This window comes from Hibiscus syriacus, unplaced genomic scaffold, assembly GCF_006381635.1.
Source record: "Hibiscus syriacus cultivar Baekdansim isolate YM2019G1 unplaced genomic scaffold, ASM638163v2 tig00110956_pilon, whole genome shotgun sequence".
NCBI lineage: Eukaryota > Viridiplantae > Streptophyta > Magnoliopsida > Malvales > Malvaceae > Hibiscus > Hibiscus syriacus.
This window is the reverse complement of record NW_024062932.1, coordinates 771,192-823,239: the sequence shown is the minus strand read 5'-3', so window position 1 is coordinate 823,239 and position 52,048 is coordinate 771,192. Positions and strand designations below refer to the sequence as shown.

General features: G+C 35.8%; 3 protein-coding genes, 1 long non-coding RNA gene and 1 pseudogene across 7 annotated transcripts; 3 read left to right on the top strand and 2 right to left on the bottom strand.

The window, feature by feature from the left end:
• The first annotated feature begins 7,330 nt into the window (after positions 1–7,330).
• Positions 7,331–9,943, top strand: LOC120148243 (UBP1-associated protein 2A-like). Of its 2 annotated transcripts, none has more exons than XM_039161410.1 (2): positions 7,331–8,952; positions 9,626–9,943. In XM_039161410.1, exon 1 carries the CDS (start codon positions 7,438–7,440, stop codon positions 8,935–8,937), a length of 1,500 nt encoding a protein of 499 aa, XP_039017341.1. In that variant the 5' UTR covers positions 7,331–7,437; the 3' UTR covers positions 8,938–8,952; positions 9,626–9,943. The 2 variants fall into 2 exon arrangements, with proteins under 2 accessions (XP_039017341.1, XP_039017340.1); XM_039161409.1 differs by having other exon boundaries at positions 7,332–8,940.
• A 2,777-nt stretch (positions 9,944–12,720) lies between these two features.
• On the top strand, positions 12,721–15,717 carry LOC120148244 (la-related protein 1A-like). The gene is made up of 6 exons (XM_039161411.1): positions 12,721–12,979; positions 13,491–14,037; positions 14,257–14,416; positions 14,967–15,057; positions 15,222–15,293; positions 15,457–15,717. The coding sequence occupies exons 1-6, from the start codon at positions 12,776–12,778 to the stop codon at positions 15,643–15,645; spliced, it is 1,263 nt and encodes a 420-aa protein (XP_039017342.1). The 5' UTR covers positions 12,721–12,775; the 3' UTR covers positions 15,646–15,717.
• On the top strand, positions 15,647–21,879 carry LOC120148382 (annotated as a pseudogene).
• Positions 21,880–33,717: 11,838 nt separating this feature from the next.
• LOC120148299 (protein ETHYLENE INSENSITIVE 3-like) lies at positions 33,718–37,572 on the bottom strand. 3 transcript variants are annotated; one of them, XM_039161461.1, is made up of 2 exons: positions 37,317–37,572; positions 33,718–36,349 (listed from the first exon to the last, which is right to left on the bottom strand). In XM_039161461.1, the coding sequence occupies exon 2, from the start codon at positions 36,272–36,274 to the stop codon at positions 34,445–34,447; it is 1,830 nt and encodes a 609-aa protein (XP_039017392.1). In that variant the 5' UTR covers positions 36,275–36,349; positions 37,317–37,572; the 3' UTR covers positions 33,718–34,444. The 3 variants fall into 3 exon arrangements, with proteins under 3 accessions (XP_039017392.1, XP_039017393.1, XP_039017394.1); XM_039161462.1 differs by having other exon boundaries at positions 33,718–36,346; XM_039161463.1 differs by having other exon boundaries at positions 33,718–36,333.
• Positions 37,573–40,116: 2,544 nt separating this feature from the next.
• Positions 40,117–42,481, bottom strand: LOC120148260. Its single transcript, XR_005518354.1, has 2 exons — positions 42,231–42,481; positions 40,117–41,278 (listed from the first exon to the last, which is right to left on the bottom strand). It is a non-coding gene; the product is annotated as an uncharacterized LOC120148260 (long non-coding RNA).
• Positions 42,482–52,048: the final 9,567 nt, after the last annotated feature.

The following is a 52,048-nucleotide window of genomic DNA, read 5'->3' as shown; positions in this document are numbered from 1 at the left end:
CCGCTTGTCCTACTGGACTTGTAACTGTAACAGTATTTTCAATGTTCTCGATCGGAATCTGAAGGTTTCAAGATACTGAGCTCGATACATAGAAGTGGGTGGAGCCATTGTCCAGTAAAGCAAAGTATGGGATAGAATAAATAGTAAATGTACCTGCTATAACCTCAGGCTCATCTCTGTCATCCCGACGTCTAGTGGCATAAACCAAAGCTGGTTGTCTAGCCTCAGAAACTGTTGGCCCTCTATTTTGCTGAGGTCGGGCTCTACTGTCAGTCCTGGATGCTGAACCACGAGTCTTTCCTTGACTACGATCTCTAATTAGGGTCTGTATTATAGTCTACGAACGCACAGGAGTTTGGGTAGTGATCTGCTCAAACGAAGCTAGCTGAGGATAATCCCTCTGATAATGACCACTAGATCCACACTGATAGCAAAGACCCATCTTCTTACGACACTCTCCTGAGTGCTGTTTACCACAATACTCACAAAGGGGCCCATTATAATACGACGAGGAACCGCCTCGACTGCCAACTAACGGTGAGGATGCTGCAGGCCTGAAATGTGTATTGCTTCTCTGAGGGGCTGAAGTACGAGTCCTCTTCCTGGACTGTGCTGATGACTCCATCGGGCCTGAAAATTTCTTAGATCGTTCCTGATCAACACGCTCTCTACCAGAAGCTAAAACCTCCACCTCTTCAGCATCTTTGGCTTTGCCCACCAGCACATCAAATATTTCATCCTGATGGGTTACAACTTGCCTACGCAGCTCGTATCTGAGTCCAAGGGCAAATTTACGACATCCATCTCTCTCAGTACGTACCATACTGAATCCATACTTCAGCAACTTCAAGAACTCGATCTCATACTCAGAAACATTCATGTCTCCCTGAACCAAGTCTTGAAACTGTTGTCGTCTCTGAGCTAAGTAGCGCTCTCCCAGAAAACGACTCCAAAAGCGATCCTTAAAGAAATTCCAGGTCAAACGATCGGTAGGAACACTACTGGTCACTGACTCCCACCAAGTGTAGGCATTACCATCTAACATTGCTACATCACCCAAATATCTCTTAGTTGAGTCCAAACCCAACTAATCCATGCGTCTCTCTATATCCTGAAGTCAATCCTCAGCTTCAGTAGGAGCTCCACCAATCTGTCCCCCAAAAGTTCTAACTCCATTGGCAATCAACGTCTGTGAAATAGAAACCTCAGATACAACACCAGTAGCTCTGACTGCTCCCTGTATTAACTGCAGAAATTGTCTACCAAAATTCTCATCCAAAGCAACTCCGGTAGACTCTGACTCAATATCGGTCGCTCCTATGATCGGTGTAGTCATGCCAATACCAGCGGCAGGAGGCAGATTCGTTGGGGTCGTAGGAACAGGATCACCTATCGGAGATGGGGGATTTACTCGTATCTCATCAATCAGATCTGCAAATCTAGCCACTCGACCTCGTCCACGGCTAGTTCGACGACCACGTCTAGCACTCATTTTGGTGGATCTCGAGATTACTACAGAAGATAAACTTAAGGTTAGATAAGCCCTTGGAGTCTCGAACATAGTTAAAATCTTAATAACTTTGTGACATGGCCTTAGTAACTCGTTTTGTAAAATATTTCAAAACCGTATTTTCAATGTGGACTCATACACATTCCGAGGGTTAAAAACCAAAAAGCTCTGATACCAATAAATGTAACCCCCTAGACCCGGCCTATGCGTTTCGACTAAGTCTAGTGGATCACATTATGATTATTAAAGATATTTTCCGAAACCGTTATTCCATCAATATAAAATCACATTATAAATAACATGAAATTATAAACAAATTATACTATCAAAATCCAACTCGTAAATATAGTACCAATAAGTAATAAATTAATTTAAAACATGTCTTCAAATTCAAAATCATAATAAACCGAACAGTAATAGCAAAAGAGTCATCATTATAAAATCCGATATTTTAAAATAAGGTCCATGTCACCAAAATAAAGTCAACTTGCAAAATAAAAACATTACAATCTGATTTACTTCATATGTTGATCCTCCAAGTGCTCGAACCGAGGTATCTAACCAACAGTATCTGTAAGGGGGAAAACATTTTCGAAAGGTGAGCTAGGCTCAGTGTGTCCCAACATTTCTATAAAATCACCATAGGTACAAATCATAGTCCAGTAAATCTCACAAATTCGTAAAAGAGTTTAACTTTTAAAAATCATAGTTTAAACCCTTTTCTGGTACACCATCAGTAGTTCCCAAAATTATTTTCCATATAGCTTACTTTATGCAAATAGCAAAAAGAAAGCCGACTTAAGGATAGGCTATGAAGCTTGTATCCTTAAGCCCAAGTCAATAAGTCCATATAGCTTACCCTAAGTACACAACAAAGGAAAGCCAACCTAATTAAACATCTTGGGGCCCTCAAGAGTCACATTAGGCCCATTTAGCTTGATCAGAGCTATTCCATCGTAATTCAATTCCAAAATTCAATTGCACCGTGACATAAATTCTATAAATCCAAAAACATGGTAATCATATACCATTTCAAAACAAAAATTAGATAGTAGCCATATTCCATAAATTGTCACATTAAATCGGTGCATCAATAAAACAATAACCAATGAATTCGGTGTACCACATATTAAAACCAATAAAACAGTTCAATAATAAGTAGGGAACACACCTCGATAATAGGTTCAATAATAGATCTACTGATTGCTGGTTTTACCACGCTCTGCTATAGTTTTCGAACCTATTTTATAGTAACACTATATTACTTATAGGTAACATAAATAAATCTCTAAAATCATAAAATTTACGGGTCTTACGGGTGAATACTGTCACACGTGGTTTAACTGATCTAGAAGAGTTGGGTCGAGCTGTCGAACTATCCGGATAGTCTCTTGTACCTTCAAACAATAATAATTTATCAGCCCCAAATCTTACTTAATTGTTCAAAACAAAAATTCTTAAGCATATAAGCATTTTCAGGGTTTGACTATCAATTTGAGATATTTCGAGTCTGAATTTGGCCAAACGGATTGCGGAATCGGAATCAGGACGTCGAAAAACATAAAGTATGACTTTTCGAAAATTTAAATTCTTGGTCAAAGTCAACCACTTTGACCATCGATTTGGAGGCTTTCGAGTTCGAATTTGACAAAACGGACCACGGAAACGGATTCGGCACGTCGAAAACTATCAGGATAGGTATACTCGAAAAAGATTAACGATCGTTTAATAGCCGGTCAAAGCCGGTCAAAGTTCTGGTCAAAGGAGGTCAACAAACTGTTGAATATTTTACACAAATAGTACCTTTTTTAAATAATTACCAAAATAGCACCCATTTCGAATTAATTACCATAATAGTACCAAAACCAAATTATTTACCAAAATAGCACCAAAACTGAATTATTTACCAGAATAACATCGATCAACGGTCAACGATCGGGTCGGGTCAACGGGTCGGGTCGGATCAACGAGTCGGGTCAGGACCGGTCAAACCCTTAAGAAAACTGGTTGAACCGGTTACTCACTCGCCCTACGGCGGCGCTTGTGGCGCGTGAGGTGTCATCCGGGGCTCTAAAAATTACAGAAAAATTTCTAAAAATTATTTTGAGCGTTTTCGAGATACTTACAAAGCTCGGTTCAAATTTTTGAACGGCGGAGAGCTCGAATTGATCAAATCGGGAAGTTTGACCGGTTCACCTCCCCACGCGCCGCAGCCGCCGGAGAAAAAGGGGAACACCGGTGGACTCGGAACGGCACAAGGAACACGATGGTGCGGGAGGTGTCGTAAACAGAGCAACGATCAGCGGTGAATTTAAGATTTTCTCGGCGATAGAGCTAAGAAAAATGTCGCTACTTTGACTTTAAATTCCCGACGTTTGGTCGCGTTTTCGCTTCAATTAAATTGAAGGATTTGTTCCACGCTCGATGATGAACACAACGGTGGTTTTAAAACGATGATCGGAATTTGGACGGCGTCGGAATCGGAGTTGGAAACTGCGTATGGGAAAGGAAAATTGGGAGCATTTTGGTTCTGAAAATCAGAACCAAATGCACGCTTATAATCAAAGCTGCCGACATTTTTTTTAGGGTAAATTCAAGGCTTGGTCCTTGGATTTTCTTCACTTCTAAAATGGACTATAAACTCTCATAAATTTTGATTTAGTCACCAACAATTTACCAATTTTCATAATTAACCTCCAATTTCAATTAAATATTATTTTGAAAATCGGGTTGTTACACTTAATATGACATTTTTTTCAATGATGACGTTACATTATCATATGATAATATATCAATATCACCGTTAAGTATTTAACGATCAGGTACCAAAATAAAACCTAAATTAAATGTTAGGTATGATTTTGAAAAAAATAAAGTTTAGATACCAAAATAAAACAAAAATGATAATTTAAGTACTAAACATGTAGTTTACCCTACAAATTATAGAGGTTTTCTCTATGAAAAAAGTATAATATAATAAGCTGTAAAGTTTTGTTCTTCCAACATAAAATATTACGATAGAACCATTAATTCCACAACAAAAGTAAGTCCATTCTACTAATGTTGTCAGAGTTTTACTAGAGTGGTTCAAGTTCAATTGAGTCTCCATTTTTTAAGGAAATTAATTAAGCAATAGTATATTTATTAAATTGTTGTTTGATCCTATATTTAGTTTAGGTATATTTAGTACAATATCACTCGAAGATGCAGTTCATGATTTGCAGGAGTAGTGTGTTTTATTATAATTATGTGATATTTATTATGTCTCTGACACCTTTTTAAAATCATTTTTTATTATTTACTTTAATTTTTCCTAATTTTCTACTTGTTAATTTATAAAAATGATAGAGCTAATATGTATATTTGATATTGCGATTTATATTTTTTTGAAATAAAAAATAATAAGAATAAAATTGTGTATAAAATTTTAAATAATTAAAAAGATCCAACATCTATTAAAATTAAATTCTGACTCCGCCTCTATTCCTAAAGCCATATTTGCAAGCCATCAACTACCAAACTCCTCTCTCTTCTTATAAGGGTAAGCTGAACCTCCTAATCTTATTTAATAGGAATTCTAGTATGATCAATAACACAGTTCCTCGAGCAGCAAATTCGATAATGAATATATGGATTGTCTTGGCGTTGTCGAACTATAGAATCACCTTATACAAATCCAATCGCCATGCAAAATTTAATATCTCATGTATCATCCTAAGCTCATTTGATAAAATCAAACAATTTCATAAACTCTTAACAAATCTAAATATTTCGGTAATTATTTTTATTCAAAATTCGATGATAAATAGATAAAATTAGATCAATTATAGATTCAAAAAATAAAATATAAAATATTTTTTATAAAATAAAAGCGGTATGCAAAATTTTATTTATTTTCTCTTTATATTAAATTATTTTTTACATTGTTTTCAAAATAATAAAGATGCCCCCACTTCTCTAAAGAATTTAGTGCATCTTCCCTTCCCTTGGACTTGATCCGACCTTTTAACGATAAAATAATTAGATAATTTAAATTCGGTTGCTATTATCACCTCTCTTTTAATCATCAAACAAGTAGGTAAAAAGAAAATAACAAATAAATATCAATTAAAGAAAATAACAAATAAATATCAATTAAAGAAAATAATCAATGTTCTCTTTTGATGCGTTTGAAATATTACTAATAGTCTGATAGATAAGAGAAATACACATTTTTTTTTGTAAATATATAAATTATTAAATATGAAAAAGTCGAACTCAGTTTTATCTAAAAGGGAATGAAGCACGAAACAAGTATGTTATGTGGTAAAGTAGTTATTGTTATTTATTAAGGATCTAAGTTCGAGTACCAACAAAATCGAGAATATTAGTGTTAAATGTCAAAATGTTGAGAGTTATCTTTAAATATATATTATCGTTCATTTTTTACAGACTTATAAAAAAAAGGAATGAAAAACTAATTCGATTTTTTATTTTTCTCCAATAAATCTCGATTAATTATTAATAATAAAAAATAAGTTTAATATTAAAATAACTATTTAAATTATATATATTTTTTATTTAAGTGTTTAATTATTTTTTGGTCAATTTATATATTTAATATCATAAACATTATCATTTTAAGTGTACCGACCATAACAGTCGCTAAAAATCTCGATAATAACACATGTCATGTTTATATATATATTTTTAAAAGTTTATTTTAAAATAAAAATATTAATATTTAAAAAAAATCCTCCCTCCCTCTGCTTGAATGCAAATTCATTAACTCACCCCTCCCTCTAGGGGTGTTCAAAATTCGGTTTTAACCGAATTAACCGATCAAACTGAATTAGTTCGGTTAATTCGGTCGGGGAACGGTTAAGGATTTTTTTTGAAATTCGGTTAACGGTTAATTCGGTTCGAAATCGGTTAATTAACCGAATTAATATAATTATATTAAGAGGCCCAATCCATTTAAAATCCATTTAAAACCCAAATCAATATTAATTAATTAAAATAATATCAAAATTAAATGCAAAATATTTGAATCAAATTAATTAGATATTATTTAAATTAATTGTAAATTGTTTTTTAATTAAAAAAATATTAAATTCTAAAATTCTAAAAAAATTCTGTTAATTCGAAAATTAACCGAATTAACCGAAATTTATTCGATTCGGTTAATATTTTCGAAAAAAAGTTCGGTTCGGTTAACGGTTAAAAAAAAAATTCGATTAATTCGAAAATGATAGTTCGATCGGTTCGACCACCGAATTAACCGAATGAACACCCCTACCTCCCTCCTCCCTAGGAATAAATTCAAATCCTCACCCACTAAATTTAGAGTTTAAAATTTAGAAGTTTATATATTTAGAGGTTTGAGATGATAAAAGATGATGATTGATAAGTGATATTCGGCAATAGAAATAATGGTCAAAGATGACCAGAAATAACATAGGAAAATTAGGTTTAAAATTAAGGATTTTAGGTTAAAGCTTTTTTTAATAGTTTTTTTAAAAATGATCATTTGTGGTTTTATTTTGAAAAATAAAAAAATTTAAAAAAATATAAATGTGTCAGATGTTATTTAACAAAAAAATTTAATGATCTTTAAAATTAGTAATATTTATAACATTAAAGTTTAAACGCCTGAATTAATAAAAAAATATTTAATTATTTAAAAAATATATAATTTAAATATTTATTTTTATATTAAACCTAAAATATATTTGAAAAGAAAAGAATCATATTAAAGGGATTACGAAAGGAAGCCCGGTCCATCATTCATTGGGTTCGGTTAGAAAACACAGGCTTAGATCCGACCCTTAAATCAAACTCAATAACGAGGCAGATCAGATAAGTGATACCTCAGATCCGTTGTTTTCCCAGAAACCCTATTTCTGTCTCCCCCCGACAAATCAATCTTTCGAATCTTCATTTTCTCCATGGCTAAGAAGAGAAAGCAACGATCTTCTGCGGTCGAACCCACTAAAACAACAGCAGATCCTCAACCAATCGAAGAAGAAGAAGAGAAACAGCAACATCAAGAATACATACCCGAAGATCCGAAACCTAAAGTAGAAGAGGAACAACCCCAGGAAGTTGAGGAGGAAGTTGAAGAAGAAGTAGAAGAGGAGGTTGAAGAAGAAGAGGAAGTGGAGCTGGATGAGGACGAGGAGGAAGACGAGAACGAGGAGGACGACGAAGAAGAAGAAGAGGAAAACCAAACCCTAGATGGAAACGGAGTATCGAAAGGAACGAGTCAAGAAGAGGAATTGGACGACGAGCCGTTCGAGACACTTCTACAACCGTTTGGGAAAGATCAATTGATTACGCTTATTAGGAAAGCTGTCGAAAAGCACCCAGAGTTCATATCTTCGGTTCGTGAGCTTGCCGATGTGGACCCGTCTCAACGGAAGATCTTCGTTCACGGTCTCAGTTGGGATACCACTGCTGAAACCCTCACCGCCGAGTTTTCTAGGTATGGGGAAATCGAAGAATGCAAAGCGGTTACCGATAGGGTTTCTGGGAAATCCAAGGGTTATGCTTTTATTCTCTTTAAAAATCGGAGTGGAGCTCGTCGGGCTTTGAAACAGCCTCAGAAGAAGATTGGGAATAGAACTACTTCTTGTCAGTTGGCTTCGCAAGGGCCGGTTCCAGCACCTCCCCCAACTGCGCCGCCTGTGTCTGAGTATACTCAGAGAAAGATTTTTGTTAGTAACGTTTCTACTGAAATGGACCCCGAGAAGTTGCTTGAGTTTTTTAAACAGTTTGGGGAAATTGAGGAAGGTCCGTTGGGGCTTGATAAGCATACAGGGAAACCGAAAGGGTTTGCTCTTTTTGTATACAGGTCGGTTGAGAGTGCAAGGAAGGCCTTAGAAGAGCCACACAAGAATTTTGAAGGCCATGTTTTGCATTGCCAGAAGGCCATTGATGGGCCAAAACCGACTAAAGGTGGTTATGCAGGAGGTGCTTCTTCTGGGCATCATCAGCCGTACCAGCAGCACCAGCAAGGGCAACATCAGAATCAGTCTCGTTACCATCATGCTAAGAAGGGGAAGTACTCTTCTAGTGGATCAGAGACCGGTCATTTGATGGCTCCGTCTGGGCCTGCTGCAGTGGGAGTGGGGTTCAACCCTGGAGTTGCTGCTGCTGGGTTGAACCCTGGGGTGGCTCTTACTGCTCCAGCTTTAAACCCAGTGCTTGGACAGGCTTTGACTGCGTTGCTTGCTTCTCAAAGTTCTGGTTTTGGGCTCGGTAATCTGCTAGGAGGGCTTGGTGGTGCCCCTGTGAACCAGGGAGCACCTGCTGCAGGTTATGGGGGTCAGGTTACAGGAGGCTACGGGAACCAGATGGGAGTACAGGGTGGGTATCAGAACCCACCGACGGGGCAGGGCGGTGCTGGTAGGAACCAGCCCGGTGGTGGTGCTCCTTACATGGGATAGTGGGTAAGCCCTAAGGTAACCAGATTTGTTTTGTGGTTTATTAATTTTTTTTTCTTTTAGCATTGCATTTGCCTTGTCTTTATGCATGATAGACCTCACAAATGAGAAAACAAATCTAATTGAGTTACATGTTTTACACTTTTACTGCGTAACCAAAAATGATCTCACAGTATGGGGACGGCTTTGTGTAGGGTCAGGTTTGTTTATTGCGAAGCGGAAAAAGAATTTAGTAGAAATGAGTAGTACATGTTTCATGTTTGCTTTAAGTTTTTTATGCACATGAAATTTGTTGCAAATGTCAACAGTATTTAGCTGTTGGCTCTGAAAGACAACGGCACTTAGTATGTTTTACTTTGAAGTTAATTATTGAATACTAGTTTTACAAGCTGGCTGGTTTGTTGAGTTCTGATGATACATATGGCCTATTAGCAAAAATTTATAACTATTTATATTTTGTTAAATTTTATTTGTAATTTTAGTTACCTCATTCCTAAACATATGAGACACTTTCTTTCATCTCTTTTTTTCTAATTTCCAAACTTAAATTTTAGTGGGTTAAATTTTGTTAACAAAAATCGTATTTGGTTTTGCCAAAGGTATGGAAATTCATTTCATCTTTCTCATGGATCCTTTTCCGTAAATCTTTAGTTTTTGAAAGTTGATTTTTATGATTTTATTCATTGTGCAGATTCTCTCATAGATGCATCAATCATTTTGTTTTCGACTGGTGATTCTGAAGTTCAGGAACTCATGCAAACGTGGTCTTTAAATTTGTAACCAAAAATGCCTACTATAAAGATCAATGATCTCAAACCTGTATTTTCGTTTCTATTTTAGTAGTTTCCCCTTCGCTTATTTTAAAAAAGATGTACTATTTCGGCTTGAAGATTTGTTTCTTGAAAATTGTTGGGGAACAGGTAGAGTTTCCTGGCAGTGGACAGAGTGCCTTTTAAGGTTTTCAACAGTGATGCTCAAACAATTAACATTTTCGTATTTTTTTCTTAAATCAATTGATGTTTTATGGTGACTGTTTCTTATTAATTTATTTTAATGTGAGGCAGCCTTTTTTTCCTCTTCTGGGTATTGTTAAATTTTCTTGACGACTAGTGGTTTTATAAACTTGCTTTACCTTATTAATTTGATGGAATTGTTTCCTCGTGTATGGTTCCCCAGATTAACTACATATAGAATGGATTAATGTGCTGTTACTTTCGTGATATGTTCTTTAGCATTACAGATGATGGAGTCATTTAACTACAAATATCGGATGAAATGAGATTCCAAACTGCAGGTACGATGGCTATGTAGTCCTGCCTGCTGCTTACACGCTTAATGTATTCTTAACAGAAGTGCCACCAGCTTCTACTAACCTTCCAGCCCTTTCCCCCTGTCCTTGTGTGTCTCTCATTGGTGGATAACCTTTGCCTTAGGGAGGGGTACAAATGGAGTTGTTGGTGTTCGATGACTGGTGAAATAGCTTCTTTGTGTTGAATGACACCATTTATTGTTTCCCTGAGTTGTTTGTGATGGGGGAGATGGAATCAACTTGACTTGGGAGGTTATAGATGTTTTGCATATGATAACCAGTTGTTCATTTATATGTTTGTGAATGTCCCTAATCTTGTTTGAGGGACTTGGATTGATGGAGCAGGAATATGCAAGTAGTTGTGTTGATGGGATGGGACAGCAGGAAAAGTGAATCCCGAAGAATGTATTCCATCTGGAGGCATAATATGTTGTCCACAAATGCCCTCATATCCCGATTGCCTTGCTGCCTATCTGAAATTGCAGCTTCTGATCATTGCTCTTCATGCATGTAAAACATGAATACTGAAAAAGCAGCGTTGTGGGCTGGACAATGAATTGGTCACTCTCTCTTAAAGTTCAACTTGATTTGGAAAAATAAAAAAAATAGTAAATTTTGAGTTAACTAAGTTATTTGATCCTTTAAGTTTTAGTTTTGAATTTTACAATTTCAATAAATAAATCTATACTTTTAAGGGTAAACTATGTGTTCAGTTACTTACCTGTAATTTAGATTTTGGTTATTTAACCACTATTCTTATAAAAATTATCACTAATGTTATTCTAGTCATTTGTTATTAAAAAATTTATAAGACCATTAAAGTAATATTTTTATTTTTTTTAATAATGAACTAACATTGTTTTATGATGACATATTATTATCATTGATAACTTTTTGTCTGTGGCCTATGAGTTATCAAAATAAAATAAATTTAAAATGAATTATTAATTATGATTTTGGAAAAACTTAATTAGATAACTAAAATTGAATTAAAATGATAATTAGATGATTAAATTGAACACTAAAGAACCTGCAGGATTAGGATGGTTTAATTCAAAATAAAAAGGGATTATCTTTCGATCAAGAAATTCATGTTACCAAAGCTATGAGGTAAGTAGTAGTAACTTTTTAGAAGTATATATGCATACAAATTTACGTGATTATTTAATAAAAAAAGTATGCGTAAATATAAATAATATATATTTAAATAATTATTATAGAATTTAATTATCATAAAACTTAATCAGACAAATAATGAAATATATTTGAACAAGATTCAGACATTATAACATGTATCAAGTATATGTATATATATATATATATATATATATATATATATATATATATAATTTTTTATGTATTTTTATTTTATCTTATTTTATTTTATTAATTATGACATTTTCATATATGTATTATTTCTGTTATTTGCCATATTTTGTATTGTTATTCATAACGATTAAAATCATAGATTATTTTGTTAATATTTTAATTACGTTACGTTTAATATATTTTCCATGATTTATTTTATTTAAATTTTGATACGTTTGTACAAATCAAACAACGTTGGTGATAAAAGAATTGTTGTTATTTCTTGTGGTGGTCTTGGGTTCAAACACCAGATATACCAGGAGTGTAAACGTTTAATGTTGAATCATAAATGATTAAGTGTTATCTTTGAACATATACTACTTTGTACTTACTCAAATTAATAAAAAAAATCAATACAACTATGTATTTGAGTCACAATTAATTTTTTAAACATTATGTTTTAGTTATTTTCAATATTTTATACTAATTTTTGGTTCATTCCATAAAAGTGAATATTTTATAATAATAATAATTCAAGTTTTAATTTTTTATTAGCTTCTTTTTAGTTAAACTAATGTTCATATATTTGGCGGTAGATGTAAGGCTTTTCCGAGATGAACATGTGTTTATCTTAAAATTTATATTAATTATATTAATTATTTATTTTATCGATAGTGTTTATCTTAAAATTTTATTTATGTTCAATTATCTATCCTAAACAATTTATTATTATTATATATATTTATCTTTAAAAAATATTTATTATAAATTACGTTAAATTAAAAATTTGATATGACATTACATGGCTTAGTAAACGAATATAATATTTTTTTCTTCAGAAACTTGTGGTTTGTATCTATTTCAAAAATAAATTTTAGTATATTTAACATATCAAGTAATTAATTTTTTAATATTAAATCTATAAACTAATATAAATAAAAATATAAAACCTAAACTGATAAAAGTTTCCCTTAAAAGAAATCCGTTTTTGTAGATACAGCTTAATCTTAATTGAAACAGAACTCTATTAAAATAGAATTTAAATATATAAATAAAGAACTATAAATAGTCCGAGTCATTATAAACAGCGTTTAGGGTTTTTGACAATTAGAGATCCAATTCAGTCATAAAACCCACTAAATATATAATTTAGTCCTATTTTATTATCACTAACAGAATTCTTCTTTGGAGTCATTGTGTTCGTTTGGCGGCTGGCGAGAGATCATGGCGATGGTTGAGAATGAAGCAGCCGGTGATCGTAAGGAGGTCAAGTCACCGTGGAAGACTCCGGTGATTGACTCTCAGAAAGTGGCTGATGCTCATGTTATGGGGACCGAATCTTGGCCTGACCTTGGTGGGACCCAACAAATTCCCGACAACCCTTCCGTCGTTGCTGATGAGTCTGCTCGAGTTCCATCAATTGAGCAGGTTAGCCATTGCCCTTTTTTTTATTCTGGTTTGGTTATTTTTCTTCAATAGGTGGTCAATCACGTTTTGTTTAAAGTTGAAAATATTTAGGTGTAATCTGAGCTGCTTTTACTAAAATTAATCTCCAAGGGACGACTTATGTATGTTGAGAGCCATTGATGTATTGCTTTTCTGGTTTCTATTCGTTGCTTCTGTTTTCCTCTGTCGAATGCTAAAACGAATATGGTAGGCCTTATTTTGAAACAACAAGAGGAATTGGAATATAAACTCAGATGAAAATTGTTAATGGGCCTTTACGGAATGTAATTTCTTTGAGAAAATCCCCACATAATTTAGTCATCTCTGAATCTGGATCCTGTTGAGTTGGGATTTATTTGATTGTTGGTAATTTACTTTTCTGTGTTTTATGGTTTTACCCAAATATGTAAGAAAGAAGATAAGAAAAATGAATAATATTGTTGTCTCAGTATATTTCAATTGAAGTACTTACCAAATTTTTTGGGTCTTGCAGGGAGCTGCTGGGCAGCAAAAACCAAATGGGTCTGGAAACACCAATGCTTCTCATAGATATCCATCAGCAAGGCATCACAAGTTAGGCTCTAAGCGCAATCCTAATGCTGGACCTCGATTTCCTGTACCCTCACCTTATCATGAACCATCAATGCCACCTGTTTTGCATGCCATGGCACCTCCACCACATGTTACTGGGTATGCTAACCACCATGTCCCGGGACCTTATCCTGGTGTAGAACTTCAGTTTGTAAAATCTGGTTCTGAGGCAACAAAGCATGCCTTTGGTCCCCCTGAACAAGGTATTAATGCCAGCAGAAATATGTGGCCTCCACGAGGAGATTTTAATGCATATCCTGCCAACTTCTCTAATGGAAAGCCCAACATGCAAGAAACTGGTGGGCATTTTAATCCTGGATGGAATCATCAACGAACATTTAATCCTAGAGAACATAATACCATGCAGCAGGGTATTGGTCCTAGACCTTTTGTGAGACCTCCATTCTTTGGCCCAGCTCCAGGGGTCGTAGTTGGTCCAAATTTCCCTGGTAATATATCAATCCCTGCAACAATGTGCCTTCATTCAAAATACTTCAGTATGTTTTATCACATCTTACTTTGTTAAGTTTCCCTAATTATGTCCATTGGCAAGGTTTGGCCTGCATTTCAGTCACCCAGCTTATACTGCCTTCTTGTTTGAGCTCTTCGTTTATACTATGCCTTTGATAAATGAAATCTGTTTGAAATGACTTATGTATATCTTCTAGGGTCTGTATATTATGTTCCTATTGCTCCCCCGGGCTCTGTAAGGGGACCTCATCCTCCACCCTTTGTTCCATACCCTATGAATCCAAGGGCTGCCATGTTTCCTCCAGAGATTGCAATTTTGAGGACCAATATAGTGAAACAAATCGAGTATTATTTCAGGTAAGGATTCTTTCCATTCTTATTTATTTAATAATTTTTCTTATATGGTTTCTTACGTGTTTTACTTTTTCTTGCTTTACTGCTAGCTGCACTGCTAAATTCTATACTACACCTTCTCCGTCCATGTATCGTATTGATTGCATTTTTGGGTATTTTTTTATTTATCTCTTGGTTGGTGAAAATGATTGATCCATCCTTTATGTAGAACTTTTCATATATGAGTCTGTTTGTGTCTACACATGTTATTTATGGGGTGATTTAAAATTTAGCTATCTTATCAGAAATTGATGGTATACTATCCATTTTAGAATTTTGTTAACCTGCAAAATGTATTGATTGCATGCAATTGTGAGTTTTGATGGAAAATCACATTTTAGCTTTTTGGCATGAATTTCTTGGGTACTGTAACTGGCACGTCTATTGGGAAGTCAAATACGAACTTTTGATTGTTTATACTAATTGAATGTCATGAATTGATTTGCTTTTGCAATTTTATATATAATGTGTGTATGTTTGTATTATTTATTGATATCAAGTCTTTATTTTGCAGTGATGAAAATCTTAAAAATGATCGTTACTTGATTTCGTTGATGGATGATTTAGGTTGGGTTTCAATATCCAAAATTGCAGATTTTAAAAGGGTATGCTACTTAACACCAATGGTAGTATTGCATAAATTTTTGCTTTATCCATGGTTGTTACATTATTAATTAATTGAATTAGATTTTTTAATAATCTTTCTTTATGATTTTATCTACATCTTGAGAAGTATTGGTTTAAAGCATTTGTGGTTTAACAATCGCAGGTTAAGAGGATGAGTACCAACATACAACTCATTCTTGATGCACTACTGACTTCTTCTACTATAGAAGTGCAGGTTAGACTTTTCTCTCTCTCTTGGGTGTCGCTATTTAAAATTTGATTTTGGATAGAATGTATGCAAGTTATTTTATGGTATAATTGTTGTGGTTACATTGGATAGTGATAACTGTTTCCTAGCACTAATGGACTTGTGTTTACTTTAATAATTATTGTTGTAGGGTGATAAGATACGGAGATATGATGACTGGTCCAAGTGGCTTCCCGCTAATTCGAAAACAATATTGTCATCTAATTTTCTGCCCACTAATGACCAACTTGTAGAGAATGTTACTGATTCTGGTGGAAATTGTGGTGTGAAAGAAGATAATTCATGGAACACCTCCAAAGAAAATGTTAGATTTCCTTAGTATGGTGGGAACTGGAACAAGATTCAGAGGAAAATCCTACAGAAAACATGCAACTGCAAAGTTCTATTCAGCGACGAGAAACAAAACATTTTCCAATGGAAATCCCGACTTGAACAGGTAATTAATTTTTGATTCTCAAACGTGGATTAATCACAAGTAATTGTTCCTGTAAGGTTCGCACATTTATGCTATAAATTCTTAGATGTGAACCTTACACATTTGTGATTGACCCACATCTGAGAGTGAGAATTCAGTGTGAGAATTAGAAATTAATTTCCTGTTCAAGTGGGGATTTCCACTAGAAAATGCTTGTTTCTCGTCGTTGAATCAAATTTGTGCAGTTGTTTGTTTTCTGTAGAAAGCGTAAATTGATTTTACACTAAATTTCCACACTAAATTCTCAGAACTGAAAGTGTGGACTTATTAAATGTGACAACAGAAAGTGTGAAATGATTTTACACATTTATGCTGGATGACGAGTTTGAGCAAAAAAATCTAAGGACCATTCAGCACTACTTAATAGGTGGATTTTTTTTAACTTAATAGGCACGTTTTGTATATTGTTGAGGTCAAGAAATTTTTATTTCCTGTATGAACACACACAAACATTTCTATGTTAATGTTCCATTGAATTTTTTAACATTTCTATATCGTTGTTATATCTCGGGTATTACATTTATGGTTCATTTACATGAACAATGTGATTCTTCTAGGTTGTGAAGCTCAAACATTTGTATAAACTTGATTCAAGAGGGACAATACTCTTTCTTAAGAAAAACTTACAAGTTAACTATATTATTTTTGCTGCTCGTAAATTTGTAGAAATTTATTATTCTTTTTTATTTTTTAAAAAAAGTTAACGAATTTAAGAGGACAATTCACTCTACTTAAATTCTCTGGTTTTGCTTCGCTTTTATTTGTATTCTTAATTGAAACTACTATTTTCTTTGCTTTCTTTCAACATGCATTTGTTTTAATATCATTTTAGGTCGTTATTAGTTTAAATTTAAGTAAAATTGGACTTTTGCCTTCCCCAAATTTTTTAGATAAGTATTTGGTCCGACTTTGTCCCCAGACGAGTTACTTTTATTTTCCCTTTGTTGAATCCAAATATGTTGAATTCAATCGAACTGTGCTTCATATGCTTAATTATATGCAACTAATTTTCAAAATAGGTAAGAAGGCAATCACGTGTATCCGTGATGTTTTACAAAGCTTCCGAGGGATGCCGGTTCTGGCATCTGCTAGCGAAGCTATATCGAACATGTTTGAGAGGTTTCTTTTTCTCGCTGGTGGTTCAAATGCAAATTCGAGTGAAGGGGCGAAAGGAGCTCAGGAAGTTCTCTAGTTTTAGATGCTCTTAAGGACTCTCTTCCTCTTATATCGATGAAATACATGAATACTATTCTCAAGTACTATAAAACATTATTGGAACTTCGGCAACCTTTTGTTACTAGGCGAGTAACAGATAGTTTGAATGCAGTGTGTACTTATCCGATTGTAGATGTTTCAGCTGAGGCATTGCTGGATTCATTATCATTGTTGGCTCTATCGGTCTCTGCAAACGAAACTTCTCCAGTTAGCATAACATTTAACGCCTGTTTGTTGAGCTCCGGAATCATAAAAGTCTATTCTCTTAATTGACAACTGTGTGATTAAACTTCTCATTGTGTTTAGCGCACTCGAAGGTTCAATTTTTTTTCTTAGTTGGCTACTTTCTATTATTGAAGAATTGAGAAGATCTTACTATATGATTATCGAGTTTTTTTTTTTTTTTTTTATTGAGATAGATATTCTGGGTTCGGAACACGAAGAAGCTATTTTTTCTTGGTCAGGTCCCCCCAACATTATCTTCTTCTTGTGCTAATATATTGGTCAGTTATTAAACTTAGCTCTTGTGATATGATATATAAAATGGTAGTTAACGTTGACAACTGTGCTTAATATAAAATTTCAAAGGCCAATAAGACTAAAAAAAATAAAAGAAGGTATATGTTCCTCCTACTCAGTCATCTCACCGTTCTGTATTTTGCACTGTGTCATGATTGGTATGTTTTTAAACTTTGATTTTTTAATTTCATTTCCTGTATTTTTGTTTTTTTATGTCGTGATGTTGGAATCAACTGTGGATAGGCTGACTAATTTTTTGGCAGTTGCATGAATGTCTTGGATCTGCTCTTGGTGCGATGGGCCCTGAGACATTTTTGGGAATTTTGCCAGTGAATTTTGAGGCTCGTGACCTTTCAGATGTTAATGATTGGCTATTCCCTATTCTGAAGCAGCATATTATAGGTGCACATTTGAGCTTCTTTAGTGAGACACTTTTGGGTCTGGTTCGAGAAATGAAACAGAGATCCCGGGAGGTAAAATTCCTGTTCTTTGACACGGTTCTTTTAATTTTCTAAGCTCCTCTTAATTGCTCCGTACTCTTGGCGGCTAGAACTAGAAGGAAGAATTCGCTCATCAAGTATTGCAGATGGTTTTGTATACAAAGTGTGGTCCTTGTTACCCTCCTTTTGTAATTACCCTTTGGATACTGCCAAAAGCTTCAAGGAACTTCTAAGTCCTATATGCAGTGCCCTTCATGATGAACACGATCTACGTGGAAAAATATGCTCTAGTTTGCAGATTCTAATTCAACAGAATAAGAAAATTAAGGAAGGAAAAGATGATTTGGATGTTGCTGAGTTAAGTCCTGCCCAACTGCCAGCTATGTCTCATTATACCCCAGAGATTGCTAGGGAAAAATTGAAAGTGCTTTCTGCATCTGCTCTACAGTTATTGTCACTTTTGTCAAGGATCATGGAATATACAGTAGATGAGGGTGGTTCTTTGCAGGTACTTATCCTATCAATGAAGTGCACCATCCCGTTTTGTCATGTCTTTTATCCCAAGCCTTTGCTAAGTTGAGAGGATAGGAGGTAGAAAAAGTTTTCATCCAATGGTTAAGCCATTAAGTAGTAAAGTGAATATAAACAAAACCATCACATAAAAATTTCTCATCATTCATACCAAGTGAAGCCTTAGATACTTGCATTTTAATGTTCCCAATTTCATAATGATTTTTTCTCCTTTTACAGTCCACAATTGGGGAGTTTGCTTCCATAGCATGTGAGGATGATGCATGCTGAGCCTTTTGGGAGTCACACAGGCTGAGGCATCAAAGAATAATAATTCTATGCAGGTTGATGACTCATCATCTAAAAGCTCATTATCTCTCCGAAGGTAACTCTAGAGTTCTTAATATTTGTACGTTTTATAGGCATGACAGTACCATGGTGCTTAATGATTGTATTCTTTCCCGTTGATATTAATTGCAGGGCACGGTTATTTGACCTGGCAGTTTCCCATTTGCCTGGTTTAGATGAGCGATTATTAGTCGTCTTATTCAGTGCAATAAAACCTGCATTGCAGGTTAGTTTTACAATTCCACTTATCCTGTTTGGCTAAGTATTGTTTTTGCTTGAGGGTTTAAGTTATTATGATGAAAATGGTATTTTTAAATCTGCAGGATGTGGATGGCTTGATTCAGAAGAAGGCTTACAAGTTCTTTCCATAATTCTGAGGGTATCTCATTTTCATGCTAATGCTATTAAGTTTTGTTCTTTTTTCTCTGTGCATTTAGATGTTTATTTTCATTTGTATGCAATTTTCAATATTTCACTCTGTCAATTTACACACTTTATGTTTTTGTTTTCTGGTTAGAACCAAAATGGGTTTCTATCTGCTAAACTGGAAGATTTACTTAAACTTATGATTGAGGTGCTGCCTTCACTCCACTTTTCTGCCAGACGGCACAGGCTCGACTGTTGGCATCATCTGATAACATATGCCTCAAAGGTTAACAAACTAAATTGAATCTTTCATCTCCCTTATGGACAAGTGTATGGCTTCTAGGCGATTAAATCAATCATTCTAACCATCTCTTTTAGAAGATTAACTAATGCCTCTTTGTACAGGAGGATTCAAACCTGAGGAAACATGAGATCTTAGTTCTTTCCTGACTGAAATTATCCTTGCTTTGAAAGAGGTATTTTGTCAACTTCTATCCATTGTGTGTCGAATTTTTTGAGATCTGCTGGAAGTAAAAATTACAGTATTGCATGTTATTTCTGTATGGGCACTCCTGTATGATACAACATTTATGGGATTAATTCCTATTCGTGCTTTCTGATATCTTCTGTATGATGCAACATTTATGCAGGCTAATAAGAGAACTAGAAATAGAGCTTATGAGGTCCTTGTCCAAATTGGCCATGAATATGGAGACCAAGAACGCAGTGGACAGAGGGAACATCTGTTTAATATGGTATTAATCTGTTTGCCATCTCTCTAACTTCAATAAGTGTTTGTAAGTTTTACATGTACATCCGGTTTGATTCTTATTCTGAAGATATTTAACCCGTTTCTTATTCATGATTACAGGTTGCTACAGGTTTTGGCTGGAGAAACTGCTCATATGGTTAGTGCTGCAGTGAAAGGCTTGGCCCGGTTGGCTTATGAGTTCTCAGATCTTGTTTCTTCTGCTTACAGGTTGCTTCCTTCCACATCTCTTCTTCTTCGAAGAAAGAACAGAGAAATTATTAAAGTTTGTTCTCTCTCACACATGTATTTTTTGCTAATGGTTATGTTCCTTAACTTGTACTTTCATATTGCATCGCTTACGTCCGCGACTGCTTATGATGCAGACTAATTTGGGTCTATTGAAAGTGTTAGTGGCTAAATCAAAAGCCGAAGGCTTGGAAGCACACTTGGCCAGCTTGGTGGAAGGTTTGTTGAAGTGGCAAGATGATACCAAAAATCATTTTAAAGCTAAGGTTTGTGTTCCTCTTCATCTACCATTCTTTAGTTTCTTTGAAAACATGACAATTGCAAAGTTTGATTCGTATTCAGCATTAAAACTCGATAGCAGGATAACCGACTTTATATTCCTTACGCAACTGTTTGTTGCGATAATATTATTAGGTTTTATGTGTTCATATATTTGTCGATGCATCTATTCTTATTTCAGGTAAAGCTTCTTCTGGAAATGCTCGTCAGGAAATGTGGTATCGATGCTGTAAAGGCTGTGATACCTGAAGAACACATGAAGTTCCTTACTAACATACGAAAGGTTAGTCGAGGAACGTTGTTTTGATTTTTTTATATACATATAAAAGGCTAAGGCTTCATTTTGAAGGATGTTGCTCCTCATTCTTAGTTACAGATCGAGGAGAGGAAAGAGAAGAAACAGGCTGCTGGTTCCGTGGAAAGTAAATCTCATCTATCGAAGGCGACTACGTCCAGGTTTCTCACCTTGCTTTGCTGCTTCGATATGGTCGTTTACAGATATATTGATCAGCTTTGATTTGCTCGTGTCTGAAAACCTGTGGCCACCGGCCATGATAAACCTTCTATTACTGTTTTCCGAGTCTTATTATCTTCTGAATGTGCAGGGTTAGCAGATGGAATCATACAAAAATATTCTCTGATTTTGATGATGATAGTGATGTGGAGGTGGCTTCTGGCCAAAAGAGCGAAGCCTCGTCGAAGTTGAAATTTAAAGCAGCTTCACTGCGGTCAGTAGACCCTTGGTCCCTGTTCGTCTGATGTAGAGCATACGCTCGCCGTCTTAGTTCCTTGTCTTTGTGTTTGCCTTTCGATATAGGTCCAAGAAAACGCGGAGAGCGGATAAGAGCTTGCCGGAGGACTTGCTCGATCAGTTGGAAGACGAGCCACTAGAATTATTCGATCGGCATAAAATAAGATCTGCTCTTCAATCATCTTCAAACCTCAAGCGGAAGCAAGATTTTGATGGCGAACTGGAGTTCGACCCTGATGGGCGCTTGATAATTCACGAGGGAAAGAAACCAAAGAAGGCCACGGCATCTGATGCTGATTCGGATATGAGAAATGAAGCGCAAAGTCATATCTCGGTTGGCGCTTCGAGGAACAACAACCAGAAGCGACGGAAAACATCGGAATCGGGATGTGCGTACACCGGAAGCGAGTATGATAGCAAAAATGCTGGTGGGGATGCAAAGAGGAAGGATAAACTCGAACCGTACGCATACTGGCCTCTCGATCGCAAGATGATGAGCCGTAGACCGGAACATCGGGCACCTGCGAGGAAAGGCATGTGAAGTGTGGTGAAAATGACAGAAGTTTGAAGGTAAGAGTGCGTCAACTGCAGTTTCTGCTAAATTCATGAAGTTTCCCCCTTACCCCCATTACATACGGGAACATGGTCAATAAAATAAAATTAATACCAAAATAAGTGCTCCAATTATATTTCATTTCCCAAAAAAGTGTCTAAATTATTTTTTGATCGATCCAGATGCTTAATATTATAAACTATGGGTGTTTAAATTTGGGTACTCGTAATTTCGGGTACCTTAAATACATGGTACCCGGAATTTTCGGGTCACAAAAGTTTGGCCTATGACCTGGCCTGTAAGAGAAGGGTACTCGTAAGTCGGTCACCCGTAAAATTCAAGTATCTTCATTTTCAGGTCACGGATACTCGATCAATCTTTATTTAAATTGATTTTATTAATTTATATTATTTTTGGAAAAAAATCACACACAAAAAAATTAAACTTAGAGGTTTATATACATAACATAAATATAAATTTATAAATCCAAATTATATAATATAAGATTAAAATTAAAATATATATATATATATATAATTACAACTAAATTTAAAATAATTTGAGATTAAAATAAACAATTTAAGAAATAATTTAAATGTTAAGGTGAGATAATTTGAAAAAGTAGAGATTTAAAATGTTATGGTGAAATAATTTTGAAATTAGAAATGAAAAATTTAGTATAAAATATAAATAGTAATAAAATAAAAACAAGATATCGGGTCGGTGATACCCGGTTAAGGGTAATTTTGTGACCTGAAATCGAATCGAAAACCCACAAAAAATAATGGGTCGGGTACTTGACTCGCAAAAATATGCTATTTACCTCTAAAATACATGATATTTTTACACCGGGTCAGCGGATCAATGGGTCGGGTAATTCAAGTTGGGTATTTTTGAACACATCTTTTACAAATGTTATCATTTTAGGTGTCTGGACCGTCAACGACGTTAATTAACCTGTTAAGTGACACGTGTTACAATCTAATATTTTGAAATTTATTTTTTAAATTATTATTAAAAAACCCTAATTTTTCTTAAATCATAAAAATGTCCCAAAATCCCCAAATTATATCTTTAACCCATCGCCATCCTTTTCGGCCACGATCGTTGCCATCAATGTAGTCTCTACCATCCTCCTAGTTATACATTGTCGTAGTTGTTGTCGGCTGCTCGTCGAGATCGCATGAGATTACGATTTTCATCCTAGGATTTACGTGGTATAAAACGTCAATCACCGTTGATCAATCACTATTTCATGGATGTAATTGTCTCCTCTTCTTTGCGGATTTACACAATTACCCTACTTCACCCTATATCTACCGTTTAGGTTTTTTGGTAATTTCAACTAAAACGTTCACTCGCTGAATTGTAGATCAGAGATTCTCAATAATATAAATACATAATTTAAAAGAGAAAATAACCTCAGTGACCGAAAATTCCTTATAATATATGATTTTGACCAACTTTTATGGTGCTCAAAATTTAATGGTTCTACCACAATTTCATCACCAAGCAAATTTTGTTTCACAACATTTCCAATACCAAACACAATCTCAAAACTCACAACCTTTTCCTAATCCAAATCCCAATCAACTTTCAGCATCAAATTCCGGTTTTCGTATTAACCAGTTAGACGATGATGAGCCAACAGAAAAAATTGTGAGTACTAGTCGGTATTCGAAATTTGATCTTGGTCAATACCCGAACTTTGATCTTGGTCAATACTCGGATTTTGATGATGTTTCAGAAGAAGAAACAGACACTGCGTGTAATGATTTTGATATTGGTCAATATCCGAATTTTGATGATGAAACAACCGCTGCCGAGGAAGTTGTTGTTGATGATAATGAGGAGGAAGTTACGACTGTGAATGAACATGTTGAACATCCATTCTGTAATTCATATAACCCTGAAGAAGAAAAAGAATAAGAAGAAATCCCCAATGAAAAGTCCCCGAAGAAAATGCCACAGGAGTATAACTGGAATATGTCATAATTACTTCAGATACCGGAAGAAGAGTTGGTAAAAATAGCAGTTGATTGTTACACAAAAAATATTCGTATCAAGAAAGATGATTGTTTTGATACAAAGAAAGACTTGAAGATAGCTTTGTATACGAAATGTGTGAAATATTACTATCAGCTAAAAGTTAACAAATCAAGCAAAGATCGTTTCGAAACAAGATGCATGATTGACAAAAATTGTACGTGGCGTATGATTGCAAAGAGGATAAAAGATTGCGAAATGTTTCAAGTTAGGACTTTTATTGATAAACATACATGTTCAAGAACCCAGGTTTTTCCTCACCATAGACAGGCAAACAAAAAGATGTTGGGTGGTTTTCTGGCTGAGTTAATGTTTTTTAATGGCATGATATATCGGGGACATGAAATTATGACTGACATGAATGCTCGGTTCAAGATTAGTATCTCATATTCTCAAGCTTGGAGAGCCAAATGTTATGCCTTGGAATTGTTGAGGGGGTCACCAGAAACATCGTTTGCCCAACTGTCGGCTTATTGTCACAATTTAAAGCTGAAAAATCCTAAGTCGGTAACTCATATCAAAACAGATAGAGATGGACGCTTTGAGTTGCTGTTTATCGCCATTGGTGCTGCGGTTAGTAAATCAATATAATTTTGTTGACTCATTTTTGTTAGTTACATGCATTTCACATTTAAATGATTATATTTCTTGTGTATATGATTTTGTAGATTCGTTCGTTTATTACTTGCATGCGCCCAGTTATTATAGTTTACGGAACACATTTAAAAGGTCGATACATTGGAGTAAACTTATTAGCAGTAGCCATGAATGCTAACAATGGGATACTGCCAATAGTTTACGGGGTTGGCAAATCTGAAACCTCTGATTCATGGACATGGTTTATGAGGCATCTTAGGGATTGCATAGGTTCTATTAACAATCTGACAATCATATCCGATAGGGCAAACTCAATTGACAACGTGTTAGAAGGTGTTTCCCATATGCTTTTCATGGACTTTGTGGTGTTCATTTGTATAGAAATCTAAAATCAAGGTCTGCTGGTATAAAAAATCACAAATGGACATACTGGAAGGCTGTAAAAGCTTATCGGGAAGTGGATTTTAATAAGCATATAAATTGTTTAAGACGTATTTTGCCTCAGTGTGCTCAAACACTAGAAGATGTCGGGTTTGAAAGATGGTCAAGAGTATATCAACTTGGAGCAAGATATGGTTTCATGACGTCTAATAGTGCAGAATCAATCAACGCTCTAAGTCGTCATTTCCGGAAATTACTCATTACTATGTTAATGGAGTTTTTTCGAGCCTCTATTCAACAATGGTACTACAAGAAAATAAACCATGCAGGTATTATTTTTTTAAATTCGTAACTTATCATATATTTTATTAAGTATTATTTATTTAAATTTACAGGAACATTGGAACATCGTGTTACACCATAGACTGAAAAAAAAGATAACGAAACGTGTTGTGAAGTCAACGTCATGGAGAGTTGAACCATGTTCAAACACTTTGTTTGAATTACTGGATAATAACTTAAATGGGCTTGTCGATCTAAATGAAAAGACATGTAGTTGTATGAAATGGCAACATCTGGTTATCCGTGTGGCCATGTTATAAAAGTTGATCTTCATCTAAACCAAGATGATTCAAGCGCATACGTTATGGATTGCTACACTACAGAAGTATATCGACAGACTTATGCCGAGATTATCTACCCTATTCCACATCCTTCTGAGTGGGACATACTAGATGACTTACAAACAGTTTTACCACCAGCCATGGACAGAATGCTACCTGGTCGACCAAAAAGTCACGATCGTATACCGTCTAAGGGTGAAGAGAAGAAGAGATCGACATGTAGTCGGTGCAAGGAAAGTGGTCATACAAGGTTGACATGTGGATCACCAGTGCCATCACAATCATCTTTTCCTCTACCAAAATATGGATCCTCATCAAAATCCAAAGTTCATATGGTGTCAAGAAAAAGGCAATCAAAATCGCAATCAAAATCAAAATCCCAATCACAACCGGCTTCACTTTTTGGGACTATTAACTTAGGTGATTTTTAAATGCAAACGTTGTATTATGTGTATTTTATGTGTAAACTTTTAACATTTTCAGTTAGGCATGTATTAGTAACTTGAGTTTGAACATTGCTATGATCTGTTCAGTTGTTATCACTTATTACACATTCATTTGAATATCGCAACGCGAATTTGACTATTATGTGCATTTTATGTGTAAACATTTAACATTTTCAGTTAGGCATGTATTAATAACTTGAGTCTAAACATTGCTATGATCTGTTCAGTTGTTATCATTTATTACACATTCATTTGAATATCGCAACGCGAATTTGACTATCGCAACGCGAATTTGATTATCGCAACTCAAAAATCACAACGCGAATTTGACTATCGCAACGCAAAAATCGCAACGCGAATTTGACTATCGCAACGTGGATTTGATTATCGCAATGGGTATTTGACTATCGCAACGAGAAAATCGCAAAGCGTATTAGACTATCGCAACACGAATTGACTTTCGCGTTGCGATTTTGGCTTTCGCATTGCGATTTTGAGTTTAGCGTTGCGAAAGTGTACCTTCAACAGGTCTTTTGCCTTCAATATGATGCAGATTGAAATCAAAAAATCAACTTTTACATTTCAATCAATTAAACAAGCACAAATAAGAATTATTTACACATCAATATTAAACAAATCAACTTTTACAAATCAATTTTTACAAATCAATTTAAAAAGTAAAAAAAATGCTAATAATTCTTATTTTCCTCATCAATTAAACAAATCAGACTTTTAAGAATCAATTAAACAATAAAAAAAAGTGTACCCCAGACAGTTGTTTATGCACCCATACATCAATTTCACGCAGCTCACTTCAGGATTAACCTGCAGAAACTAAACATTTGCTCAAACAACATTTTTTACACATCTAAAACCAACAAACAAAAAATTATTATTGAATTCTAGGTATTTAACAACACTTGCATTTGACTTACAAATTGTTTATGGACACTTTCATAACGCAGATGCAGGTAGGCAGCGTCTCGCATATATCGCTCTAGCCATAAAATGCCGAAACCACAAGCCTACTGCACCTCTATCTCTATCGGTGGTAGTTAGAAACTGTGTACTTCCTGTCATCAAACGCTCCAAGCACATGCATACGAGAGGACCACAATCCCCTCTGGTTTCCTGCGTTTGTTGTGACGCGGTCTCGTCTCTGATAACTGTAACATTGAACTTCTTTGGCTTCTTGTTTCCAGAATAAGTCCAATAATTAATCGCATCCAAGAATTTAGCCAAATGAGAGCTCCATCCCTTAATAATATCTCTCAAATCAGACAATGATATGTAATTTATCATGATGTCATATACTATTGTCTTCAGGGATGAGAGTTGAAGCTCGACGAGAAGCCAATGAGTACGTTCCAAAACAGGGATAAACACCTGCAATCATAAATAATAATTCAAATTGCGCACTTATTTATGAACACCTTTAAAATATTTAAAAAAAATAAATACTAACCTTATCGACCTCCCACCATGCAAGATAAAGTTTAGCTTGTCCATTAGCCAACACATATGATTCCTGTCGTTGATTCTTCAAGTGAACTACGTGAAAAGACGTCGGCATAATTGTATATCGCATATTTTTTTTTATTTTTCTTCAATTTCCTTACTATTAGAAGACGTGACACCCATGCATCAATATGTTGTTTTACAAAAAAAGACATATATTAGTAAATTACATAAATTTTAAAAAAAATTAATCAAAATGAAATATAAGAAGAAATATAAAACTTACCCCCCATCGAAATAGCCTTTGTCTTCAACCCTTAATAACACACCCCACCAAGACCGATCAATCAACAAATGCATATCATCGTTGAGTTTGTATATGTCAGCGTAACACCCTTGGCTCCGCTCATGTAGATAAAAATCAACTGCGGTCTTAGCCCAAAGGGTATTATCCAGAATTATTTCCGGTAGTTGTTTCCTCTCCACTTCATCTGCCGAAAATGGTACTGGCCGATAACTCATACGAAAGCTAACAGTCATCCATCATGTCCGACACGTGAGGGGGTTTCTCAATAATTCGACATATTACGCCGTATGAATCGGGCTCTTGAATGGTGGGAGGGACCTCTTCAATGATGACAGAGGCCTCTTGAACGGTGAGAGGGGACTCTTGAGGGATGATAGAGGCCTCTTGAACGATAGGAGAGGCCTCTTGAGCGATGACAGGTGAGTTGGGCTTCTTCTAACGGAGTCTTCGCACTATTGGGGTGAACGGAGACATAATGGTACGTGCACGCCGTCTGATGCGTGAACCCCATCGTGCAAGAAAAACCCGACATAAAGCATCCACCTTATCGGGCCGCTAAAAATAATTATTAATACATAAATCAGTAAATAAACAAACATGATATTAAACAGTGAAAACAAAGACAAATATGTTTCAAACTTGCACGGCATTCACCCAAGTCATTATTCTATCATAGTTCACAAAATGCATCAGATAACATTCCGGAAGTAAGCACTTATAAATATTTAAAAGGAAAGCATATAGGTTTAGTGCATGTTCAAAGTGCATGTTCAAGGACAACATAAAGAGTAGTAGTTTATTATTGAAACTTAAATTTGCAACACTGTGAAATTAGTATTTGTCTTTGTCTTTTGGTTGAAGTAATCCAATCCATTCAAGTTTCAATTTGCAGAAGAAGAATAGTTTCTGAAACTTAAAATCGCAACACGAAACTTAAATCGCAACGCGAAAATGACTATCGCAACACGTATTTGATTATCGCAACGGGATAATCGCAATGCGAAATAAAAATCACAACGCGAAACTAAATTCGCGTTGCGATAGTCATTTTCGCATTGTGATTTTCACGTTGCGATTTTTATTTCGCATTGCGATTATCTCGTTGCGATAGTCAAATTTGCGTTGCGATTGTCATTTCTGTGTTGCGATTTAAGTTTCGTGTTGCGACTATTCTTCTTCTGCAAATTGAAACTTGAATGGATTGCATTACTTCAACCAAAAGACAAAACAAAGATAAATACTAACTTCACAGGGTTATTTTTAGAACTATTTAGCAGTATTGGCAGCAACCGAATAAATTTACTAAGCAATCTAAGTGAAATGGTTAATCTAAGTGAAATTACGAGTAAATCAAGTTAAATATGAAAAATCTTAAACTTACCTCGTTGCGTAGAGTATGAACCTCATTCTGCAACGATGCAACCATCTCACGTAGAGCCACTACCTCACCACGTAAAGTAGATACCTCGTCTCGCCATGCACCATTGTCATCGCGTAAAGTACCGACCTCCTCACGCAAGGCATTGACCTCATCACGTAACTCCCCTAACTCATCCCGTGGAGGTGGAGGTGGAGAACATGGAGATAAATGTCGTGGCATCTTTGTCAGTCGCCTATCATGAGGTGATGGTGGAGAAGAGGCTCAATGATGTGACGGAATAGGTGATGGCTCTCGTTGTAGAGGTATATAGTGTGGTCGATCAGGTGATGGCTCTGGGTGAGGTGATGGCTCTCGAAGTGGAGGCTACTCATCATCCGTGCCATCAAAAAAATGCTTACTAGCTTGCCACCAATCAGTGGCAAGCTCAGCCTCCGTGGGTGTCAGCCTCTGTAATGGAGTGTTGGCCTCCTAACAATATAAAAGCTCAAACAAAGTTAAACGTGTACTAGTAATAACTTGTTTATATATATGGTAGTATTTGTGTTAACTTACATCATTTATTGTCGTATACCGTAGTAACTCTTTCCAAATCAACAGACGCCGTTTCCTCTTCCAGGAAATAACTCTAGGAATATCATTTGAAGTTTTTAATGCATATGTCTGCATGTCGGGAAAAGCCTCAAATATCCAAATCTACAAAAACAATATAATACACACACATTAGTAATTGTTAAATAATTAATTATAATTTTGGAAACATTATATAGAAATTCTTACCTTAAAGGCCCAAATAAAGCCTGACAAAGTGTATTTGGAACCATCGCCACACAAACTTTTGCGGTCATCAAAGGCAGACGACAACTTATTCTAGGTTGATTTCCATAGATACGAACCCCACGGAAACAGGTTCCATGCATTTAGGTCCTCTACCAATAATATTAAGTCCTTAGGAATAGGTTGTTTGGCCTCTCTGCCTAAAAATCTGGCATGCAAAAGTACTAAAAGGCATACTCGGACAACATCGATGACATCCATCCGAGTAAAACCATCTTTCTTATTCAATAATCTCGTCAAGTCATCGACTTGTAAATTCGGCTTCTCCATTGACAGCTTAGGAAAAACCCGAGATAACCATGATGGGCGGGTAATATGACTAGTGTATCGACCTACATCATCGTGTCCGAAGCGTAGACCCGTGATTAAGCAAAACTCCTCCCGCCCAAAACACGTATACGCCGGTGGAAAATGAAACCATATCTCTTCATTATCACGTTTTATACTCTCGGGTAGATCGCTAGTCATGGTCTGAAGCCACAAATGGGTCAACATAGCATCTCCACCCGGATGTTGTACTTTCAGCCATGGCCCGAAGCAAGTATCCTCAAACAATATTCTTTGTACAGGTGAAAGCTTCGACGCAATTGTAGTGACTAGGCTTATTTTATTCCTTAAGGTCAATTTGAGCCGAAAAAAAGTTCTACAAAAACAATAAACATACCAAGTTAGATTAAAAACTACACTGGGAAGATATACCAAAAACAATAAAGAGTAGTAGTAGTTTATTCTTCAAACTTAAATTTGCAACACTGTGAATTTCGTATTTGTCTTTGTTTTTTTGTTGAAGTAATGCAATTCATTCAAGTTTCAATTTGCAGAAGAATAATAGTTTCTGAAACTTAAAATCGCAACACGAAAATGACTATCACAACGCGAATTTGACTATCGCAACGCGAAATGAAAATCGCAACACGAAAATGATTATCGCAACGCGAATTTGACTATCGTTGCGATTTTCATTTCGCGTTGCGATCCTCGGTTTCAAATAGTCATTGTCTAAAATTGAAACTTGAATGAATTGCATTACTTCAACCAAAAGACAAAACAAAGACAATTACTAACTTTACAGGGTTAAAGACTAAACAGTTTAGTAGTATTGGCATCAATCGAATGAATTTAATAAGCAATCTAAGTGAAATGGTTAATCTATTATTGAAATTACCAGTAAACTTATCATCAATTTCAATATGAAAAACCTAATAATAATGCAAAAAATTAAAAAAAAAAAAAACTAACCCTCGGTGGTTGATTTTCCATTTCTGATCGTGAATGATTGTGAGGGTGGCTTTGAGAGATGGAGATAGACGGATTTCGCTGGAGATGGGGATGGATTTCGTCGGAGATGGGGACGGATGTCGCCGTAGAGAGTGAGAATAGAGATGGGACTGAGTTGTGATTTAGGGTTTTTAGGTTAAGAGTTACGATTACGGGATGTATTAATATTCGTGTTTGGAATTTGAAAATAAAATACGCGTTGCGATACTAACGTCGCTTTGAAAATCGCATTGCGATTATGTATTATCGCGTTGCGATAGTCAAAATCGCGTTGCGAATCTGGAAACTGATTTGCGATACTGGAGACCGCGTTGCGATTTAGAGATCACATTGCGATTTTGTTGGTCATTTTGACAAATCGAAAAAAATTGATCAAAATCGTATATTATAAGGAATTTTCGGTCACTGAGGTTATTTTCTCAATTTAAAAAGGGAGCACTATTATGTTTAAGTTTACCTTTGTTGGATATCTTTTTTACTATTATTTTTCCGCATATTAATCTCTTCAGTTAAATCAAGAAGAACGGGATAAATTTATAATTGCATATAGATGTGCTTATAATAGGAATCAGATCATATGATATTTCTATTTATCTTAAATGTAATGATTTTTAATTGATTCTATTTTGAGAACTGCATTTATAATAAGTTAATTAATTTGATATTTTCATCAGAATTTTAATTTAATAAGGTAATTAACATAAAATATAAGCTTTTTAGAAATAAATATTTCAATTGATACAGTATCCTTTTCATACTCAACGATAATTATATATATATTCTCAAATAATTTCTTTTAACTACGTGGATTTAGACTGAGCTACAACGCTTGATCAAGGATTGACGGCCTCGATTTCATCTTGATTATTGATAAGGTAGTGTGGGGACCACGAAGTGATGGGTAAGGATTTTATATCGTTTGAATTCATGGTAGTGGATATAGTTGTGATGAATTTTGATTTATTTATGATTTCATTTAATGAATATTTTTGGAAATTGTCAGAAATTAAATGTGTAATGGTTATTCTATACTATCATGACATATTTTTAATGATTTCAAATTTAAATATTCTAATATTTGATTAATTATTTTGAATTTAAAGTATATCAATTTAAAATTACCTATTCACGAGTTATTTATATTTATTCTTATATAAAAAAACTAAGAAAATATTATTTGGAAATCAAACATGAGAGAATTTAACTCATATAAAATACATGAGTAACTTTTATTGTTCATACACAAACTCTAGTTGAGACGTGTGTCAATTATAAAGTGTTATAATTAGAAAATTGGTTATTAGAAAATTGTTATATTATTGTATTATTTTAAAATAAAATAATTTAAAAATATTATTTAAGAAACAAACACAAAACTAATTTATTCGAATAAAAATGTCTTATCATCTCACTAAGAGTAATTTATTAAATAATTTTTTCATATAAAATATTTTGTTTACCTATCTTAGAAAGTTGACAGATCTAATATAAATCGTAATAAAGAGGCATTATCCCGCTAAATTTAAAGCTTCGATAGTACAAAATAAAAATATTTTATCTGAATAATATAGACGTATAAAAGAAAAATAAAAGGCATTTTATTAGTTTGTAAAGAAAATAATTATTACAATTGTTTTTATGTGTCGGGACGATGAGGGAATTTTCCATTGAAGTACAAATATAATAAAAAGGAAAAAAGTTTTATAATATTTTCTTTATATTCTATGTAGATTTCAAAAATAGTTGAGGTTGATATAGTAATCGTTTGCGTTTTATTTATTGATTTATCTTTATAAATATTAATTTACACCTCATTAAAGTATTTCTTGAGATATTTTATCTCTCGACTTTAAATCGTTATCTCGTTTATCCCAAAACGTTAATTTTGTAAAAAAAAATCAGCAACCAATCAGTATGCGCCACATCACCTTTTAATTTTTAATTTTCTCTTTTTAATCTAAATAAATAAAAATAATAGTATTTTAATCATTAAATATATAATATCAATTATTAAACCTTCACTCCGTCTCTATTAGCTCTCTCACACCCGTTGCCGTCACCCCTTGGTCTCATCTCTCGCCACCCATCTTCATCGGATTCTCCATTTCCACATTTATCCGATCATGTTCATGCAACCGTTTGGTCAAGTTTCAGCTTTTGAAGATGGGGACTTGAAGCTCTTCGGTATAGTTCTCATCACCCAAACCTTGAATTAATTCTCAATTTTCATTAGCTAAAACCCTAGTTTAAAACACAGAATCAAGAGCGGTGACCCATTATCTCACCCATGAATTTTTCCATCTTCTATCTGTTTGTCTTAAACGTCATTCCCCCACCCTCCAACTCCGGCCACGGCTGAACCACCGTCACCCACCCAACAATATATTTAAACTTGCTCTTGAACTATGAGTAAATGTACGTCTCATGTATATTTAAATATAAATGTAAGATTCTTTCAAATATGAATATAAAATTATGATAATGCAAGAGTTATATTATTTTAAAAATTGATTATACTCGAATCATATCCATGTTTGAGTTGGGCATCACATCCAAACATGCAGCACACCATCATGGTGCCAACAGGGTTTGGATCGTTGTCCTTTCATTTTGGGTGGAGAAGAAGTATTATTTAATTGCCTGGTATTTGTTTGTTTTTCTTCCAGAAATGGGGACCATTGAAAAGACGAGTTCCAAACTTTTTGAACGAAGCCAAAGAAAGCTGACCCCACCAAACACAGGCACACTTGGCACAAAACAAGACCGGTTCCAATTCAGGCTTCCACCAAATGCAGGATTCTAGTGAAACTCAACCATCTTCTTTGCATTAACTGCTGTGGGATGAACAACGAGGTCGACACTAAACGACAAACAGTTTCCATCCATTCAACACAACCTGTCAACTATGTACCCATTACAGGACAAAAACATTCGGAATCCTACAAAACATGATCATGGGAGAACCTGACTCAAAGTTTAAACAAGTTAAAATGGAAGGGGAAGAAAAATAACAGAGACAATACATTATACATAACAAACTTATTTAGGAGACAATAACATCCTATGTAAATCCATAGCAGGATTATTGTACTTGTTTGTTTTATTGAAAGCCTAACATGAAGACCTGCTAAGCTTGCTAGCTTCTACCAGCTACAAGCATGAAGAAAAATACAAAAACCAAGTAAAAAAATGTGGTTTGTAGCTACTTCTGTGTAGAAAAGACAATAGGGGAAGTAAAAGGTAGATATTTCTGCTTGAAAACTGTGGTGTGATGAAAAAAATAAATATACCAAATGTGATCAGTACTTTGTTACTCAATACCAGAATGGACCATCCTGCTTCGGCATGGTATCCGCCCCAGCTGCTTGTAGATCTTCCTTGTAATCAAAAGACGCCAGATCGAACGGAGAACCAAACATCATCTGGAAGCTGTTGTTGTTATTGTGGTTGGTCTCGGACGGAGGATTCAGAGCTTTAAAACGGTCAAATTGGCCATCCACTTGCGAAAATATCTGATGGTTACGAGCCATGCTGGACTGTGCGAAGAAATTTCCCCCCACCATGAATTGACTGCCGAAGAATCCATCCTGTTGCTGTTGCATTTTCGGCTGAAGGATATTTTGACCTTCGGTTACCGGACTGATTACGGTATTCATGTTCTTGTTGCCTTGCATGTTGTTCTCATACATTGACATGAGCTCTCCGATCGTTTTTTGCCCCTCTTCTGGAACTTCAAGTCCTGATAGGTCATAGGGTGTTGTAACAGATGTAATAGATGGTGCAGGTGGCTTGGATGGTGAAAAATGTTGAGGGAAAATGACTGGTTTCACTTCATTCACGTTAAAATCTGAACCACTGAACTGTCGGGAAGAGTTTCTGTAGGGGCAAATTAACTGATGATTGTCCCTGGCAGTCCTGTCATGAAATCCCATGCGAAGTTCATTATAAGGACACTGGAGGAACTCACAAGTGTAGATCTTGTTGTCCATCATGTTCAGATCTTCAGATGGTTTCCTCTTTCGCATGAAATCCAGATTATTGACAACTACATTAAGAGGATATGATTGTTGTTGAACGGTCCTCATTGTATTGATACCCAAATTGAATGCATTGAGATTCCCAGGTTTAGGCTCTTGCACATCAAAGTTCGGCTCAACTTCAGCATCATACTCGCTGCAGTCGTTGAGAACGAAACTCCCACTTCCTCCACCCGAGGAGAGTGGTGGGCAGGAATCAGGGTAGAGCTCTCGTAGCAAAGCCTCCTCCTGGTTAACGATAGCAAGCCATGTTGCACTCTCCTTTGCTGTCATCTTGTCCTGCAGGCACTTAGACTGCCTTACGAGCTTGCGAATCTTGGCAATATCAGGAGACATATGCTTGATTACTGCCGTGAGAACCCCGACTTTGCAAGCTTTCTTCAAGTCATGAGGTTTCTTATAAGGAGGAGGGACTTGATCTTTGGGCAATCCAAGCTGTGGCCACCACTCCTCGTTGCCAGTAGGCCACCATGGTGGGGGAACACCTTTCTCTAAAGGAAACCGCCTCTGAGGGGGATCACAATGCTGCATCAGTGCAGACAAAAGAGAACCAAGCGTTGTATCTTGAAGTTCTTGCAAGGTGTGCAGGATCGGGCCGGTGGAGTTACAGCCATCGTTCTTGCCGGGAATCGAATTATCTGCCTGGTACTTGGCAATAGCAGCAGGACCATTACGATCAAATCGGACTTTATCCTTCCACCATTCTCGAAGATTGTCAGATGCTCCAGTTACCGGTTTTCCCTTCTCCGGAATAATTCCATAAACAAAACCTTGAGCCTTGCAAACCTCCATCATCTTCAACATGTACTTCAATATCCCATCCTGCGCCCTCGACATCTTTTTTCTCCTAGCTTGTTCTTGGGACTGACGCTGTTTAGCGACATCGATCACCTCCTTGCCCTTCTGCTGTTCCTTGAGCCGTTTGAGCCGCATTTTGTCCCTCCACAACCTCTTCTCAAGTTCATCGACATCAACCTCTTCATCAGAAAAATCATCCTCTACTGCAGCCTCTACTTCCATCTGCGGGACCGCCGCATCTTTTTCCCCAGCGGGAGCACATAAGAAATCCATATCTCCACAAATACTCATATCATCAAACATCATCATTCCAAGATCGGATCGGACACCCCCCCGGGAGATAAGTCTGAAACTTGAGGAAATTTCTCCTATAACCAAGGCCTACTAAGTTAAGCCCGCACATAAAAGTAAATAAATCCGTTAACAAAACCATGCAATTGCCGTTAATTTCCCATATAAAATAGCAGCATAAGAAAGGTGAACCAATCAAAACACAAGCTAAACATAAATTTAATATCAAAGAAATGACTGCAACAACTTATGAATTTAAAATCCTACAACTTCACCGACAAGATGACTGACAATTCAGTTAAGCCAATTCCATAAACGCATAAACAAAGATATGGAATTCCTAAAACCTATGTTAAGACAGAGATTATTAAGTGGTCCAAAACAAAAAGAAGAATGTAAGAAAATTGAACAGATCAAACTAAGCCTACAAGCAACATCAGCTACATACGCATTAGTTATCAAGACATAAGAGAGACCAAAAATCAAAATCTGATTCATCATAAATCTTAATTTAAGGAATGGTCAGATAAAAGTCCGATATCCGGACAACTACGTGTATTAAAAATAAAATAACTGAAAAACAGAACCAAACTCAGATTCATTGTATCTGATACAAACAGTGCTTCAAGTTTGACACTCGATAAAAAAAAATTAAAAACGCAATACGAGAGTACAAAATTTCAAAGAGAATCAAAACTTCAATATATTCAATCAATAACAATTTTTTATACGAAAAAAAAAGGTGGCAAGAGCCCCCCCCCCCAAACCGGACGATCCAAACCGAGCTTTGGTTTTACCAAGCAGTAACTAAAACCCAAATCAAAAATGGAAGAAAATAAAAAGGAAAAAAACCCGGAAAACCAAACCTCAACCTTATCAACCAATAATGAAAACATGATAAGGATAATTATCAGAGAAAATTAAAACCCCAAATTGATATGAATCCACAATAATAAAATAAAGAAGTCATATCATAGAAGTGGTAGAAAACTCCATAGACAATACTAAGATGAGGTAAGACGCATGGAGATCCACTCAAACCAGGTCCAAACAGACTTACCAGGAAAAACAAAAGGAAAGAGAGAAAACCACAGATTTTGGGCCTATTCCACAAAGCTCAAACAAGTGGCTACTGGAAGAAAAAGAAGAAACGGGTGTATAGAGAAGGGAAGAATGGGGAAGAAAAGAAAGGAAATGAATATTTATCCTTTTTTATGATGTGTAAAGGTGGAACTTTTCTGGTACCCCCAAACGAGAGAATTATTGAAGAGAGGGTAAGAAGTGAAGGTGGCGCCTACCTGGCTCCTTGTTAGGAGATTTAAAAGCAGAGAGAGAGAGAGAGAGAGAGAGAGAGAGAGAGAGGCTGTTAGGGATTTGTAAAAGCGAAATATATATTTTTTTAAAATGTAATAAAATCATTTTGATTTACTAATTCTATTTATTTTAATTTTCTATCATCTGAAATTTTATGATTTACTATAATTCATTATTTTTTTATAGGATTTAGATTCTTTGATCAGTAGTTAGATTTTTTTGTTTTTGTGTTTATATATTTTTTCAGACATCAAAGATTTAATTTTAAAATCTTCGATAATTGTTGATATTTCTTTCGAATATGTTAATAATTTAGTATATTTTTTAAAAAATATGTAAGAAATGTTTAAAATCGTAAATAATCGATGTAGTTTTTTAAAATTCATTGGTAACAGAATATAACTTTCTAATTATACAGAAGAGAACGATTTTACTGAAAGTTGAGTGGAAGAAGACGACTCTCCTAATTACTATAAATTTTACTAATAATAACCCTACAAAAATTAAAACAAATCTTTATTTTTTATTTTTTTCACAATATTTACCTTATGCCTTCCTTTTTAAACTCTCAATAAACAAATCACATAATAAAAACTTATTTATTGTTTTAATATATTGATTATTAAATAGATAATATTTCTTCTTCTAACTTAATTAATAAAACTTCGAAAAATGGAAACTTTGTGAGAGCATGAACCTATAAAATGGTTTGAATATATATAATAATATAAGAATAACTTTGTTAAAGCATGAAACTATTAATTATTAATAACTTTAGGAGGAGGAGGGTATATTATATATTTTTTAAATTTAATAAACAGTAGTATCAAAGAATTTTTTTTCTTTTTTTGTTTTGTTTATACTCAAACCTAAAATAATATAGCGAGAAATTAAAATAAAATAATAATGAGGAGAATAAAATGATTGGACTACAAACAAATTAACACATGGTTTAGTCAACAGTATTAGTTTATTCCATTGCTTATGTTAAAAGACTAATAGAAAATGGTAGCCTTGTGGACCACTATTTGGACACGTAAACCATCAATCCCTCTTTTATTTACTGTATTTTATGCCCAGAACCAAAACCCAAGATGAAGGCTGAGCCGATAAGATGCTTTTCCTACGTTAAATAGTAATTACAATTATCATGCTAATTAGTTTAAGGAAATGAATCGTTAAACTCTGATCTTGTAATAATAAATCAATTAATTGATTAATTGATCCTTCCCCAAGATACAATCAAGAGGATTCAAATATAACTGCTAGTGGTGCTCGAATCAATTGGAAACAGATTTGACTGTTAAGATCTAAGAGAAAGCTTGGTATGAAGGACATCGGGGATGTAATAAAGCTTGCATTTTACAGTTGACTAAAAACATCCCAACTGATGGGAGTTCTTTCTGGATGGCATGAATCAAGACATACAAATGAAGATCCCAACTAATACTAGTTGGAACTTTAGAAAAATCTTAAAGCTAAAGCTTGTAGCTCTTCACTTTTCTGTTGGTGTTGATGTTAGCCTTCTAAAGGCTAACAGAATCTGGGATGAGTTTCTAGTTGAGCATCCCAAAGGTCCATGGCATAATATTATTTGGTTTGCAGGTCATATTCTTAAGCATGGTCTAATTGTTTAGATGACTGTTCTTGATAGACTTCCTATCAAGAGGAGGATCTTAAGATTAGAAGTGAATGTCGGAAATGAGATGTGTGTGATCTATGGAAACCAGATAAAAATCAGGGACCATTTTGAGGGTAAGTCTCTTCTCATTGTGATTCTTAAGTGTGCTTAGGGTTGTCACATTCATAGCATCTGGGAGGAGAGAAACTATAGACACTTCGAGGTTACATTTTACTCGGTTGATGTTGTGTTGCAGAGTATAAAGGAGATGATCCAGATTCGACTCAAGGGCTGAAAAATTACTGGATTCGACTCTATGAGTTTTCGTCTTTGTAATAAGTAGGGAATCTCCCAACTGATTATTTGAGTTTGTTCTGATTTTCTGTTGTATTTATTGGTTACGTTGTGATGTTGTAGCAATTGACTGTTTCTCTTTGAGTAATATAAATACGAAGAATTTATTCAAAATTAATTGATTAATAAATTATATACCAATAGTTATATCAAAAATATAATTTTAATTAAATAGATTTATTTTCTGGTTTAATTAATTGAAACAATTGGTTTGATATTTTACTACTCTCTTCATCCCATTGAAATTGTCTCTTGTTTGAAGCCTATTTAGTTGTGATTTTAAGACCCTTGTACAGGTTTTTCTTTTTCTTATAGCCGTGGATTGGATTTTTTGAGAATTAAAATAAAATTGATCAATGTATAAAATCAAGGGTTACATTTTTAAAATTTATGACTAACTTGATTAATATGTAAACATTAAGGGCTAATTTTATTATTATACCAACTTTGAAAGCAGACACTAGGCTAACCAAAAAAGACATTAAAAACATGAGTGGTCATTTTGCAACTTTTCATAGTCGAATGACCAAAAGAAAAACTTATGTCTCTATAGTGCCATGAAAACAAAGGATCACACCACAAATTAACTTGTCGCTGCCATTACATTCATCAATACTAGTTGCCTTCAACATCTTAGAAAGAGCTGGATAATTGAGCTATATATAGTCAAGCTGGTATATAGATTTACACATACGAGGCCTAGCGTTTAAGAAACCCCATTATACCGTGTGATAATATGCTTAAAACCTTGTGAGTACATATTCAACTCCAAGCTTTATAACATCAACCTGTACTTCACGAGCAGTTTGTGTCGTAACTTGCGAGCCCCAGAAGCTCGGGACCTTCCAGGCGAGGGTTTTTCTCGAAGCTACATATTTCGGAAAAATATTGAAGATAAGTGACGTTGCACAAGGAAAATAAAAGAAACAAATAGCTCTAAAATATTAACAATGTGCACCATAAGACACAGTCCATTAAACAGTGATTCCAACGAGGCCCGTCAAAGAAGAGACAAAGTAGAAACTTGAAGGTAGATTGTCGATCATGAACACGAACACCTAAAATTAAAATAACAGAAGCTATACTAGCCAAGAGACTGGTTAATGCGCATTGTGGGGTAAAGGAATAAAGAACACAGTATCTTTCTGCAAAGCTGTCATTAACAACTAAGAGTGAGAATGGCAGAAGGCCACAAACAAGGGAATATGCCTCAGCTTATCTATAGAGTAGAATCGCAAATATAAAATCGAGCTTCATCTTCTCCAAGGGATTTAAATGATGCAGTCATTTACTTTTAATTTTAAACATTCCTCGAGAAACTCTTCAAAGTCTTTATATGTATCTCAACATCAAAATTATCATTATTACCACATGTGAATGATAAAAAGTGTTAGAAATCCAGCTTAACCTTTATAGCTTGTTCTTGGGACTGACGCTGTTTGGCGACATCGATCACCTCCTTGCCCTTCTGCTGTTCCTTGAGCCGTTTGAGCCGCATTTTGTCCCTCCACAACCTCTTCTCAAGTTCATCGACATCAACCTCTTCATCAGAAAAATCATCCTCTACTGCAGCCTCTACTTCCATCTGCGGGACCGCCACATCTTTCCCCCCAGGGGGAGCACATAAGAAATCCATATCTCCACAAATACTCATATCATCAAACTTCATCATTCCAAGATAAGTCTGAAACTTAAGGAAATTTCTCCAATAACCAAGGCCTACTAAGTTAAGCCTGCACATAAAAGTAAATAAATCCGTTAACAAAACCATGCAAGTGCCGTTAATTTCCCATATAAAATAGCAGCATAAGAAAGGTGAACCGATCAAAACACAGTCTAAACATAAATTTAATATCAAAGAAATGACTGCAACAACTTATGAATTTAAAACCCTACAACTTCACCGACAAGATGACTGACAATTCAGTTAAGCCAATGCCATAAACGTATAAACAAAGATGTGGAATTCCTAAAACCTATGTTAAGACATAGATTATTAAGTGGTTCAAAACAAAAAGAAGATTGTAAGAAAATTGAACATATCAAACTAAGCCAACAAGCAACATCAGCTACATACGCATTAGTTAACAAGACATAAGAGAGACCGAAAAACAAAATCTGATTCATAAATCTCAATTTTAGGAACGGTCAGATAAAAGTCAGATCTCCGGACAATTACGTGTAATAAAAATAAAATAACTGAAAAACAGAACCAAACTCAGATTCATTGTATCTGATACAAACAGTGCTTCGAGTTTGACACTCCATAAAAAAAATTAAAAACGCAATACGAGAGTATAAAATTTCAAAGAGATTCAGAACTTCAATATATTCAATCAATAACAATTTTTTATAAGAAAAAAAGGTGGCAAGAGCACCCCCCCCCCAAACCGGACGATCCAAACCGAGCTTTGGTTTTACCAAGCAGTAACTAAAACCCAAATCAAAAATGGAAGAAAATAAAAAGGAAAAAAAACCCGGAAAACCAAACCTCAACCTTATCAACCAATAATGAAAACATGATAAGGATAATTATCAGAGAAAATTAAAACCCCAAATTGATATGAATCCACAATAATAAAATAAAGAAGTCATATCATAGAAGTGGTAGAAAACTCCATAGACAATACTAAGATGAGGTAAGACGCATGGAGATCCACTCAAACCAGGTCCAAACAGACTTACCAGGAAAAACAAAAGGAAAGAGAGAAAACCACAGATTTTGGGCCTATTCCACAAAGCTCAAACAAGTGGCTACTGGAAGAAAAAGAAGAAACGGGTTAATAGAGAAGGGAAGAATGGGGAAGAAAGGAAAGGAAATGAATATTTATCCTTTTTTATGATGTGTAAAGGTGGAACTTTTCTGGTACCCCAAACGAGAGAATTATTGAAGAGAGGGTAAGAAGTGAAGGTGGCAGCTACCTGGCTCTTGTTTGGTGATTTAAAAGCTGAGAGAGAGAATTAACCGTTAGATGGCGTTTGGTTTAATGAAATCCTAGAATTATAAGAAATTAAAATTTAATTCTATTATTTTTTTTATGTTTAATTCAAGTTTTTAAAAGAGGAATCAGAATTTAATTTATCAAGGGATGGAAATTAAATTTCATCCATAACATGATAGAATTGAAATTTTTTGGAGGAGGTAATGTGAAATTTGACCATACTACCCTCATTAATCTTTTGGTATTCGGGTCGGATTTTTAAAAAAAAATTCGGGTTCGGGTCGGGTCGAGTGTTTTTAAGTTTGATATTCGGGTTGAGGTCGGGTTCTTTAAAGTTTGATATTCGGGTCGGGTCTGATTTTTTTAAGTGTGATATTTGGGTCGGGTAGGTTTTTTTAAGTGTGATATTCGGGTCGGGTCAGGTTCAGGTTTAGGGTGAAAAATACCCGACCTGACCCGAAAAAAATATATAATTTTACCTTATATATTTAGGAATACTTATAATAATACCCCTCTATTTATAATTTTTTTCAATTAAGTCACTGTTTTTATTGAATAAAAATATTTTTTTATTATTTCGGGTCGGGTCGAGTCTCGGGTGGATGTTCCCTTATTATCGGGTCGGGTCGGGTGGACCAAAAACCCAACCCGATCCATGACCATTCCTAATTGGGATGATTTTAACTTATGCTGTTTATTAATATATTTTTTATAATTTATTGAAATGAATAATCAATCAATAAAATGAAAATTTAATATTTTTTAAATTTTTATAATATAATGCTACATGTTAATTATAAAAAAAACTAAAATTAAGAAAAAAAATAAGAAGGAAAATTCTGTCATTTTACATTACTGAAATCAAATTCATCCGACATGTCTGCGAACCAAACAGAATATGAAATTAGATTCCAATTCAATTTACTGCCAATCAAACATGTTTCAAATTCAGATTCTAATTCCTTCAGATTCCGATTCCTTCACAGATTCTAATTCTCTTAGAAACATTTAAGCGAACCAAACGCCACTTTATAGATTTGTAAAAGCGAAATATTTTTTAAAAAATGTGATAAAATCATTTTGATTCACTAATTCTTTTATTTTAATTTTCTATCATCTAAAATTTTATGATTTACTATAATTCATTCTTTGTTTATTGGATTTAAATTCTTTGATCAGTAGTTAGATTTTGTTGTTTTTATGTGTTTTGAAGACACTGAATTTCGATCGATTAATATTATATTTTATAATATTGTTTTTATTATTATAAATTTATATTTTCATTTATTCATTATTTATGTTACATTTCACATGTGGCCCAAGATTCATTACAGATACACGTGGCCCAGGAACCCAGATGGTCCAGCAGAAGACTCGTTTGGTAATCAAACCAAACCCTAACGCCGCATCCCTTGTTTCCAGCCGCGCGAAGACCCCATGCCTCACGAGTCTTCAATGTTCACGCCTCTCCCCCGTACTTCTCGACAATAAACCACCTTCGTGGATATATGGGACTCCAACCCCGAAACGTACGACAAACGATACAACCATCATCAACAAACAACAACACATTAGAGTTATATTTTAAATAGGAGTCTAAAAAATAGTTAGTTTTTCAGTATAAATAGATCCATTTGTAACACTACGAAGGGGGATTTTTTTTGGATACGGAATATAAGAAAAGTTACTAGCAAATCACATCCAAATACTCAGAGCATTCGAAATTTTCTTTCCTCTGCAAAAAATTTCAAAGAAAAGTTAAAGGTAAGGAACTCACCTTTGCGCGATTTTCAGGCTTGCATGTCTACTTTGTACTTCCTTCTCTTTGTTTTTGGTTCGAAAAGCATCAAATAAAATGATTTCTGGTCGATGAACCGAGGCACATTCGAGATCTATTTTCATAGATCTAACTTCCGAGGCCGATTTTTCTAAGAAACAAACTCTGTTTTTGGAACAAGGGGGTGAACAGCTTTCGAAAAAAAGAAACTTTTTTTTTGTTTTTGCCGCCGATGAACGGCGGCCGTCGCCGTTCAACGGCGGCAGCGAGGCGGCGTGGGGGGGCGGCTGATGGCCTTTTTCTGGAAATCCGCCGTGTTCTTCATATATGAAGAACAGGCGATAGAGAAATGAGAGAAGGAGACGAGGGCTTTTGATTTCTGAAGAAAGAAATGAAACTAAAAAATTTGTTTGAGTCATATATTAAGCCCGTTCCAGCCTTACGCCCGACCCGATGAACTCCTCGGACCCGCGTGTTTTTGCAAGAAGTGAGAGATTTGCGTTTTGGTTCTCCAGTTTCAAAAACATTTAATTTGGTCATCTGAATCGATTATTGAACCCGAAATCCTTGTAAATTGACCCTTGAGTTTATTTCGTTTTCAATTTAATCCCTACTATTATTATATACTATATTTTCATTATTATTATATTTTATTCCTTTATTTATATATATATCTTATGTATTTTATTTTTATTTATATATTATATATATATATATATATATATATATATATATATACATAACCATCGTTATTTTTATTATTTTAAGTATTATTGATAGCGTATATAAACATATATTTTTTTCTTTTATTATTATATGTATATTCTTTATATTTTTTCATTTACTTTATTTATTTTTATTTATTTTTATTTATCTCTATACATAACCATCGTTAATTTTATTATTTTAAGTATTATTGATAACGTATAAACATATTTTTTTTCTTTTATTATTATATGTATTCTTTATATTTTTCATTTACTTTATTTATTTTTATTTATTTTTATTATCTCTATACATAACCATCGTAATTTTATTATTTTTAGGTATTATTGATAGCGTATATAAACATATTTTTGTTTTCTTTTATTATTATATGTATATTCTTTATTTTTTTCATTTACTTTATTATTTTTATTCTATTGCGTTTCCTTTTTATTTAATACATGTTTTATTTGTATTCCTTTGTTTTTATATAGTTTTCATTTCTTTGTTTGTATGTTTTTGCTATTCATGCATATATGTATATATACATTTATTTAGTATATTTTTTTTATATTATTTCTTTTCCTTTATTTATCTTATTTATCATTAGTTTATTTGTATTGTCTCCTCTTATTTGTATCATTGGTTTTGTGGTTGTTATATCTTATTTATTTTCACCACTCCAAACGTAACGTTTTCTTCTTAATGGTCTTCATTCAATTAATCAGTGGTAAGTAATTTAGGATCAAATTTTACCTTTTAATTTAAAATTACAACTTTCTTGATAAAGACAACTGGAAATTACGTAGTACCGAAAGGGTGGTTCAAGGGTGCTAATCCTTCCTTGACCGTAACCGACTCCCGAACCCGACGCGTTTCTGGTACAACGCAGATCAGGTAAGAAATAAGGTATCCGATCAACCCATTTTTAATAAATGGTCGGTGGCGACTCTAACCCAATCAATCCAAGTCGAAGCCCAATTCCAAGGTAAGTCAACAAAAAAGACGGTTCCGACAGCTTGGCGACTCTGCTGGGGACACAGGTAAGTGAGTCAGGCTAAGGTAATTTCCAGTTGTCTTTTTAACGAAAAGGGTAAGTTTAAATTTTAAGGTAATATTTCGATCCTTATTACTTATTTTTGATTATATTTTTTCGAGTAAATAGTTGGACTGACCGTTTTCTAATGATTTCAGCTTTCCAAACATTTTTCATCTAAGGCTCTAAACCCGAGCTCCGAACCCGTTTTAAGTGGGGGTGAAAGCGACGTCTTCGTGTGAATTTATTCACCGTATGGGCCTAGCAAGTAGCCTTCGGGATTCATATACCTTATGCCTTCGTGTGAATTTATTCTCCGTATGGGCATAAGGGAATGTGTCCTCTCGAGTTTAACTTAGTCCACACAAGCATGTGATGGGTTTCGGACTAAGGGTCTGGTCGGTCCAAGGGGGCGCCAGCAAGGAGAACTCGAGTACCGTTTTTAGAACCTAAACCGGGAGACTTTGAATAAATAGAGCCTACCCCAAAACCACATTCCAAAACCTATGACATTTCTTTCCTAACCTTTTTTTTGTGTTTTTTTTTTCATTTACCATTTATTTTTTATTTATTTTTAGTTATTTCTATTTTACTAACCTTTTTGCCTTTGTGTTTGTTTTTAGCATTTGCATCATAACAAGAGGCCATTGATCCCTAAAAAGGTGTTTATTAAAACTCAAATAATCTGAATTTATGGACAAAGGTGTTGTAATACAAGAGATTGAAAATGCTGAGGCACGACTATGGTCCGAGAAGACTCAAAGTGAAAAGGGAGACAGACTTCAAGGAAGCTATGTGTCAGAGTTGGTTCGCTACACCCCTATCAGCCTAAAACAGAACAATGTACAAGAGCTTCGAGATATCTGGGATAGTTGGAAGAATGATCGGAGACAGAAGTTCAGCCAACGGTACGGTGACATTGCACTCTTGCTTCATGTTAAGACTGATGAGCCCTTAATCAGAGCCATGGTTCAATTCTAGAACCCGGGATATAGTTGCTTCACTTTTAACCAAGAGGACATGGTGCCCACCATCGAAGAATACACTACACTGCTGCATTGTGAAAGCATCAAGCTTGAGCGAGCCTACATTAAACACATCAAAAGCCAGCCCTTCAAGAATGCACTGGCCAAAGTTGCAGGAGTAGATGAGAAATGGGTAATCGATCGGACTCAGCGTAGAGGCAGTGGAGAAGGAATTGAATGGATCCACATAAAGCAACTAATGAAAAACCACCCTGATGAGTGGAAGACTATAGACCTTTTTGCACTGGGTCTGTACGGTTTGATTATCTTTCCGAAAGCTTTGGGGTGCATTGACGCTGTCGTGGTGGAACTATTTGAGCAACTTTCTAAACGAGTTAACCCAGCACCAGCCATCTTAGCCGAGACCTTTCGATCTCTCAACCATTGCCGAAGAACGGGCGAAGGAAGATTCACCGGGTGCATCCAGCTCCTTCAGGTCTGGATTCACAGCCACTTCTGGAAGACTAACGGTTTTGCCTACCGCCGTTTCAGCACCACCTATTCACCTCTAGGTGAATTTATCACCCTAAAATGGCACGAAGACGCCTCGAAGGAAAAATGGATAAAGGTCTTTACGCATCTTCAGGACCGGGATATTGTCTGGAGAGCCCCCTGGCTATTTCTCAGTGACGTTCTTTTCCGATGTGGTGACTCTGACACTGTGACCTTACTTGGACTTTGGGGAGCAGTCGGGTATGCTCCGCTATTAGCACTTAGACAGTACGGAGTACGTCAGTTTGTCCCAGCAACATGCGGGTTGGCTAGGTCAGAGTTTGAGTATCACGGCGACAGCTATAAGAAGATGATCAAAGAGGCAGCCGATTCGTGGAGGAAAGTATTCTGGATGGATGTTGTAGCTGCCAGAAGCATGCTCACTCCGGATTATGTGGAGTGGCGAAGATTAAGAAAGAATGACAAAATCCCTGTGCCAGACTGTGATGACACCCGGACCATGGAAGAACATCTCAGGCATGTCCCTTCTGAACTCGAGATAGCCAAGACCGAGTTTGAAGCCATGAATAATGAGCTGAAGCAAAGGATAAAGGAACTTGAAGCTGAACGTTATCAGTGGAAGCTTGATGCTGACTCTCAGAAAGATCGGGCAAAAAAATTGGAAAAAGAACAAAAAAGAGTCCGTTTTGAGCTCGAAGACTTGAGAAAGGGGTATCAAGATAAGGTCAAGGATAACTCCAAGTTGAAGGTAACCTCTGAATACTGGAAAGACGAAGCTCATAGCCTGAAAAGGAAGTTTGAGGGGCTTGATGAGAAAGCTTGGAAGGAACAGATGAAGACTGCCCAAAGACGCTTGGCAGATAGTCAATATCAGAACCAGCGCTTGAGAGTTCGGATAGCTGACTTAGAAAAACAACATGAGAAAGATGGCAAGACAATAGCTGAGTTAGAAGCTATTGTAGATGGGTTCAAGAGGCAAGCAAACGAGCTTCAGATAGTGCCTTTCGACGGAGGATTACAATGGCGTTTCCGTTGGGAACAAGCACAACGAAGGGTGAGGGCCCGAGACGCAACCATACAAGATTTCCTGGATCAAGTGCAAAAAGCAGCCCGTCATCTTCACGGCCTAGCAAGGGAAGATGGTGGGGTTCGACAAGGCATTCAACCAGTAACAGATGAAGGCAGAAGACTTGTCAACCTACTGGAAGCTGTTTGGGGTCTAGAGGATTTAGTCCGAATGTACCTTTAATATGTTTTTATGTCTCTTAAAAGATAAGACATTTTTGTCTGAAGGGTTATTTATAATAATGAACACTTTTCTGGATCAATGCCTCTAATTGCATACATCATGCATTGCATTTCTTGCATTTTATATTTCATGACTGTTTATTTTATATTTTTTTTCCATGTTTTTACATTCGTATTAACTAACAGAACATGTCTCAGACACCGAGCTTACCACCACAAGCATCAGATACACATCACCCGCACAATACTCGAGCAAAAAAGAGACAAATGGAAGCCAGAATGGAGAAGATCGAAGAGCACATGGCAAGACTTCAAAAGGAACTAGAAGATAAGATGGCTCAGAACAGTGAAAGTACTCTTGAGTCCATCAAGAAAAATCAGGAGTCCTTGGTCGACCAAATCGTAGCCAAGTTGTCGGGTCTACAGCAAGCTAGTGCATCAGGGGGCATTTATTCCGAGGGAGTGGCCATACCACCAACCCCGCAAGTGGTTATCTCACCCGGAATATTACCCGGGGACGCATCTGCTACTAAAGGGAAAGCAGCACTACCCGGGGACTCATTCGTTACCAAAGCGAAAGTTGCACCTGCTGTGAAGATACAAACTTCTACAATCGTCCCTGATGATCATCCAGATGATTATCATATCCCAGACTTTGATGAGGAAGATAAAGCCAAAAAGATGGAAGAAAAGATAAAAATATTAGAAGATCAAATAAAGATGGTCCAAGGAGACCATGATTATTATGGAGTGGACGTAATAGAGCTGAGCCTAGTTCTAGAATTGGTGCTTCCACCAAAGTTTAAAGTTCCTGAGTTTGAGAAGTTCGACGGGAATAGCTGCCATTCAGCCCATATCACTATGTTCTGTCGAAAGATGACAGAATATGGCGGGAATGATCAACTCCTGATCCATTGCTTTCAGGAGAGCCTGTCCGGTTCAGCTATTTGGTGGTACAACCAGCTTAGCCGAACTCATATCAAGACGTGGAAAGACTTAGCCAAGGCTTTCTTGGAGCAGTATAAGCATATCAACGATATGAGACCAGATCGGGTTATGTTGCAAAGCCTGGAGAAGAAACACAATGAGAGTTTTAGACAGTACGCACAGAGATGGAGGGATTTATCTGTGCAAGTTCATCCACCATTGGATGAAAAGGAAACAAGAAAGCTGTTTGTACAGACCTTGAAGGCACCTTACTTCGGGCACTTGGTAGCAATCACGTCAGGAAGTTTCTCAGATTTAGTCATGGCCGGTGAAATGATCGAATTGGCCATTAAACAAGGAAAGATTGAGGGAGGAGACTCCAGTAAAAAACCTCCCATGAAAAACAAAGAGCGAGAGATTAACAATGTAAACCCCTACAACGTCAGCAAGGGGATTACGATCTCAAGCTCAAGTTCCACAGCAGCTGTACCATCCGGTACTGCTAGACAGAACCAGAGAGAACCAAGAAAGGAAAGGGAAAGGGAGCAGTTCGAACCCATTCCCATGACATATAAAGAATTATACCAACTGCTCTTCGACACTCATGCAGTGTCGCCTTATCCTATGAATCCAATAAATCCCCCTTACCCGAAATGGTATGACGAGAGCGCTCACTGCGAATACCATGGCGGTGTGCAGGGGCATTCGATTGAAAGTTGTCTCGCATTCAAAAGACTTGTACAACGAATGCGGAACAAGAATTGGATTACTTTCAACTCCGGAGCACCAAATGTCGCCCAGAATCCCTTGCCCAATCATCAGGAGACAGTAATCAATGCCGTTACTGCCGAAGGGGGCAGGAAAATTAAATCGAGTGTTTCGGAGATCAAACCTCCTTTGGCTTGGGTATAGAGCCAAATGGTGAAAGCAGGGCTTCTTGCATCATGTCCAGATACGACAGAAAATGAAGATGGTAACCATTGTTGTTACCATAACAAAGAAGGGCATAAAGTGCAAGATTGCCCAGAGTTCAGATCGTTAGTCCAGCTCATGATGGATCGGAAGGAGCTGGAGTTTTACGAAGAAATTCAAGAGTCCTTGGAAGCAGATGTTTGTGCCACTGGAGAATCATCAGACATAAGATTTGGTAGGGGTAGTCCTTTGATAATTACCCCTAAGACAAGCATGACAGTAACAACACCAGCCAATGTGGTAATCTCAGTACCTCGGCCTTTTCAATATAAGGATAATCGGCAAGTGCCATGGAAGTACGAATGCCAGGTAAGTACTTCCGGAGGAGGTAATAGTAAAGTGGGGCAAAGACCACTTGAGCCGTTCAAAGAAGATGTGCTAGTTGTCAACGAACCTATAAAGGAGGAAGAAGCTAAAGAGTTCCTCAAGATCTTGAAGCACAGCGAGTACAACATTGTAGAACAGCTCCACAACTTACCTACACGTACTTCAATGCTAGCACTATTTTTAAGCTCGGAAGCACACCGAGAAGCGCTGTTGAATGTCCTTAATCAAACGTTCGTGCCACAAGACATACCAGTCAGCAAGATGGATCGACTGGTGAACAATATTCAAGCTGATAATCTCATCTCGTTTTCAGATGATGAGATTTCATCCGGAGGAAGAGGCCGAACAAAGGCGTTACATATTACTACCTACTGTAAGGGGCACGCTTTACCAAGTGTCTTAATCGATAATGGTTCAGCCCTGAACGTGATGCCTTCGATTACATTGAAGAGGCTACCAATAGATACCTCTCATATGAGAGCTTGTCAGAATGTGGTCCGAGCATTTGATGGGACCAAAAGAGAGGTAATCGGAAAGATCGATGTACCATTGACCATCGGACCAGCCACCTATGATGTTGAGTTCCTTGTGATGGATATCATGTCGTCCTATAGCTGTCTTTTGGGAAGGCCGTGGATTCATCAAGCAGGTGCAGTACCCTCCACGCTGCACCAGAAAGTTAAATATGTCATTGATGGGGCCTTAGTAATTATCAACGCTGAGGAAGATATCGTGGCAAGCGTGACCACAGAGGCTCCATACATCGAAGTAGACGAGGAAGCAGTAGAATGTTCGTTCCGCTCCTTGGAGTTTGTGAATGCCACATTCGTGGCGGAAGGAAAGAGAATCCCAAGACCTCGACTCTCCAAATGCACAAGGATGGAGATCAAGCAAACTCTGGGCCAAGGCGCCAGAACCGGGAAAGGTTTTGGGAAATATTTGCAAGGGATGATCAATCCTGTCCTTCCTATCTCAAAATTAGACCAATTTGGGCTCGGTTTTCAACCCAGTTATCATGAAAAGAGAAAGGAGATCCAAAAGAACCGGGAGAGAAGGTTGGCCAGATTGACTGGAAACGAACTCCAATGGAA

What these genes read in the sequence shown, in the direction of transcription:
- LOC120148244 (XM_039161411.1), top strand. Translation starts at nt 12,776, where the DNA reads ATGGCGATGGTTGAGAATGAAGCAGCCGGTGATCGTAAGGAGGTCAAG. An exon ending in AAATTGCAGATTTTAAAAGG is followed by an intron (nt 15,058 to 15,221) that starts GTATGCTACTTA and finishes TAACAATCGCAG; the next exon opens with GTTAAGAGGATGAGTACCAA. An exon ending in CTTCTACTATAGAAGTGCAG is followed by an intron (nt 15,294 to 15,456) that starts GTTAGACTTTTC and finishes TTATTGTTGTAG; the next exon opens with GGTGATAAGATACGGAGATA.
- LOC120148299 (XM_039161461.1), bottom strand. Translation starts at nt 36,274, where the DNA reads ATGATGATGTTTGATGATATGAGTATTTGTGGAGATATGGATTTCTTA.
- LOC120148243 (XM_039161410.1), top strand. Translation starts at nt 7,438, where the DNA reads ATGGCTAAGAAGAGAAAGCAACGATCTTCTGCGGTCGAACCCACTAAA.